At 43.6% G+C, this 72089-nt stretch overlaps 1 protein-coding gene and 1 pseudogene across 1 annotated transcript; one reads left to right on the forward strand and one right to left on the reverse strand.

The window, feature by feature from the left end:
* Positions 1-693: 693 nt before the first annotated feature.
* Positions 694-56796, reverse strand: mdfic (MyoD family inhibitor domain containing). Its single transcript, XM_055650876.1, has 5 exons — positions 56484-56796; positions 56069-56204; positions 50111-50242; positions 25875-26135; positions 694-1730 (listed from the first exon to the last, which is right to left on the reverse strand). Exons 2-5 carry the CDS (start codon positions 56151-56153, stop codon positions 1480-1482), a joined length of 729 nt encoding a protein of 242 aa, XP_055506851.1. The 5' UTR covers positions 56154-56204; positions 56484-56796; the 3' UTR covers positions 694-1479.
* LOC129706578 (U2 spliceosomal RNA) lies at positions 20862-20966 on the forward strand (annotated as a pseudogene).
* Positions 56797-72089: the final 15293 nt, after the last annotated feature.

Here is a 72089-nt window from a genome sequence, read left to right on the forward strand (position 1 = left end):
TCACCCTTTTTTTTCTGCAGAGGTGCTGCCTGTCCTGCTGAGTTACTCCAGCTTTTTGTACTAATATTCTTTGATTGAAGTGTGTAGTCAAGCTCCAAATCTAAACCACATAATTAAATGTTCATCATAATTATGAATCATTTGCAATATTCTCCCAGGAGGCAACAATTGAAGACAGCAAAAAGGCAGACTGCCTAACAAACCTGTCCTGATCTCATATACTTTCACATGTACACAATGTCCTTTGAACAAATCCTTCAGGGTTTATTTACACCCTGAATCCACTCCAATTGCCAATTGTTCGCAATTCATCTATGCAACTATCATAAAACTAAGCAGAATAAAATATTTTACGTTATTGACATTAAGAGAACAAAATGAAGCACATTTACATGTTCACAAGTTAATTAAATTCCACATTCACACAGGATTGAATAAAATGTAGCCAATATTTTAACCAAGTCTAATTAATTTTATTATTAATTTGTCATAACTGTTTTTGGTACATGGCTTCGACCAATGCTCTACTGTAAAAAAAAAACAAGCTATAAAAATATATGGTCAGCCTTTGTTTCTCTCAGAACGAGAAGCTTCATACAAACTTTAACAACATTGTTTTTTTGACACTCCCTCCCCCCCCCCCCCCCTCCCTCCCCCCCCCCCCCCCAAAGTAGATGCGTCTATCCTGCAATGTTGTATTGCTTTACAATTTTATTTGATTCATTGCCATTTTACACAATACGTTTCCAGAAAAAAACCCATAAGATCTTAAATTAATGAAATACATGCGTGTATTCATAAACCCTCCCAATTCCCCATGCAGGTATGCTTAAGTAGACATAATTTAAAACAATTAATTCAGGAAAATAATTAGAGATGAAGACTTGTAGCAATTGTTCCTGTTGTATGATACAACAAAAAGGAAGCTTTTGCTAAATTTGTTCTTAAAAATCAAGGCACTAAACACAAGGATTATACACCGTACTGAGATGAATGCATTATCATTAATAATTTAGTAGAATCAGAAATGATTTCTCTAATTTGAATTAAGACTAAAATCAGGGCAGGAAGCTACGAGCCTGGATTGCAAACCCCATTAAGTGTGTAATCGAATTATTTCAACAATACGCAACATTAATACATACAAAAGTTCGTGCAGGAATTGCTTTTGGTTTTTAAACCGTACATAATTTAATGATGGACACATAACATCTAACATTTATTAGCAACATCTGTGCCTAATAAATTTGCAAGCTTTAATGCTGAATTTTACTGTACATTTAAAAAATAAACTTGCCAAATTGATTGTCCACGTTAGTTCAGAGATGATGTAAATGTCCACAGTAATTGCTTTTAATTCCAATTCTAAAGCTTGAATGCATTTGATTAAGAATAACCAAGGCACATTGGTACTTTGTGTTCATGAATAGCGATTATTTCCAGTTTTTATTTCAAAAAGCCTTGTTTTTAAAATTCACGCTACGAGGGAAAGCAAATGCCACAGCATTCCATACAGATTTCCAAGCAGTCTGAGGACTCACAGCAGGCGTCCATTATGCCACAGTCCATGTCACATGGGCAGTTACAGTCATCCCCAAAGTCATCTGGTCCACAGCAGCAGCATGTGTTTTCAGATGTACAGATACCGCATGAAGCTTGTCCCAGCATAATGTTGCAAAAGGTGACAAATTCGCAGAATAGGCAGGCGAGAATGCAATGTACACAACCGTCTGCAAGTGTAGATTGCCATCCATCCGTCAGATTATAACATGGGGGGAAAAGAGAAGGAAAAACAGCTCACATAAAGGCTAAGATATCAAAATACACTGTAAATAAGTAAGACTTTCATTGTTCTGTCTGGGAATGATGACAATAAAACACTCTTCTCTGAACTTGTAATTATCATTTATTCCTCAATAACATATCATCATCTATTGTAACTATTAACATCAGTAACCATTGTCAGAAATGTAGGTACATAGCTCAATCTTCGATCACTACATGCCTCATTAGACTGCCAAACCATCCCCACATGTCCCACCCCACTAAAACAAAACTAGACACTAAATGATATCCTTGTTAATAGACACTGAAGCCCAGTCGTAAAGAAATGTGTCCTGTTGTTCTCTTGACGTGTTAAACATTTAAACAAAAGATCAGGACAGTCAAGATTTAAATTATTTCTGAATGGTCTTTGCAATAATCCAAAAGCCTATGCCTAAACATTGTATGTCTTCAAAAATGTTATATATATTAATTTAAGACAATTTTGCTCAATCAATACCTATGATAAAGATCTTATAAAGAGTTATATTTATCATGTGATGCTGAAACATTGGTGACCAACTATGACTGGATGGAACACCAAATTCCTCGTTTGTTGCAAAACATACTTATGTTGCAAAACGTACTTGGCTAATAAATCACGATAATGATTATAATTATTATTATGAACTATTGCAAATACTTTAAAAAATGTTCTTAAATAGGAAACGTACAAAAAAATCTCAATGGAAGGATAAAACAATGGAGATGCTGGCAACACTCAGCAAGATAATCTCCACATAGGATCGTAGAAACATTTCAACTTTCCTAGCATCAGCCCTTCATTCAACACCATGAGGGCCACAGGGGCGCAGTGATAGATCTGCTGCCTCACAGTGCCAGAGACCCCGGTTCAATCCTGACATCGGGTGCTATCTGCGTGGCGTTTGCACGTTCTTCCTGTGAATGCGTTGGTTTTCCCCGGGTGCTCCAATTTCCTCCTACATTCCAAAACGTGCAGGTTTGTAGGTTAATTGGCTTCTGTAAATTGTCCCTAGTGTGTAGGATGCCAAAGTAGGATAACATAGAACTAGTGCATGGGTGATGGATAGCCAGCATGGACTAGATGGTCCGAAGGGCCTGTTTCCACGCCATATCACTAAACAAAACAAATTGACCCAAACCATTCTTTGTTCCTCATAGATGCTGCCAACATTGCTATATCTAGGATTCTGCACATTATTTTTGTCCATACTGAAGTCTGCTTATTAAAAGATAATTACTCATATTGACTAAATGCCCTCTAAATTTCATTCCAAGATATTACACAACTGAGTTTTGTTATTGTGTTTTGTTAAGAATGTACAAGACATGGTTAGTAGGTTTGCAGGTGACACCAACATGGATGCAGATAGCAAAGATGGTTATCAAAAATGACAGCAGAATCCTAATCAGTTGGATATTTTGGCTGAGGAATGGTGAATGGAGTTTATTACCAATAAATATCACATGTTGTATCTTGGAAAATCACAGCAGGGCAGGAGCTTCACAGTGAGTGGCAGGGCTCTGGGGAGTGTTGTAGAGCAGAGGGATCTTGAAGTGGGGGTATATAGTTGCTTGAAAATAGCATCACAGGTCGTTGTTTGGTCAAGAAGCTTTTCATCAGTCAGGGCACTGAGTGTAGAGGTTGGGATGTTATAGTACAGTTGGTGAGGCCACATTTGGAATATTGTGTTCAGCTTTGGTCCCCTGCTATAGGAAGGATGCTATTAAACTGGAAATATGTAAGAGTATGTTTTCAGGACTTGAGGCCTGAGCCACAGGGGGAGTTTGCGTAGGCTCAGACTTCATTCCTTGGAGTGCAGGTGGATGAGGGGTGATCTTATAGAGCTGTACAAAATCATGAGGGGAATATATAGCAAAGATACAGAATCTTTTACCCAGTATAGGGGAATCAAGAACCAGAGGTCATAGGTTTGAGGCGAGCGGGGAAAGATTTAGTAAGAACCCGTTTAGTTTAGTATATAGATACATTGTGGGAACAGGACCTTCGGCCCATCTAGTCCGCACCGACCAGCCATCCTCGCACATTGACATTATTCTACACACAATAGGGACAATTTATACTAAGCCAATTAACCTACAAACCTGTACATCTTTGGAGTGTGGAAGGTAAAGTTCTTGGAGAAAACCCACACAGGTCACAGGGAGAATGTACAAACTCCATACAGACAGCACCCATAGTCAGGTTCGAACCCGGGTCTCTGGTGCTGGAAGGCAGCAGCTCTACCTCTGTGCCACCTTTTTGGGGCAACTTTTTCACACAGAAGGTGGTGGGTAGATGGAACAAGCTGGCAGAAGAGGAGCTAGTAGAGTTAGATACTGTAAATGACACTTGGACAGACACATTGATAGGAAAATTTGAGAGGGATATGGGCCAAATGCAGAAAGGTGGGACTAGGGTTAATGGTGCATCTTACAAAAAGTGTCTAAAATCATGAGAGGAATAGATCGGATAGACGCACAATCTCCTGCCCAAAGTAGGTGAATCGAGGACCTGAGGACATAGATTTAAGGTGAAGGGGGTAAGATTTAATAGGAGTCTAATGGGTAGCTTTTTCACACAAAGGGTGGTGGGTGTATGGAACAAGCTGCCAGAGGAGGTATTTGAGGCAGGGACTATCCCAACGTTTAAGAAACAGTTAGACAGGTACATGGATAGTTGGCGATATGCAGAGTACTGCCCTGCCAACTATAAATTCAGAAGGTTCAGATTATAGGACAGGTTTGGAAGGATATGGACCAAACTTGGGCAGGCGGGACTAGTGTAGCTGGGACATGTTGGCCGGTATGGGCAAGTTGGGGTGAAGGGCCTGTTTCCACACTGTATCACTCTATGACTCTATCTTGGTCACATGGGCAAGTTGGGCTGAGAGGGCCATTTCCATGTTGTATGACTCTGACTCTAATATTCGTATTGTGTTTGATATTCAAGTATCTCTGGGTCAAAAACAAATACTTCCCAGTCAGCTACAGCAACACGGAAGAGAACTACCAACAATGTACCTCAAATCTTACTGGAGATGTGTAGTCTAAAAGGGAAATGAAAATTGAATGCCAGCAAGTGTATAATTTAGTTTTGTTAATAGATACAGAGCGGAAACAGGCCCTTTGGCCCACCGAGTCCGCACTGACCAGCGATCCCTGCTCATTGACACTACCCTACACACACACACTAGGGACAATTAACATTTACACCGCCAATTAACCTACATACCTGCACGTGTTTGGAGTGTGGGAGGAAACTGAAGATATTGGAGAAAACCCACGGGGTCACAGGGAGAATGTAATGCTTCGTACAGACAGCACCCGTAGTCGGGATCGAACCCTGATCTCTGGTGCTGCAAGCGCTGTAAGGCAGCAACTCTACCGCTGCACCACCGAAAATTTTTAATTTAAATTTATTTCATCTCTTTCTTAAGTTTTAAATTGTTAATATTCTTAAACTATGTTTACTTTTTATCTTCATAAACAATTTATAAAACTTGATTCCCAGCATAGCTCATGCATATTTTAGAAGGGCAATTAATATGTGAAAATTTAGGAGCTGCAGACTATGTAGATTAAACACTAGTACCCTGGACAGCAGTTTAAAGATTTTTACATAGGACAGCGAAGCGCAATGCAGACGATAAGAGATTATCACAACAATATTCTCGTTTTCAGAAGCTTATTAACAGCCCCGCAAAACTTGATGACCATGGAGGCCAAATTCTGTGAGCCAAGAGTTAAAAGGTTTGCTGATGACACGATCATACGAATGAGTGGCAATGACAAGAACAGAATGTCAAGATTTAGAGGCCAGGTCAGTAGGCAAAATGTCAGATTATAGGAGTTAAAGAACCTCTGAACAATGGCAGTAACACACAGGAGGTGGTCATCAACTTTAGGGAGCGTGTTGGAGTATACATGCCAGTCATGGTCAAGAGCTTCTAGTTTCTACATATAAATATCACCACCAGATTGTCCTGGTCCACACACTGACACTGCAGCCAATAAAGCAGAGCAATGCCTCTACAACCTCAGACCGTTACAGAAATACGTGATGTCCCCAATGTTTATTATTCATTTCCACAGATGCACCATATCCGGATGCGTCACATCTTGGTATGACAACTGCTCTGCCAAGGACAGCAAACATTCATAGAGAGTACTAAACACAGCCTAGTCCATTGCGCAAACCATCCTCCTTCCAATATCACCATGTGGACTTCAACTGCCTCGAGAATGTGGTCAACATCATTCAGGACCACTCACGACAGGCGTTCTTTCTTCTCCACACTCCCATTGGCAGAAGATACACAAGCTTCAAACCACATACCAAGAGATTCAAGAACAATCTCTTCCCCACAGTCATAACTCTCTCATATGACAAGGATGAATTCCCAATCTTCCAATCTAACTCATTGAGCTCCTTGCACTTTTATTTCCTGCACTTTCTCTGTAGCTGTAATTCTACATTCTGCACTTTTTTTCATTTTCTCTTTTGCACTACCCAATGTATTTGTGTGTGGTATAACTTGTCTGGACAGCATGCAATATGAAAATTGTCACTGTGTCTCAGCAAACATGACAATAAATAACCAATACCAACACAACTACACCATCTTATCCCTTAATTAACATTTTAATTTTATGTTTCTTACATGCAAACAGAAATATTACACAAAAGAGTTGCATAAACTTGCTGGCGAGCAATAGAAACTTGATGTACCCAATTTAAATGTGGTTTGAAAGTTACAACCATCAAATTGTAAATAATTTATCACGGCAACATTTGCACGTGGCTGAATTGAAGATGACGTGATTTTAGCGGCGCAGGGGTAGAGCTACTGCCTTTCAGCACCAGAGACCTGGGTTCGATCCTGACTATGAGTGCTTGTCTGTACGGAGCTTGTAGGTTCTCCCCATGACCTGCGTGGATTTTCTCTGAGAGCTTCAGTTTCTCACCACGCTCCAAAGTCGTCCAGGTTTATAGGTTAATTGGCTTGGTAAAGTTGTAAATTGTCCTTAATGTGTGTAAGATAGCTTTAATGTGCAGGGATCATTGGTCGGCGTGGATGCAGTGGGCCGAAGGACCTGTTTCCGCGCTGTCTCTAAACTAAACTAGTATGAAAGTCGAATGATTAAAGATTTAAACTTTGAACTATATATTTCAGCATCAAATTCAATTTCCTCAACATTTACAATTGAATAAGGCATTAGCAGAAGATCACAAATACAACACAAATACACCAGGTCCAGGTCCATTTTAGTTAGCTATGCTGGCAGGGTTCAAAACACTCAAAACAAAGCTGCAGACATTCAGTTGTCTCACAGCAAGAATGAACGAGTGTAAAATAGATGTCACGGGCACAGTTGAGATAGTCAGCAAGAATCTCCTGAAGGCTCATGCAGAAACCGCTACAGCAAGCACAGCAGGCAGAACAGAACCCATGCTGACTGAGGGAGCCAAACCTGAAGAGGGCCAAGGGTGAATTTGGTGCAGTGACAGAAAAGAAGCCAGAACCAAAGAAGCGAACAGTCTAATGCGGAGAGAAAGGTTTGAACAAAGTTAATTAACTATATACAGCTTCATTGAAAGGAGCACATTTATTCAAAAAATGTCCCGTGCAAAATTTACAGAGCGGCTTAGTGGCACTGCGGTAGAGTTGCTGCCTTACAGCGCCAGGGACCCAGGTTTGATCCTGATGGTACGGAGTTTGTCTGTACAGAGTTTGTACGTTCTCCCTGTGACCTGCGTAGGTTTTCTCCGAGAACTTTGGTTTCCTCCCACACTCCAAAGAGGTACAGGCTGGTAGGTTAATTGGCTTGGTATTAAGGTACAAATTGTCCCTAGTGTAGAATAGTGTTAGTGTGTGGTGATCGCTGGTCCGTGTATCTCTCAAGTAAAACTAAACTAAATTTGCAACCCACATTTTGATATTTTGGCTGATAGACAGCTCAGGTTCAAAAACCCAAGGAGATCCGCGATGTCACGTGATCAATACCCGTCCTGCTTTGGTCGGGGCATGTTAGTGACCACAATTCTAAGCCCTTGCTGGACATTTCCTCTCAGATATTTCTGTAACCACCAGCAGCAAGCAGCCAGGCTCATTGCAGCAGTGAGATTGCTTCACATATCGCACAGATCCTTGTTCAAGCACTCCATGTTGTACCCTCCACTTCAATCTTACTTTATCATTCAAAGCAGGCAGAAATTCAAATTCACCTACTTGTCAATGATACACCCATTATGATAACAGCTATCATTTGTTGCTTTGCAGCAAGCAAGAACAATAAATGCAGCTGCTGAGTTTACTATGGCTGACACTCACACAATGGGACTAGGCAGCACAGGAAAACGATAGTAACCTGTGGGGGAGGAGGCAGTGGAACCAAATGATCACACCATATATTTTATACCATACGAGGTGGGCAAAATTGTGGCCAATGTTAAACACTGTATGAGTGTGGATCTGCAACCCAGGAAATTCACTACAATATAACGCAGTGATGATGTAGTTTCTAGTATATAAGTGATGAATGTAGTTTCTAAGAACTTTTCCTTTCAGCCATAAATCATTATGGCAGATAAGGTTCCAGAAAACAAAAAAGCATAACATCTTAAAATTTTTGTTCCGCAGTTGCTGAAATGTGTACAATTATTTTACAAATTGATCTGAATCTTTCATTTCACCTCAGAACAAGAGAACATTACATCCACAAAGGGCAGCAATCAGTGATCTGTTCTTTAAGAAAAAATGCAGTCATTAATATGCCATATCAAACAGAGTCCTCAGCTCACTTCCTTTATGTCTTGCACATCCTGTTTGGATTTCCTGAAAAATTAGTTGCTCCCCAAAGCCTATTATCGTTAATATAACTGACTGTTCGGCCCTGAAGGCAGAATCAGTAATTGACTCATCAATTTATCTCCACTTTCAGGTATTATCCAAGTTCATGACATCGATTAAAACACTATAATGTACTTTCCAGCTTCACTAAACCTGAACTGATTAAAAAAAAACAAAAAAACACACACACACCAAGGACAGGAGTTAACTGGCATTTCATTGGTTAAATAGCAGTTCAGAAAATTACCCCCATGCTCCATTATTAAATGCAAATAAGCTTCTGGTAAAATAAACTACTGGCTATGGTTTAACCGGAAGAGAAATTTGCACATATGAATAAATCACATTTTTATTCAATGCAGATCAGAAAGTGAACAGAACATTCTCTGTTTAAATGCAAATTAGGAAAGAAGCTAACTAAGCATTTGATCAAACCCATATACTTTAAACTAGGCAAGGGATGCAGTTCAGATATATGAACATTAGCAGAGATCAAAATTTAAAAAATGAGCACCGAGTTATACCTCAAAGATATGTATATAACCATCTGAGGAGTAGCATCATTGAATGTCATTTGATGATCAGTGCAGAGCAAAGCAAGCAAGGTGGGCTTCACATTTAGACTATGGGTGTGCTTGTACAATGCAAATATCTTTGCATGCTTTTATGTATGTAGAAACTGGATCACACTTTCCATTCATAGGTGAATTTTGCTTATTATTGAAAGAATGCTACATGATGTGGGTTCGAAGCTGTCCAATATTTAATATCTATCCATAATTGCCCTTCAAATGCCCAGACTCAGTCACCATCTAAAAAGCTTCAGGAGAAGGCATTTCCAAAGTGGGTAGGAAGTTAAAAAAATGTAACTATGGGAATAAAAAACCCATGAGAGGAATAGGTCAGGTAGACGCACAGAGTCTCTTGCCCAGAGTAGAGAAATCAAGGACCAGAGGACTTTTTCACACACAGGATGGTGGGTGTATGGAAGGGATGCCAGAGGAGGCAGGAACTATCACAACATTTAAGAAACATTCAGGCAGGTATATGGATAGTGTAAGAAAGAACTGCAGATGCTGGTAAAATCGTAGACACAAAATGCTGGAGTAACTCAGCGGGTGCGGCAGCATTTCTGGAGAGAAGGAATGGGCGACGTTTCGGGTCGAGACCCATCTTCAGACATGGATAGGACAGGTTTAGAGGGGATATGGGTCAAATACAGGTAGGTGGGACTAGTGTGGATGGGACATGTTTAGCTTAGTTCAGTTTACTGTCACGTGTATCGAGGTACAGAGAGAAGCTTTTGTTGCGTGCTAACCAGTCAGCGGAAAGACAATACATGATTGCAATTGAGCCATCCACAGTGTACCGATACATGATAAAGGGAATACAATGAATATCGTTTAGTGTAAGATATGTTGACTGGTGTGGGCAAGTTGGGATGAAGGGCCTGTTTCCATGCTGTAAGACTCTATGACTCTAAGACCAGCAATATACTTCCAAGACATATGTGCATGACATTTGTATGTGCCTATTGGCCTTATCCTTCTCAGTGATACAGATCCAGATCAAGGGTTTCAGAGGAGACCTCTGCAAATTCCTGCAATGCATTTTGTAGATTGGACAGTGGGCAACAATGCTGGTGGATGGAGGCTATTGTTAGGGAGGTGGGTAGAATACTAATTATGTTTTAGCTCTGATTGTGTCAAACAAATCAAGCACTACCCTCATCCTGGCCACATTACTTTTTATATTTATGCCTTTAAATAAAGTATTGCATTGTGAAGAGGCTTTGGAAACATAGGAGGTGAGCCATTGGCCAGGAAATAATGTGTAGGAAGGAACTGCAGATGCTGGTTTAAACTGAAGATAGACACAAAAAGCTAGAGTAACTCAGCGGGACAGGCAGCATCTCCAGAGAGAAGGAATGGGTGACGTTTCTGGCCGAGATCCTTCTTCAGGCTGAGGCCCTTCAGATTCTTCATTCCCATCAACGGGAGATGCAGTCTGCAGTCTGAAGAAGGGTCTCGAATCGAATAGAAGTTGAACTGGCACCATTAAATCAGATGATGGATCACCCTCTTATACTCTGACTCACCATTCCCTGTAATTCGTCCAACAACAGTGGTGTCAACAGCAATAGAATAGAATATGTTTAATGTCAGTGCACAATACTGTGCAACAAAATTCCATTGTATCTCCTTCGGTTTAAAAAGAACAAAACACGACAGCCATTGACTCACATATACACAAATCAGTGAAGAAAATAATAAATAGGTATTAAAAATATTTTAAAAGAATAATTTAATGATAGAGCTGGAACTGTATCTTGTTGCACAGTCATAGCTATAGAGTGAGTAGAGTAGGGGGCTGAAGTCAGAGCCTTGAGGTGCCCCTGTGCTGACGGTTATTGGGGGGAAGTGTTGCTGTCAATTCATACAGATCGTCATACATACAAAAATAGGTGCAGGAGTAGGCCATTCGGCCCTACATTGATGAAAAAGCCGCTGATCCAATTGCAAAAGGACATGCAGATACCCAAGCTGGTAACAGGTTTGAGGAGATGATGGTGTTGAATGTAGGCCATGAACAAACTGACGTGTCCAAGTTGTGCAGTGTTGAGTGGAGGTGCCAGCGAGATTGCATCCCCTGATGATCTATTGTGGCAGTGGGGAAATTATAGTGGGTCCAGTTTCTTGCTAATGTAGGATTTTAAATGCACTATAACTAATCTCTTAAAGCATTTCATCGCCATGGATGTTAATGCCACTGGTCAGTTGTAATTGAGGCATATCACCTTACCCTTCTTGGAATAGGCACAAACTGCTGGAGTAATCCAAGCAGGTCATTTCGGATCGAATCTGAAGAAGGGTCTCGACCCGAAACATCACCCATTCCTTTCCTCCAGAGATACTGCCTGTCCTGCTGAGTTTACTCCAGCATTTTGTCTATCTTTGGTTTAAACCAGCATCTGCACTTCCTTCCTACACATTTACTTTTCTTGGATCTGTTATTATTGAGTAGGAAGGAACTGCAGATGCTGGTTTAAACTGAAGATAGACACAAAATGATGGAGTAATTCAGAGGGACAGGCAGCCTGTCTGAAGAAGGGTCTCGACCTGAACCGTCACGCATTCCTTCTCTCCAGAGATGCTACCTGTCCCACTGTCTGATGTTTGTTCTCTTCTGCAGCAGAGGTGACCGTGGGGAGGAACTGATTGCATCTGAACTTGAAACATAGAAAATAGGTGCAGGAGGAGGCCATTCGGCCCTTCGAGCCAGCACCGCCATTCATTGTGATCATGGCTGATCGTCCCCAATCAATAACCCGTGCCTGCCTTCTCCCCATATCCCTTGATTCCACTGGCCCCAGAGCTAACTCTCTATCTAACTCTCTCTTAATAGAAACATAGAAACAGGTGCAGGAGGAGGCCATTCGGCAGGTGAACAATATCCTGTGCGGAAGAGTTAATGTGAGTGCCGCTTGGGAGAGTTTAATCTAGATTGGCAATTCGGTGGGTCCAAAAGCAGAGAAGAAGCAAAGGAGAAGTTGGGGCTAATACTGTAGTCTAAAAGAGCAAGTATTGTAGCCAGGACAAGCAGGAGCATGGCAGAAAGAGAATCAAGACCTGTGGTTTAAACTGGATTTATTTCAGCGCAAGTCACAGAGTGCTGGAGTGAATCAGTGGGTCAAGCATAATTCTTGGCCAACACACAGGTGGTGTTTCGGGTCAGCACCCTGCTCCAGTCTGAGAAAGATCCCGGACAGAAACATCACCTATCCAATTTCTCCAGAGATGTTGCCTGACCCATTGAGTTACTCCAGCACACTGTGTCTTTTTTTGTAAGCCAGCATCTGCAGTTCCTTGCTTTTTTTTTCCAATCCAGGAGTCTTAACAGATATGGCAGATGACCTCAGGGCATGGGTTGGGTTAGGGGATTGCTTTAGCTAACGGAATGTTATTGACCAACATTTGCAGGATTGGCTACTCAACGTTACAGGGTACTGATGCTTCAACCATGACAGAGATACAGATAAGAGAGTAAAAGGTTGGGTGGGGGGAGCTGCTTTTTGACGAGAGATGACTTAGTTTAGAGCTGCAGCATGGAACCAGGCTCTGTGACTCATCGAGTCCACGCCAATTTTCTATCATCCATTCACACCAGGTCAAAGTTATGCCACATTCTCATCCACATGAGGGCAATTTTACAGAGCCAATTAACTTACAAACCCACACATCTGTAGGATGTGGGAGGAAACTGGAGCACTCAGAGAAAACCTAGGCAGACACAGGACATGCAAAATCCACACAAACAATACCTGACATCAGGATTGAACCTGGGTCACTGCCGCTGTGAGGCTGCAGCTTTACTGCTGCGCCACTGCTCCACCCTGACACCACTCACGTGGCCCCGAGGTGATATCCCTTTCCTTGTTTGAGGGTTGGCCCCACCCAACTCTGCCCCTCAATGTTTAGCAGCAGTCCCTAGACTGTGGGACTCTATCATTCCAATCTCAGTGTGTGTGCAGCTAAAGCAAGTGCTTTACATCAATGCTTTAGGAATATATTCTTGGGGAGGTGGGGATCAGTGAGACTATGGATAGAGCTTTGAAACAAGAAGCACTTTGATGGGACTTTTGTTGGCCCCCCATTAGTCAGCAGGAGTTTGGAAAACAGAAATGTAACATAACCTGTCCCGCTGAGTTATTCCAGTATTTTGTGTCTAACATCAGAAGTGTGGGAATGATAGTGGTATTAGTGGGGGATTTCAACTTCTCTAAAATTGACTTGGTCACTCATGATGCAAAAAACTTGGATAAGGTATAATTTGATACGCGTGTGCAAGAAAGCTCCCTTAATCGATATATACAGAGGCCAAGAGTGGATACTGTTCTCTGTGTGAGCGGTTGCATTTGGGGAAGGCAGACCGGGGGAGGTTGGTTAATATTGGGCCATGATTTAAAAGGGTAGCATGGACAAGCCAGGGAACTACAAGCCTGACATCAGCCGTGGGTAAGTTACTGGTGAGGCACAGAGAGGCAAGATCTACCGACATTTGGATAGACCTTCACAGAGAGTTGTGAGTGTGGAATTCTCTGCTTCAGGATACAGGTGGAGGCAGGTTCTCTGGATACTTTGAAGAGAGGGCTAGATAGGGCTCTTAAAGATAGCGGAGTCAGGGGATATGGGGAGAAGGCAGGAACGGGGTATTGATTGGGGATGATCAGCCATGATCACATTGAATGGCGGTACTTTCTCGAAGGGCCGAATGGCCTACTCCTGCACCTATTGTCTATTGACAAGGACTCATTAGGCATAGTCAGCACAGATTGTGTGTGGAAAATTATGTCTCACAATCCTTTGTTCTTTTGAAGTGGCTAGCAAAACGACTGATGAGAGTAGGGTGGTGGATGGTGTCTAGGTTCAGTAAGGCCTTTGACTAGGTCCTGCATAGTGGGTTAGTCTGGAAGTTAGACTGCACAGTGTCCAAGAAGGGCTAGCTAATTAGATACAGCTTTGGCTTGGTGGTAGGAAGTAGAGGGTAACTGTGGAAGGTTGTGTTTTTGGACTTCAGATCTGTGTCCTGTGGTGATGTGATAGGTGCTGGGAACATTGCTGTTCATCACTTATCTAAACAACTTGGATAAGAATGCACAAAGCATGGTTAGTACGTTTGCAGATGACATTAAAATAGGAAGTATTGTAGATAGTGCAGAAAGTTGTCAAAAATCACAGTTGGATCTTGTTCAGATCAGTAAGTGGGCCGAGAAATGAATAAATGAATAAATGACATTCAGAGAACAGTACAGCACAAGAACATGCCCTTTGACCAACAATGTCCATGCCAGACAGGATACCAAGGCCATCTCTTATCTACCTGCGCATAATCCATTTCCTGCCATTCCCTACATACCGCATTGTTACCCCATGACTCAAACCTCACGTCAAAAACCTTGGCGTGATATTTGACTCAGCATTGAAATTTGACAAACAAGTCAATGCCGTGGTAAAAGCTAGCTTCTTTCAACTTCGGACGATAGCTTAAATAAAACAATTCCTCCAGTTTGATGACCTCGAAAAGACCATCCACACATTTATCTCCTCCCGCCTAGATTACTGCAACTCCCTCTACACTGGCATCAGCCAATCTTCCCTGTCCCGCCTGCAACTGGTCCAAAACGCCGCAGCGACACTCCTGACGGGCACCCGAAAAAGGGACCACTTCACCCCGATCCTGGCCTCTCTCCACTGGCTCCCTGTGCGCTTCCGAATAAATTTCAAGATCTTCCTTTATGTCTACAAAGTCCTTAATGGGCTTGTCCCCACCTACATCAAAAGTCTGATTACCCACCACACCACCTCCAGATCCCTCAGATCGGCCGACTTGGGGTTACTGAACATCCCGCGGTCTAGGCATAAGTTCAGGGGCGGCCGCGCCTTTGCGGTTGCAGCTCCTAGACGGTGGAACAGCATCCCTCTTCCCATCAGGACTGTCCCCTCCATCGACTCCTTTAAGTCAAGACTTAAAACTCATCTCTACTCCCAAGCCTTTCTTGACGTCCTCTGAGCGAGGGCTATATGTATGTATTTATGTATGTACTTAATCTATGAACCAATGTGGCATAACGTTAATACCTCCACCAATGTAAAGCACCTATGGCCAATGAGAGTTGTTTTTTAAATGTGCTACATAAATAAAAGTGACTTGACTTGACACCCATACGCGTATCTAAAAGCCTCTGGATTTACCTAGCACTAAACGTTATTCCCTTATCATGTATCTATAAACTGTAAATGGCTCAATTGTAATCATGTATTGTTTTTCTGCTGACTGAATAGCAAGCAACATAAGCTTTTCACATGACAGTAAACTAAACTGTAATCTGTAACTAAACCATTTAAATGCCATGACTGTAATTCTCAGCCACCATGTTACAAGCACTCTCCACCATCTGCGGAAAAAAGTAGCCCTGCACTTCTCCTTTAACCTTTGGCCCTTTCACCTTAAAGCTGTGCCCTCTGGTATTTGACCTTTCCATCCTGGGAAAAAGGTTCTGACTGTCTCTCTCATCTCTGCCTCTCACAATTATATATACTTTTATCAGGTCACCCCACAATCTTCACCATTCCAGAGAAAACAATCCGTGTGTCCAACCTCTCCTGTAGCTAATACCACTTAATCCAGGCAACATTCTCGTAAACTTCCTCTGCACCCTTTCCAACGCTTCCACATCCTTCCTGTAATGAGGTGAGCACTGCACACAATATTCTAAATATGGCCTCATCAAAGTCCAATAAAGCTGCCTCATGACATCCCGACTCTTATACTCAATGCCATGACCTATGAAGGCCAGCAGACCACATACCTTCTTTATCACAGTACCCCCCCCCCCCCCCCCCCCCCAATTCTTGTACATCCCCAATCCTTTCCACTCATCACTTTAATTTCATGTTTCATGTCTTTTGTGTTTTATGACTGTTGGCAGATCAATTTCCCTCATGGGATTAATGTATCTATCGTATCGTATCACATCGTATTTGAGTTGTCACTTTCAGGGAGATATGGACTTGGACCCCAAGATCCATCAGTGTATCAATGCCGTTTTGGGTCATGCCATTAATGACCAATTTCCCTTCACATTTGGGAATTCAATTGTTCAATTCAGATCAGAGTTCAATTCAAATAAGCGAGTGATTTCTGGCAATCAAACCAGGAATGTTCACAGCGAATGGTGGGCTCTGTAGAGAGCAAGGAACATAGTGCCTTGAAAGTGGCATCACCGGTACTCAGGATGGTGAAGCAGTAGTTTGGCATGCAGGCTTTCATCAGTCGGTTCATTGAGTACAGGAGAAGGAATGTCACATTGCTGTTGTACAAGATGTTGATGAGCTCACGCTTGGATTATTCTGCATGGTATTTGGTTACTCTGCTTTAGGTAAGACATCATTAAGCTGGAACGAGGATTGACAAGAATTTTGCCAGGACTTGTTGGCTTAAGTTATCGGGGGTGTGGGCAGGCTGAGGGTGACCTTGTTGAGGCACATAAAATCATGAGGGGAATAGATAGCGTGAATGCACTCCTTTTCCCCAGGGTGAGGGAATGTCAAAGTAGAGGGCATAGGTTTAATAAAGAGACAAGAACTTGCCGATACAAAAAAATGCTGGAGAAACTCAGCGGGTGCAGCAGCATCTATGGAGCGAAGGAAATAGGTAACGTTTCGAGCCAAAACCCTTCTTCAGACTGAGGAACTTGCAGATACTGGAATCCTGAGCAAAACACAAAGTGCAGGTGGAACTCAGTGGGTCAGGCACATCAAGTATTTAAGGCAGTTACAATATTTACAAAGTATTTGGACCGGTACATGGACAGGAAAGGTTTAGAGGAATTTGGGGCTAATGCGGGTAAATGGGTTTAACTCAGATGGGCATCTTTGTCGGCATGGACATGATGGGCTGAAGGGTCTGTTTCTGTGCTGCAAGACTCTCCCCTAAACATCCACCCATGTTGGATAGATGGATCAAAGCTAGGATGTAAACCATAAACCCCCACAAATTTTTACTTTTAAGGAATTGTATTCTCTATTTTCAGTAAGTATTAACAACAAATGCCCCTGAAACTTTTGAAAATCCCCAATAATCAAAAATATATCCAAAAGCACCAACAAATAGAGCTTGGATGAATTTAAGATACATTGGGTATTTGACAAGAATTCTCTGGTTTCTTCTCACGTCCCAAATTGTGCCGATTGGCTCCTTAATGCAGGTAGGCAGTCGGTGAATCAGAATAGTATTGATGGCAAGAGAGAGAGAAAAAATAGCTCATAGGTAAATAGGTGGGTTGAAGGGATTGATGCAAAGAAGGGTGCCTTGAAACATCACCTATACATGCTCTGCAGAGATGCTGCCTGATCCGCTGAGTTACTCCAGCTCTGTTTTAATAATAATAATAATAATAATAATAATAATATTAATCCCCTTCTCAGGGGAAATTCAGATGTCCACGCAGCACACTAATAATAAAAATACAATATAACATTAGAGAAGAAATTTAACATTAAAACATAAAAACATCCCCCCACAAAGCAAGTTTTTGCAAGTTCAAAATTTATAAGAGTAGAATTAGGCCATTTCACCCATTGAGTCTATTCTGCCATTCAATCATGGCTGATCTCTTCCTCCTAATCCCATTTCCCTGCCTTCTCCCCGTAACCCTTGATACCCGTTCTAATTAAAACAATTAGAATCCCTGCCTTAAAAATATCCACTGACAATATCCAGTGTCCTCATTGGTACTGGAGGAGATGGCTCTGCCATTCTAGTTTTGAAGCAGGTTACCAACCCGACACGTAGTCTGTACATTTCCCTCCAAAGCTGCTGCCAGACCCACTGATTACCTCCAGCAATTTGTTCTCTGTTTAAGATCCCAGCGTCCACAGCATCCACAGCGTCCCTTGTGCCTCCAAGCCAATTTCCCTGCCTGTTTTGCATGATAACGCAGTCTAGGTAATGCATTTATCTCCCATGCGTAACGTTTTGCTCATTCACAAGAGTAGACTGAAGTGAGGCAAGTTGAGTGTGTGTTTAATAACCATCTTTTATTCATTTGATCAGTGTTAAAGCATCCTCTGATTGCTTAATATCACTACCTGAGCATTTGGAAAAAAAAGTGCACAGCTGCATTTAGTCTTTGAGGACAATTTCTGTTATCACACCTTCAAATAGACTGCTCTGTCCAATTATTTAAAACCAGAGGATGGTGGAAAGTACAACTGAGCCTAAGACATTCACTTAACTCATGTCTGTGTTAAACAAACTGTGCACATGGAAACTGGTAATCATCCCTTTCCAGATGCCGACCCAGTTGTGGATGTGCAATCCAGAATGTCGTAGGTTGGCGTGCAATTGGTGCTTGGATGCACTGGCCAAGAATTCTGTTTGGGCTGTTCCCAGTTTCTGTTCCTCTATCAAAATCAGTTTCGAGAAGACAGTAAACCTCCGCTCAGTCCGCCTAAGCCTACCTGATCTCCCAGTTGTTAAACAATAAATCTATCTATCTCCACCTTAGAAATATCCACTAACTTGGCCTCCACAGCCGTCTGTGGTAAAGAATTCCACAGATTCACCACCCACATGTCAGACCGCATTTGGAGTATTGCAAGCAGTTTTTAACCCATGTCTGAGGAAGGATGTGCTGGCGTTGGAGAGGGTCGAGAGGAGGTTTACAAGAATGATCATTTGAATGAGTGGGTTAACATATGATGAGTGTTTGACAGCTCTGGACTTGTACTCGCTGGAGTTCATAAGGATGAGGGGGAACCTCACTGAAACTTACAGAATAATGAAAGCCCTCGATAGAGTCGATGTGAAGAGGATGTTTCCACTGTTTACGACAAGAGGCAACAGCCTCAGAATAAAAGGATGTACCTTTGGAAAGGAAATGAGGAGGATTTTCTCTAGCCAAAGGGTGGTGAATCTGCGGAATTTATTGCCAGACGGCTGTGGAAACTGTCTTTGGGTATTTTTACAGTGGAGATTGATAGGTTCTTGATTAGTAAGGGTGTCAAAGGTTACGGGGAGAGGACAGGAGAATGGGATTGAGAGGGAATGACAGATTAGATATATTCACATGATTGAATGGCAGAGTAGACTCAGTGGGTCAAATGGCACCAAGATAAAGATCGATTATGACCTTATTGAATGGTAGAGAGTGTGGTCCCCTCATTCTTATGGCAGAGAAGGCAAAGGGGGAATGGGGTGGGTGGTAGCTGATGACAGACTGACTTACACTTGCTCAATGCTTTTGCAAACATTGTGCCGATTTTTAAAATACGATTCAGTCTTTACATTGATAAAGTGACAAGCAACTAGAATCGCATACTCCCAGATCTTCTGAGTATTTTGAAACATGACTGCCTGCTGGCAGATGAGGATGCCATGCAAGGTAAATGAGGCTACAAGGAAACTGACTTGTTTCTTGCTATTTGTTTTCAGGGATATCCTAAATAGATTCTTGCTTGGCAAATAATGGCTGAAGAAAATAATTTTACTTCGGAGTCACGTGAGTGACTTCGTGAAGAACCCCGCTTCCAACGCATGCGTGTCATATCGCTACACGCATTCGAACTCGTCATCGCTGGAGGAAGGACGTTCCTCCAAATCGGCAGGGGAACCTGCAACAGGTACGTAAGGGAACTTTGTTTTCTTTACTTACCCTTTTTTATCAAGAAGGCTGATGAAGCTGGCTGGGGAGAGTCTGCAGATCTGCAGGCAGCCAGCAGCGGCCGGGGGCCGTTAATTTATTTTTAAACAGGAACGGAGCCGACTTTAGCTCCAGGACAACGGTCGCTGGGGCAGAGTTTTTCCCGACAATTCGGAAACAGCCCCACTAGTCGTTTAGTGGATTTAATAATTCATGGGTCTGAGGGGCTGGAAGGTGCGGAACTGGCTTGTTAACGGGGGTTCCGCAGGTCTAAAAATAGCGGCGAGCGGTCAGTGCCCGAGATCACTGAGTACGCGTTGGACCCGCTGGACCGCGCTGGAGCACCGCAGAGGCAGGGGGGAAACAGACAGCAGCAACAGGCTGAACTCCCGTAATGGGAATAACTGTGCCAGACTTACCCCCTACGCCCCGACTTTTGCTCCTGTTTTTCCCTCCCGAATTTTGCTCCCAACTTCGCTCCGCGCCGACCACGGCTGGTCGGGAGAGGAAGGCATAATCAGAGTCGTTGACTTCGAGGAGTAAATTGAAAGTCGGGAACAGCAGGTAAGAGACTCTGCGTTCCTTCCACTTACCCTTTAGGTGCAGACATGGACCCGGTGGTCCAGTGCAGACATGGACCGGGTCCATGTCAGCTGCAGAAAGCCGGCGGGAGAACCGCGCAGTGCAGGCAGCTGGCAGGAGAGCAGCAACGACAGCCAGCAGCGGCAGGCAGCAGCAGCGGCAGGAGCAGCAGCGGCACATCGATTCCCAGAGAGGGAAAACACCTGTGCCCGACTTCTCTCCCGCACCAGGGGAAAAATTCATTTTCTCGGCCAGTATGCCAGTCTCGCTTTGGAAGCGAGTCTGGCTTCAAGCAGCACTACCGGCCATCGCCGAGGCCAAGGACATTGCAGTGGACTTGACTGGCTGCAATCGACCGCGAGGGACCAGTACTGTGAGTACCGGGGTCGGTCCCAGCGGGTTTTTTAGTTACAGAAATCGTTTCTTGGCCTTTTGGCTAAGATCAAGTATAGTATCTGTTTATTATCAGTTTTAATATCTAATACGTCCCTTATCTAAGGACCATATAAGCAGGAGTGCCCAGAACTGAGGGCATTGGAGTGGGGTTGACCGGCTGCAACGACCGCGAGGGACCAGTACCGTGAGTACCGGGGTCGGTCCCAGCGGTCTGAGATAAACGAGCAGCCAGGAGCGCTGAGAGCGTTGGAGCCGGGTTAAAGAAATGGGCTAGATGGAATCAGCTGTGCCAGATGTCCTCCACACCGGCCATATCCACACCACGGAAGGAAGGACAAAGCTGGAGAAGGAGGACCGTGAAGCAGCGGGCAGCCAGTGGCACTTGAATCAACCATAGTGGGATCAGCTGTGCCCGATGTCGGCCCCGCACCGGCCAGATCCATGCGGCCGAGCGGTAAGGCTAGACACAAAACAAACAAGGTCGTCGACTCAGAAGGGTCCGACTTTGCATAACCACCGGCGACCAGCGCCCGAGAGCGCTGGAGCGGGAAGAAGCGGTGTATGGAGCCTTGCTCCTACGTGATAAACCCACAGCAGTACCTCTTTGAGGGCTGCACAATGCTTCTACCCCATCAGAGGGGAGCACTGTGGGTCAGTTCTGGGCTGACCTGCAAGAGGGGTCCGCAGAACAAAAGACAAGTGGGCAGCAGTTAAGCCCCACATGGGTACCCCGTGCGGGACCCTAGAGATCTCTAACTCTATAAAAAAGAGTAGGCAGGACCCTGATGGGCCAGAGCCTGGTAATACAGCGTCCCATGATCCTAACACAGCAGGGACTCTGCTGGACATGGTGGCTGATTACTTTAACCAAGTCAAACATGGGTAGACTTGGATCCAGGATGGCAATAGTATTACTATATGTCTGGCCACAAACGCCAACAAGAAATATTTACAGAGACTGGCCAGACATCTGCCACCTGGCAACGGTGAGGCATTACAGGTGCCCAGTGTAAACCAATGCATTTGGCAGCATATGGGGACGAACATCAGGAACCAGGACCTCAAGATCCAGAAAACCTTAAAGGGATTGACGGAAGGGATCATAGCATACACCCGCACCCTGGACTAAACGGAGGTAACCAAAGACCATCAAGACGCACTAGCTCTGTTTAGTAATATGCAATATGAGCTGAACTGCATGTGGAAGGCTGCCATTCAGCCAGCACTGGGACCCCAAAAATGCTACCATTTGCAAACAAAGAACCGTGGGTGGACGAAGCAAGACACTGGGGCTCATCAAGGCCAGCGCAAGGGCCTATTTTGGAGCACGATACCTGCCACATGCAAGGCCATAAAAAATGTGGCTCATACCAGTGGCAGTGCCAGAAATCAATATAACCCGCAGGATCCTTTAAGGTATGGCCAGGGCGGCCACCCTGGAAGATGCGGAAGCCTCAACCTCCCACACAACCCCGAACAAGAGATCTAACCAGAACCCCCTTTTCAAAAAACCAAGGAAATAACACAACCACCGGTAACCATGGAGGTAGGTGGGTGTGGTTTCTTCTGTTAAAAAGGGACCCACGATGGTGGGGGAGGGGGTGTTGCAACACTACAGTTATGTATGGTATCTAATCACTACAGATTCATATAATCTCAGCAGCATTCAGGGTTATCTGATAGAATTTACTCATCCCAATAACCCCAGTACAACATACACCATAATAGCATTTTGTCCTTACATAAACCAAACAATCTAAAGCCCACATGGTGCTACAAAAATTGTACACAAAAGGTGTGATTGAGCATACTTTTCATGGAACATTAGAATTTGTATCAAACATATTTATTAAATATAAAATAGATGGGGGTTGCAGGATTATCATTGACCTTTCAACCCTAAACACATTCGTTCAAGATGTTCATTTTAAGATGGATACTCTTATTACTGATAAAGACTTGGTGTCAGCGGGGTTTTTCTATATGGCAGGCATTGACTCAAAAAAGGGGGAACTTTAGCAATATAGAGCTTACCAAAGGGGCTAACATCAGCCCCAATATTATTTACAAAAATTCTAAAACCAGCTTGGCATTGTTATGTAAACAAAGCCATAGTGTGATGTATTTCCCCCGTTCTGCCCCATCAATGGGGTACTAGGGAATTCAACTAGACTCGGCATCTGGAATTCTGAGAGTACCCGACTGGCCTACTAAATCATGGTATTCGGCCATACAGGGGATGGTGTTAGAACCATGTTCCCTCATGAACATAGCCAAATTTATTAATTCATCCAGTGACTGGGGGCAGTCATCCATGCCATAAGACTATGGATTTGCTGATTTGTAGAGTCTAAAAGACCCACTAAACGGCATGGGGCTGTCAGACAGGACGATGAATCTCATCTCATCTGCACTAAGACTGTCAACACGGAAGCAGTACCTTCGACACATCAAGAAATGGGGCATATACTGCTTGGACAACAACCTCGACCAAAAGGCCAAGAACATTCTGGCCGTATTGGAATTTTAACAAGCCTTATTTATGATAATCGATGGAGCTACAGTGCCATCAATAGTGCCAGAAGTGCACTCTCCAATTACCTATCACAAGGAACAGAGCGGCACACGGTGGGAACGCACCCCCTGGTAACAAAACTCATGAGGGGCATATTCAATGGTAATCCCCCTAGAACCAGGTACTCCGAAATCTGGGACGTGGGTGTCGTTCTAAACATGCTGAGGAGCTGGTAGCCCATAACAGCATTGTCACTTCAGTAAGGGACCATGAAGATGGTTATGCTCATGGCGGTAGTTACCGCACAACGAGTCCAGCCATTAAGCAAACTGAGCCTGGACTCCCTGATCATCTCACCCGAGAAACTGGTGTTTGTCATACAGGATTTAATAAAAGAAAACAGACCAGGTTCATCGGGTCAAGTGTTTGAATTTATGGTATACCCATATGACGAACGACTGTGTATAGCAAGACACATCCAACTATACAGAGACGAGGTCAGAGAATGGCGTTGTTAATCTCTTACAAGAAACCGCACAAAAGGGTCACGACCCAAACTATATCAAGGTGGCTCAAATATGTCCTAAAGATGGCAGGAATAGACACTAATGTTTTTTAACTCTCATTCCACCAGGGCTGCAGCAACATCCGCAGCAAAAATCCTAGAGGTACCCACAGACCAAATCCTCAGAATGACAGGATGGTCATCCAAAAGGGTTTTTCCCAAAGGGTTTTATAATAAGCCAGTTATATTTTGGAGCCATCATCGTGTTCGGAAACCATTTTATGTTCAACAATATAATTTGCCCGAAAGGTTACAGGGCTATGATTGTCAATTTAAAAAATTTATATATTTTTTCGTTATACCAAACAACTCTTTGTATAAGTGTGTTTTAAAATTACTAATGATACTCTCTCCCAATACCCAAGGCAGTTGTGAGCATGGACTCGTTCCACGGCATGAGGTCACAGAGCTTTGAAATCTTCACGAAGTCACTCACGTGACTCCGAAGTAAAATAGTAAGATTAAACGAGAACTTACCAGTTTGAAGTTTGATCTGTATTTTATGAGGAGGAACGTTGAGGGAATACGTGCCCTCCGCTCCCACCCTCTTATGATCATATCAAAAACTGGTATCTCTTTGATAATCTTACTATGTTAGATCATTATAGGTTCCTGTGACCTCACACCGCTGCTTTGAAGAATGACACGCATGCGTTGGAAGCGGGTTCTTCACGTATTCCCTCAACGTTCCTCCTCATAAAATACAGATCAAACTTCAAACTGGTAAGTTCTCGTTTAATCTTACTATTTTATATACCTCAAGTATTTTATTCTAATGAATTATAACAGCAGGTCTTTAGGAATAAAAATCCAGTGTGGCGTAGCAGTAGAGCTACTGCCTTATAGTGCCAGATACCCGGGTTCGATCCTGACCACAGGTGCTGTCCGTACGGAGTTTGTTCGGACTCGCCCAACATTGGCAACATTTTTCCTGCATCTAGCTTGTCCCCAGTCCTTTTATAATTTTATATGTTTCTATAAGATTCCCCCCACATCCTTCTAAACTCCAGTGAATACAAGCCTGGTCTTTTCAATTTTTCCCCCGTATGACAGTTCCGCTATCCCAGGGATCAATCTCGTATAAAATATATACAATGCTGCACTGCCTCAATCACAATGATGTCCTTCCTAAAATTAGGAGACAAAAACTGGACACAATACTCCAAATGTGGTCTCACCAGAGCCCTATACAACTGCAGAAGAACCTCTTTACTCCTTTACTGAAATCCTCTTGTTATGAAGGCCAATATTCCATTAGCTTTCTTCACTGCCTGCTGTACCTGAACGCCAATTTTCAGTGACCGGTGTACAAGGATGCCCAGGTCTCGCTGCACCTCCCCCTTACCTAACCTAACCCAATTGAGATAATAATCTGCCCCCTTGTTTTTGCCACCAAAATGGATAACCTTACATTTATCTATATTAGAAGGTACACACAAAACCCTTCTTCAGACATTATACTGCATCTGCCACGCATCTGCCCACTCACTCAACCTGTTCAGGTCACCCTGCAACCTCCTAACATCCTCTTCACAGTTCACACTGCCACCCAGCTTTGTGTCATCCGCAAACTTGCTAGTGTTGCTCCTAATTCCCTCTTCCAAATCATTAATATATATGGTAAACAGTTACGGCCCCAACACCGAGCCTTGCGGCACTCCACTCGCCACTGCCTGCCATTCTGAAAAGGACCCGTTCACTCCTACTCTTTGCTTCTTGTCTGCCAACCAATTTTCTATCCACGTCAACACCCTACCCCCAATACCGTGTTCTCTAATTTTAGTCACCATTTTCCCATGCGGGACCTTATCAAATCTTGCGGGTCGGTGCGGACTTGGTGGGCCGAAGGGCCTGTTGCCGCGCTGTGTCTCTAAACTAAACTAAACACTGGAGAAAAAGAAAAGTTAGCCTAGATTAGTGGTTCCTAGTAACCTTTTGGATGTCTAAACATACCTTCTGGTGCTGATGGTGCTTTCTGAGAATTTGTAGAACTTAATTTGCTTTTCTTGCTGGTATTACTAGTAACTGAAAGGCTTGACTGGAGTTTTCTGTGCATTTTCTGAGAGACTGCAGCAGAGAGCTTTTTGTTGTCCGAAATCCCATGTGTGATGCTGTTGTGGATTCCATTTACATTACTCATGCTTGTGTGGCCATTTTGCAATTTGCCAGTTTCTCCCTCAGTCTGTTCCAGTCCTGTGGTGGGTTGAGGCTGAGCTGAAAGAATGAAGGAAAAAGTGAACATTCACATTTTCAAAAGAAAAAACAAATATTTGTAAATGTCGGCACAAATGAAATATGTAAAATGTTATCATCTTGGAATTTTAGGTAAAGTTAGACTGTGTAACAATTTGAGAACAAAAGGTTTAAATTGAATTTATCAGGACAAAAAAATAAAGAATGTTCTTAATTAGTTAAAATAATTCACTGTAAAATATACACAAAGTTCTGGAGTAACTCTTGGGTCAAGCAGCATTTCAGGAGGTGATGTTTGAGGCTGAGACCCTTCTTCAAACTGAAGAGTCTGAAGACGGGTCCCAACCCAAAACGTCATCCATTCATATTCTCCAGAGATGCAGCCTGACCCGCTGAGTTACTCCAGTACTTTGACTTATTTTGGAAACCAGCATCCGCAGTTCCTTATGTCTTCGCTGTAAAAAGAAATAGTATAGGTTTCACCACAGTTTAGCACACAACATTTAAATGGTAAATGCAACTCGATTACTCTTGTAAAGGACAATGAAAAATGAAGCGTAATTGTAACCCTGTAACCGCAGTGGTAAAGGTTTTGCAGATGATTGTGTTCGGAGACATGCAAATTTAAATGTTATCTTCGTCTCCTAAATTTGGAAAAACTAAAGACAAATGACACTAAATTATTGGTTATCCGCCACTTTATAATCTGGCAATGCTGTGGTGACCAGCATCTCAGTGGCTGCGGCCAGGCCAATAGAGGTAGTGTCTGAAGAAGGGTCTCAACTCAAAATGTTACCCATTCCTTCCAACCAGAGATGCTGCCTTTTATACCAGCATTTTGTGTCTATCTTCAGAGGTACTGTCACGTGGTTCAATGGTGTTTTATTGCCACACGTGTGGTGCAAACACACAGTGAAATGCTTTTCTTGCAAACAGTACAGTAGAGCATTGCCATACGCTCCAGTTGCTATGAGCGGTGGTCGATCCAGGCGAGCCCCAGGCTTCTGCGGGCCTCCAGCCATCGCCTTCCTCGGTCGAGCAGAAACTGATGTCCTCTCCACCCCGTCCACTTTGTTCCACAAACTTGATGGCACGGTAGGCATGGTAGTCCCAGTGGTCAGGGTAGGCCTGACCCCGGTTCCTTCTCCTCTCCTCCCAGCCTCGCTCCTCACCCGTCTGTCATCATCTTCGCCTCCATCCTTCCAGTCTCTGGTCTTCGGGGGACGAGCAGTAGTGGCTCGCTGGGCTCCACTTCTAGGCCGCGATCCGCTGGGCCTCGTGGTTCGCCGGATTCCGCTGTAGGCCATGGCACCTCCTGGGAGCCTCCAGCCACGCACAGTGCAGCAAGGCTGACTATTGACAAAGCAGGTACCTGTACAGTGTGACATCTATCACACAAACACACAGCTTTAACTCTAAAACACATATACTCATGGAGAGCCTGCATTTGAACAGCACCCTTAATAATATCACAAGGCAGGACACAGGCACGTTTGGGTCCTTGGAATCAAGTCCTGGGACCTACTAAAGGGAGTACTATTGTACTCACGACTGTACGGCCAAATACAGCTCTAATTCCATCCACAGGTTTGCAGACAACACTACTGTGGTGGGCCGAATCATTAACAATGATGAGAGGGAGTACAGAAAGCAGATCATAGAGAACTTAGTGATATGGTGTCAGGACAATAACTTCTCCCTCAATGACAGCAAGACAAAGCAACTCTTTATTGATTTCAGGAAGTATGGTGTGTGCATGTGTCATCAGCATCAATGGTGTGAATGTGGAAATGGTTGAGAGCTTCAAGTTCCTTGGCATTAATATTGCCAATGATCTGCCATGAACCAGCCACATTGATGCAACAGCCAAGGAGGCACTCCCATACCTCGACTTCCTGAGGAGACTGAGGACATTTGGCATGTCTCCAATGACTCTTACAGACTTCTACAGAAATCATACTGCCAGGTTGGGACCAGCTTGGTTTGGGACCAGCTGTGCCCAAGACCACAAGACATTTCAGAGAGTTGTGGATATAGCCCAGTCCATCACAGACCAGACTCCCCACCATTGACTACATCTGTACTTCACGATGCCTCAGAAAAGCAGCCAACATAATCAAAGACATGTCCCTCCCCAGTCACTCCTTTTACCAGCTCCCGTCCATCAGAAGGTACAGAAGCTTAGAGTCATAGAGTGACACAGTGTGGAAACAGGCCTTACGACCCAACTTACCAACACCAGCCAACATGTCCCAGTTACACTAGTCCCACCTGCCTGCGCTTGGTCCATATCCCTCCAAACCAGTCCTATCCATGTACCCGTCTAACTGTTTCTTAAATGTTGGGATAGTCCCAGCCTCAACTACCTCCTCTGGCAGTTTGTTCCATACACCCACCACCCTTTGTGTGAAAAAGTTACCCATCAGATTCCTATTAAATCTTTTCCCCTTCATCTTGAACCAATGTCCTCTGGTTTTTGATTCCCCTACTCTGGGCAAGAGACTATGTGCATCTACCCGATCTATTCCTCTCATGATTTTATACACCTCTATAAGATCACCCCTCATCCTCCTGCGCTCCAAGGAATAGAGACCCAACCTGACAGCCCAGCGCTGACTCGATGGGCCAAAGGGCCTGTTCCCGCACTGTACCTCTAAACTAAAGACACAGTGAATGGTATTACTACTCATCCACCCGGATTGCCCAATAAGCTATTGTGTCCAATAAACTGACAAACATTTCCTGCATGTTTCTTAGACCACAATTCTCATTGCTTTCTCAGAGGTTGTTGGGTACTAGAGTTTGGCATCACTACACCTGCACACTAACTAATCTGTCCCTTAAAGCTTCTTAGGTGATAAACATTACCAATCATTTCAAGTAAATACATAAAGTGTCTTTGCACCTTATTGTATTAGCCTGTATCACTATATCACATTAGTGCAATTTCTGACATCTCTTATTGAGTTTTCTTTTGCATATGTTAATCTTATCAGGGTGTTGAGGAATGTCTTTATTTTATTAATTTTTCACTAAGCTCTCCCAGTCTTACTTTCTGCAAACTGTAGATGCAAGGAACTGCAGATGCTGGTTTATAAAAACACGACACAAAGTGCAGGAGTAACTCAGCAGGTCAACCAACATCTCTGGAAGAGATAGGTGACGTTTCAGGTCAGGAGTCTTCTTAGATTCTGAAAAACGGTTCCAACCCGAAACATCGCCTGTCCATGTCTTGCAGAGATGCTGCCTGGCCCACGGAGTTACGCCGTACCATTTACATGTTTCTTACTCCCTGCACCCTGTGTGTGACATGCTTAAATCCCACTTTTACCACTACAGTAGTATACAGAGACCACTCGTGAACCAATTCGCAAACTAAGCACCACTATCACTTATTCCGCACCGTACCTCTAGACTAAAGACACAGTGAATGGTATTACTACTCTTCCACCCGGATTGTCCAAAAAACGATCGTTTGTACCATACACTGACAAAAATTCCTGCATGTTTCCTAGACCACAATTCTCATTGCTTTCTCGACCATGGCTGACAAGGGATGTCAGGGACAGTATAAAATAAAAGAGAAGAAGTACAACGTAACAAAGATGAGCAGGAAGCCAGAGGATTGGGTAATGTTTAAAGAGCAACAGAAGATAACTAAAAAGGCAATACGGGGAGAAAAGATGAGGTACGAAGGGAAGCTTGCCAAGAATATAAAGGAGGACAGTAAAAGCTTCTTTAGGTATGTCAAGAGGAAAAAATTAGTTAAGACATGGATGATCAACCATGATCATATTGAATGGCGGTGCAGGCTCGAAGGGCCAAATGGCCTACTCCTGCACCTATTTTCTATGTCTATGTTTCTAAGACAAAAGTTGGACCCTTGAAGACTGAAACCAGTGAATTTATTATGGGGAACAAGGAAATGGCAGATGAGTTCAAGTCAAGTCAAGAGAGTTTATTGTCATGTGTCCCTGATAGGAGAATGAAATGTTTGCTTTGCTTCAGCACACAGAACATAGTAGGCATTTACTACAAAACAGATCAGTGTGTCCATATACCATAATATAAATATATACACACATGTATAAATAAACTGATTAAGTGCAAATAACAGATTATGGGTTATTAATAATCAGAGTTTTGTATGAGCCAGGTTTAATAGCCTGATGGCTGTGGGGAACTTTGAGGTACTTTGGATCCGTCATCACTAAGGAGGACACAAACAATCTTCCTGAGGTACTAGTGGCCAGAGGATCTGGGTTGACGGAGGAACTGTAGGAAATCAAACTTCGGCAGGAAATGGCGTTGGACAGACTGATGGGACTTAAGGCTGATGGTCTGCATCGCAGGGTACTTAAGGAAGTGGCTCTAGAAATTGTGGATGCATTGGTGATAATTTTCCAATGTTTTATAGATTCAGGATCAGTTCCTGTCGATTGGAGGGTAGCTAATGTTATCACACTTTTTAAGAAAGGCGGGAGAGAGAAAACGGGGAATTATAGACCAGTTAGCCTGACATCGGCGGTGGGGAAGATGCTGGAGTCAATCATAAACGATGAAATAGTGGCACATTTGGGTAGCAGTAACAGGATTGGTCTGAGTCAGCATGGATTTATGAAGGGAAAATAATGCTTGACTAATCCTCAGAATTTTTTGTGGATGTAACTAGGAAAATGGACAAGTGAGAGCCAGGGGATGTAATGTACCTGGACTTTCAGAAAGCATTTGATGAGGTCCCACATAGGAGATTAGTGGGCACTATACAAATAAAATGTATTATTATTATTATAAAAATTTGAACCTAACCACGAAGATTTTAATCATATCATTGTCTGCCTTCAGCTAATTTCGTCAGCCATCTTCTTTGGCATTCTCTCAGGATTGACAAGAACTTACTTGCACTCCAGAGATGTCAGAACTGGTTGTAATGGAAAATACAGATTCCCACAGAAAAAGGTCTGGAGAGGGATGTGACAGAGGAAGAGCTGTACATGATGGCCAGGGGGCATGAAACTGGCTGAGATGCATGGCATTGGGGTACAAAGGCTTCTGTTGGGAACCAACCAGTCTGCATCTGAAATGGGGAGTTTGGGAGTCTGGTGAAAACACGAGGGGCGAGGGCTGAGTTGAGAGGGGTGTGAAGGGTAGTGCCAGGGTGAGGAACAGGAAAGATGGAATGGATGGACTAGGAGGACGAGCAGCAGGATTCAGTAGCACCTTTCCAAAGTTCCGTGGTGGGAAGGACAAACATTCAATTACACTTCTACTCCCGAGCAATCCAGAGGACTAATCTGTCAAATACGTGAGAAAGTTGCATAGGCAACTGCATTGCTGTTTTAATCTGTGGGGAGGCGGGGGTTCAGCTGGGAATGTGTCGGAGGGAACTGTTGATGCTTTCGTTGTTGCCCCTGACTCTCAGTGCCCCTGACTCTCAGTCTGAAGAAGAGTCCCGACCCAAAACGTCACCCATTCCTTCTCTCCAGAGATGGTACCTGTCCCGCTGAATTACTCCAGCACTTTGTGTCTTTCTTTGGGACAGCTGGGATTATCTTTTCAGTGACCAGACTCTCTAAAATGAAAGTTGGGTATCTCTAAACTCCTTCAATATTTTGTGTTACAGTATTGGAAGATAAATAAGAAACTATGCTCAGAAAACTATTCTCAGTTCAGCAGCGCTGTATTGCATAGAAACATAGAAACATAGAAAATAGGTGCAGGAGTAGGCCATTCGGCCCTTCGAGCCTGCACCGCCATTCAATATGATCATGGCTGATCATCCAACTCAGTTTCCCATCCCTGCCTTCTCTCCATACCCCCTGATCCCTTTAGCCACAAGGGCCACATCTAACTCCCTCTTAAATATAGCCAATGAACTGGCCTCAACTGCCTTCTGTGGCAGAGAATTCCACAGATTCACCACTCTCTGTGTAAAAAATGATTTTCTCATCTCGGTCCTAAAAGACTTCCCTCTTATCCTTAAACTGTGACCCCTAGTTCTGGACTTCCCCAACATCGGGAATAATCTTCCTGCATCTAGCCTGTCCAACCCCTTAAGAATGTTGTAAGTTTCTATAAGATCCCCCCTCAATCTTCTAAATTCTAGCATGTACAAGCTGAGTCTATCCAGTCTTTCTTCATATGAAAGTCCTGACATCCCAGGAATCAGTCTGGTGAACCTTCTCTGTACTACCTCTATGGCAAGAATGTCTTTCCTCAGATTAGGAGACCAAAACTGTACGCAATACTCCAGGTGTGGTCTCACCAAGATCCTGTACAACTGCAGTAGTACCTCCCTGCTCTTATACTCAAATCCTTTTGCTATGAATGCTAACATACCATTTGCTTTCTTCACTGCCTGCTGCTCATGCATTCCTACTTTCTATGACTGGTGTACCATGACACCCAGGTCTCGTTGCATTTCCCCTTTTCCTAATCAGCCACCATTCAGATAATAGTCTGCTTTCCTGTTTTTGCCACCAAAGTGGATAACCTCACATTTATCCACATTATACTGCATCTGCCATGCATTTGCCCCCTCACCCAACCTATCCAAGTCACCTTGCAGCCTCCTAGCATCCTCCTCACAGCTAACACTGCCCCCCAGCTTTGTGTCATCCGCAAACTTGGAGATCTTGCATTCAATTCCCTCATCCAGATCATTAATATATATTGTAAATAGCTGGGGTCCCAGCACTGAGCCTTGCGGTACCCCACTAGTCACTGCCCGCCATTGTGAAAAGGAGCCGTTTACTCCTACTCTTTGCTTCCTGTCTGCCAGCCAGTTCTCTATCCACATCAATACTGAACCCCCAATACCATGTGCTTTAAGTTTGTATACTAATCTCTTATGTGGGACCTTGTCGAAAGCCTGAAAGTCCAGATATAACACATCCACTGGTTCTCCCTTATCCACTCTACTAGTTACATCCTCGAAAGATTCTATAAGATTCGTCAGACATGATTTACCTTTCATAAATCCATGCTGACTTTGTCCAATGAATTCACCACTTTCCAAATATGCTGCTATCCCATCTTTAATAACTGACTCCAGAATTTTCCCCACCACCTATGTTAGACTAACTGGTCTGTAATTCCCCATTTTCTCTCTCCCTCCCTTTTTAAAAAGTGGGGTAACATTAGCTATATTACACGATGCTATTGGTATTCAATGAAGGCTGCTTTCAATATTGTTTTGGAATGCGAGATCCAGTCAGCACTGCTGAACAACTTTACCAACAAGCTTCCCCTGACAGAGGAAGGGCCATGTGTACAAACTACAGTTCATTCTACACTTTGTTCCTCTCATAGTTCAAAGGAACAAAAACCTGGCACGCGTTTAAACAATGCCGTACCGAGGAAGTTGAAGGTAGTTCCAGATATCCAACTTCCGTTTCAGAGAATTTGCTCGCAAAAAATATATTCCCAGCTGAACCCCTGCCTCCTAATATATTTAAATAACAGTACAGCTGCCTTACAATTTTCTCAAGCTAAATCGGTTACCATGCCAGCTCTGTACATGCAACTGGATCATAGGAGCTCTACAATTGTAGCAGGTTTTCTTTCCCCTTCCAGAGTTACACCTATTCCTTCCAAGCAAAAGACAGAGCCAAATAACAACATGGATACCTTGGCTGAATTGGTACATCTGGATTTTTAAGTAATCATGCTTATGGGAACAAAGTATGTTGAAGAGCTCGGTATTTTCATTTGTCCAGGCCAGTATGGAAAACAACTTCAATACCACAAAGATGCCACACTGCATTAGGGTAGCAATAACATTGTATCAGTTTAATTAAACAGACAGTAAAGTTTTGCCTGTCAAGACTGCACAGCCCATGTTCCTACTTCCAATATACCAGCAAATAATCCTTTACAAACTGAAGCACAAAGTTGGTTCTTGTTAAACAAAGTGAACTCAAACAATACTCATGCACTCTACTCAACAAAAAAAATATTCAGCTCATTTGACTGCAGATCAATGTTTTTGCTGCACTTAGAATTATGTGCTAATAATTACTCTCCATCTCCAGATTTTACTGCATATAGATATATTGAAAGACCAAGCTGGACAACCGTCAAACAAAAACATTAGCAACAATTACAAAAATTAAACTAGGTCACAAAGTGAGACTAAGTAGATCACTCCTCTCACGTCTCTCAAAACAGCCCTCCTGTTACGGAAAATGTGTTCCCAGTGATAATCTCAATACATACGGCAAAAAACTAAATCCAATCTTTTCTCCGGAGATGCTGCCCGACCCACTGAGTTACTCCAGCACTTTGTGCCTATCTTTGGTATAAGCCAGCATCTGCAGTTCCTTGTTTATTACATTAAGTTCCAGTCTAGTATTCTTGTAGAATATCCTTTAAAAAGTTGTTGTGGCTATGCAAGACTATCTTCACCTTGACCTAACTTTAAATGGCTGTTCCAAATTAAAATCTGACATACCAACCAAAATGCGCTGTGCAAAAGAAAGTGTTTGATTAAAGTGTTGCACCCCGTTCATAACCATGCTTTTCCAGGTATTTACATATAATTTCAAAAATGTTCTGTTCAGACAGTACTTTTCAAATGTTATGAAGAGCCGTGCTTTGAAAAGACACTGCCAATGAGCCATTTGATAACCCTTTGCTCTTGCAACAAACCATGAATAGATTTTCCCACAAATACACTAAGTGGACAACTGGAAATAATAGAGGCTTAATTCCCAAGACACAGCTGATTCAATGGCATTAATAAACAGCACTTAACAAGGCTAAAATGTCTGCGTTGCTTAATGAAACTATTTCCTCCCACTGTGCTGCTTATTAGAAGTGCATATGCTCGTCATGTACGCCAGCTTGCCATAGCACAATCTTCTAAATGCGTCCCTTTTTAAAAGGTATTTTTGTGCTGTATGAAATCAGTCTTTTTCCCCATTCTGCTCATTTCTGAATGCAGAGTGTTGGCATTGCTACTTTAAATAGACACAATTTTGCATTCAGATTAAAAATAAAACTCCTGGCCCCCCATGTTATTAACATATGCACGATTGTGTGATGATGTGCCATCGAAGTGAATTACTTTCAAATGTTTTCCATTCAGTGCACGGCCCTTTGCTGAGATCTGGGGCACTGTTTATAAACCATCTCCAGGCTACATTCCATTCTTGAGGCAGAACAAGGAGACGTTGTCTTCATGAAAATTAAATCTCAAATCACAAACACATGTGGAAAGTCAACTGTCCACAGTTCCACAGAAAGCAAACACGAAAATACTGCTCAATTTATTTTAAGGTTACCCAACAAAATAAAATGGTTACCCATTAAAGTGTTGAGTAAATGCATACGTATCTCTATTTGACTCCAAAGCCAGTTAATAATGCTAATATTCTGCTAACACTTGGCATAGCAATGTCAGGAAGATTGAGCGGGTCCCATCATCAGAGGGAGAATATAAACATAAACATGCATATCATATCCAGAATGGCTCCAATTTTCCCTTTACAGAAATGCCAAGATCCAGAAGTCAGAAAAAGTGGAAAATGTGAGCCTTCAGCAGAGACATTTGCAATATAATGTCAACAAAGAGGCAATAACAGCTCTTATATATGCTGGGGAATTTGCAAATAAAATTAACCCTCAAAAAGATTAACGAGATAGTATTAGAAACATGGAAACATAGAAAATAGGTGCAGAAGTAGGCCATTTGGCCCTTCGAGCCTGCACTGCCATTCAATATGATCATGGCTGATCATCCAACTCAGTGTCCTGTACCTACCTTCTCTCCATACCCCCTGATCCCTTTATCCACAAGGGCCACATCTAACTCCCTCTTAAATATAGCCAATGAACTGGCCTCAACTCCCTTCTGTGGCAGAGAGTTCCAGAGATTCACCACTCTCTGTGTGAAAAATGTTTTTCTCATCTCGGTCCTAAAGGATTTCCCCTTTATCCTTAAACTGTGGCCACTTGTCCTGGACTTCCCCAACATTGGGAACAATCTTCCTGCATCTAGCCTGTCCAACCCCATAAGAATTTTGTAAGTTTCTATAAGTCCTCAAGTTTTTTTAAATCCCATTTGTTTGGCACACAATCTTACTAACACCACCTCGGATTTATTCAAGTTTTGGGATCTGGGATCTGGGCCAAATCTTGCATTTATTGCTCAATTCTAATTGCTTTTAATATAGTGGTGGTGAACTAATTGCATTCTTAACTGTTGCACTCCCTTCGATTGACGAAACTCCCATGGCGCTGTTGAGTCGAGTGCTCCAGCATTTAGGCCCTGTGATGATGAAGTAACAGCCACACATTTCCAATTCGACATGAGGTGTGAGTTGGAGAGAAGTTTGCAGCTTACGGCCTACCTTTGCATTTCTTGGTAGTAGAGGCTGCCGGCTTGGGAGGTGTCATTGGAGTAGCCTGGGCAAGTAACTATAATGAGGATGGACACAAAAAGCTGGAATAACTCAGCAGCCCAGGCAGTATCTCTGGAGAGAAGGAATGGGTGACCCCTCTTCAGTCTCAACACAAAACATCACCCATTCCTTCACTCCGGAGATGCTGCCTATCCGGCTGAGATACTCCAGCAATTGGTGTCCATCTTGGGTGTAAACCAGCATCTGCAGTTCCTTGCTACACAAGTAACAACAATGCATGGTGGAGATGGTCTCAGGCGTTGGGCACTGGTAGTGGAGGGGAGGAATATTTAGGAATCAAGCACATTGTCAGTGAACTCATACTGGCATAAAGGAAGCATCCCGTGGTGCAGCATCTTTGTGTATCATGGATGATGAGATCGCTTGCGGAATCACGAGGCATGATATTCGCATGGAATTGCAGCATCTGACCTGCTCTTGGGCCACAGTTCATTTACTGATCAATGGTAGCCACCAGGATATTGATGATGGGGAGGTTTGGAGATGGTAATGCCATTGAATGCCGATGATAGAGTCATAGAGTGATACAGTGTGGAAACTGGCCCTTCGGCCCAACTTGCCCACATCAGCCAACATGTCTCAGCTACACGAGTCCCACCTGCCTGCCTTTGGCCCATATGCCTCCAAATCTAGATGGTTATACTCTCCAGCTTGTTGGAAATAGTAATTCCCCTGAGCTTTTATTGCACAATTACTACTTTAGTACCACAGTTATTGCTTACCACTTATCAGTCACACTTCAATGCTCCCCAGATCTTGCCACATCCAGGCTCAGGCTTCTTAATTTCACCAGGACTTGTGACCAGAATTGAACATAGATGTCCATCAGGGATTATTCTCACATCTAACCCTTTGATGCAAGGAATTTGGAAACCAGAAAGTCACACAAAGTCTATGTAAAACCATCACAACATTTTCTTAACAGAATAAATGATTACCAATTGCAACAAAATGAATGAGTTTGTCGAGACACCACTGGCCTTTTCCGAATTAATACTGTAATTTGTGGGGTGGTGCCAGAAAATACATGACAATAATTGCAGCCGTAAGATCTCGGATGAAGGGTAACGACCCAAACATTCATCTTCAGGCTGCTTTGCATGTGACACTTAAGATGCTCTAAATTAATTCATTGAAACAGCAGGCATCAGCAAGAATGAAACGTAAATGTGGTCCTTCAACCACTGCCTACACAACAAAGAAACAAACCAAAAAGATCTTGCTGATCATTACCCTTCTGATACTCACGACTTCATTATACTCAGGGCTACCAACTCTCACGCTTTGAGCGTGACACTCATGAATTTCAGCCAATTCTCATGCCCTCATGCTGAAGACAGAATTCTCACGCTGACAGGCTGTCTTCAGTCCCTGCACAGCAACGATCCTATAACGGAGCTGTATAGTGGAGCTGTATAGCGGAGCTGTATAGCGGAGCTGTATAGCGGAGCTGTATAGTGGAGCTGTATAACGGAGCTGTATAGTGGAGCTGTATAGTGGAGCTGTATAGTGGAGCTGTATAACGGAGCTGTATAACGGAGCTGTATAGTGGAGCTGTATAGTGGAGCTGTATAACGGAGCTGTATAACGGAGCTGTATAGTGGAGCTGTATAACGGAGCTGTATAACGGAGCTGTATAGTGGAGCTGTATAGTGGAGCTGTATAACGGAGCTGTATAACGGAGCTGTATAACGGAGCTGTATAGTAGAGCGGTATAACGGAACTGTATAACGGAGCTGTATAGTGGAGCTGTATAGCGGAGCTGTATAGTGGAGCTGTATAACGGAGCTGTATAGTGGAGCTGTATGTGGGGCCGTATAACGGAGCTGTATAGTGGAGCTGTATAACGGAGCTGTATAGTGGAGCTGTATAGTGGAGCTGTATAACGGAGCTGTATAGTGGAGCTGTATAGCGGAGCTGTATAGCGGAGCTGTATAGCGGAGCTGTATAACGGAGCTGTATAACGGAGCTGTATAGTGGAGCTGTATAGTGGAGCTGTATAGTGGAGCTGTATGTGGAGCTGTATAACGGAGCTGTATAGTGGAGCTGTATAACGGGGCTGTATAACGGAGCTGTATAAAGGAGCTGTATAGTGGAGCTGTATAACGGTGCTGTATAACGGAGCTGTATAACGGAGCTGTATAGTGGAGCTGTATAACGGAGCTGTATAGTGGAGCTGTATAGCGGAGCTGTATAGTGGAGCTGTATAACGGAGCTGTATAGTGGAGCTGTATAGTGGAGCTGTATAACGGAGCTGTATAACGGAGCTGTATAACGGAGCTGTATAACGGAGCTGTATAACGGAGCTGTATATAGTGGAGCTGTATATGGAACGGAGCTGTATAGTGGAGCTGTATAACGGAGCTGTATAACGGAGCTGTATAGTGGAGCTGTATAACGGAGCTGTATAGTGGAGCTGTATAACGGAGCTGTATAACGGAGCTGTATAATGGAGCTGTATAACGGAGCTGTATAATGGAGCTGTATAACGGAGCTGTATAACGGAGCTGTATAGTGGAGCTGTATGTGGAGCTGTATAACGGAGCTGTATAGTGGAGCTGTATAGTGGAGCTGTATAACGGAGCTGTATATCGTAGCTGTATTGCGGAGGTGTATAACGGAGCTGTATAGTGGAGCTGTATAGTGGAGCTGTATAACGGAGCTGTATAACGGAGCTGTATAGTGGAGCTGTATAACGGAGCTGTATAACGGAGCTATAGGATCTTTGCTGCACAGTTTGTCTCAAGTTTGCGCCACATGACAACGATCTGCACGGATTGGGGAAACACGTCGGTCCCGGGCAGCGGGTGTCAGCGCTTTTGTTCGCCGTCTGCGAGCGCTGCACTTCCGGTTACCGCGGCAACCTCGCTCCCTCCCACCCGCTCCCTCCTGCCCTTCAACTCACATGGCACCGCCAGCGCCGCCAATCCACGCTACACCGTGCCCGCCAGACTCCCCATTGGGCGGCCCGGGAATGAGAGGGAGGGGAGAAAGAGAGAGAGAGAGAGAGATAAAAAAAAAGGGAGGGATGCAGGCAAAGAGAGACAGGAGGATGGAATGTAGGAAAGGATTGAATGAAGGGACGGAGAAAGGGGAGAAAGGGGAGAAAGAGGAAGCGTGAGGAAAAAGAGGGAGGGGGAGGAAAGAGAGGGGGGGAAGGAGGAGGGAGGGGGGGATGGAGGGGGGGAAGGAAAGGTGTGTGTGTCTCCCTGTGTGTGTGTCTCCCTGTGTGTGTGTGTCTCCGTGTGTGTGTCTTCCTTTGTGTATGTCTTCCTGTGTGTGTGTGCATGTCTGTGTCACCCTGTGTGTGTGTGTGTGTGTGTGTGTCTCCCTGTGTGTGTGTGTGTCTCCCTGTGTGTGTGTGTGTGTCTCCCTGTGTGTGTGTGTGTCTCCCTGTGTGTGTGTGTGTGTCTCCCTGTGTGTGTGTGTCTCCCTGTGTGTGTGTGCATGTCTGTGTGTCTCCCTGTGTGTGTGTGTGTGTGTGTGTATGTGTCTCCCTCACGCTGATGACAGAATTCTCACGCTGTCTTCAGTCCCTGCACAGTTTGTGTTTTTGCGCCATATCACACGATCTGTGCGGTCTGGGGAATCGCGTCAGTTGGCGGCTGTGAGTGACGTTGCATCTCTTCTCTTCTCTTCTTTCTTAGTTGGATGTGCAGCCGCCGACAACATGAAGCAGCCGGAGATAAAACTAACCAGGTGAATCGGTTGTAAAACATGGGGAGGACCACAATGAGGCCAAACATCTAGGACAGGGTTCGGCAACCTACGGCACACGGGCCGTAACCCAAAAAACCTGAATACCCTCCTCCCATAATAAGTAGTGTAAAGTCAGAAGTAAATTGCAGAGCTCTGGGACAGGCTGAAGGTTCTTTGCAGTACAACACCTTAGTTGTAATGAAAAATGAAATTATGACAATTATAAGAATAAGGCCATTCGGCCCATCAAATCTACTCTGCCATTTAATCATGGCTGATCAATCTCTCCCTCCAAACCCCATTCTCCTGTCTTCTCCCCATAACCTCTGACACCCATATTACTAAAAAATCTATCTATCTCTGCCATAAATATATCCACTGACTTGGCATCCACAGAAATAAAGACATTTCTCCTCATCGTCCTAAAAGAACGTCCTTTAATTCTGAGGCTATGACCTCTAGTCCTAGACTCTTCCACTAGTGGAAACATCCACTCCATCCAAGCCTTTCATTATTCTGTAAGTTTCAATTAGATCCCCCCTCATTCTTCTAAACTCCAGCGATTATAGGCTCAGTGCCGTCAAACACTCATCATATGTTAACCTACTCATTCCTGGGATCATTCTTGTAAACCTCCTCTGGACCCTCTCCAGAGCCAGCACAACCTTCCTCGGATATGGTGCCCAAAATTGCTCTCAATATTCCAGATGCAGCCTGACCTGCACCTTGTAGATACACGGCATTACATCCCTGTTTTTTTATACAATCCCTCTCGAAAAATAAATGTCATAAATAAATGAATCCCAGCCTATTCAGGGTTATACATCCTATAGAAAGGACAGGCAGGTGGGGAGACTAGGTGGGGTAGCTCTGCTGGTGAGGGATGGAATTCAGTCCCTTGCGAGAGGTAACATAGGAACTGATGATGTAGAGTCGCTGTGGATAGAATTGAAGAATTGTAAAGGTAAGAAGGCACAAATGGGAGTTACTACAGGCCCCCAAACATTAGCCTGGATATAGGGTGCAAGTTGCAGCAAGAGTTAAAATTGGTATGTAACAAAGGGAATGCCACTTGATTATGGGAGATTTCAATATGCAGGTAGACTGGGAAAATCAGGTTGGTTCTGGACCCCAAGAAATGGAGTTTGTAGAATGCCTCCGAGATGGATTCTTAGAGCAGCTTGCATTGGAGCCTACCAGAGAAAAGTCAATTCTGGATTTAGTGTTGTCCAATGAACCAGATTTAATAAGGGAACTCAAGGTAAAGGAACTGCAAAGAGGTAGTGACCATAATATGATAAGTTTTAATCTGCAATTTGAGAGGGAGAAGGTTAAATCAAAAGTGTCAGTGTTGCAGTTGAACAATGGGGACTATGAAGGCATGAGAGGGGAGCTGGCCAAGGTCGCCAGGAATGATGGAGGAACAGCAATGGCAGGAATCTCTGGGCATAATACAGAAGAGGCAAGATCATTTCATTCCAAAGAGGAAGCCGTGGCTGACAAGGGAAGTTAGGGACAGAAAAAACTAAAATAAAAGATGTATAACATAGCAAAGAGTCGCGGGAAGCCAGAGGATTGGGAAACTTTCAAAGGACATCAGAAGGCAACACAAAGGGCAATACGGGGTGAAAAGATGAAGTACGAAGGGAAGCTCACCAAGAATATGAAGAAGGATGGCAAAAGCTTTTGGAATTTTTTGAAGATGTGACAAGTAAAATGGATGAAGGAGAGCCAGTGGATGTAGTGTACCTCGACTTTCAGAAAGCCTTTGATAATGTCCCAAACTGGAGATTAGTGGGCAAAACTAGAGCACGTGGTACTGGGGGTCTCCTAATTTGAGGAAAGGCGAGGTTAATCCCTGGGATGGCGAGATTGTCATACGAGGAAAGATTGGAAAGTCTGGGCTTGTATTCACTGGAATTTAGAAGGAGAGCGGATCTTATAGAAACATATACAATTATAAAAGGACTGGAAAAGCTAGATGCAGGAAAAATGGTCCCAATGTTGGGGGAGACCAGAAACAGGAGCCACGGTCTAAGAATAAAGGGTAGGCCATTTACAATTGAGATGAGAAAAACCTTTTTCACCCAGAGAGTTGTGAATTTGTGGCATTCTCTGCCACAGAAGGCAGTGGAGGTCAATTCATTGGATGAATTTAAAAGAGAGTTAGATAGAGCTCTTGGGGCTAGCGGAATCAAGGGGTATGGGGAGAAGGCAGGCACGGGTTACTGATTGGGGATGATCAGCCATGATCACAATGAATGGCGGTGGTGGATCGAAGGGCAGAATGACCTCCTCCTGCACCAATTTTCTATGTGTTTATATTTACTCCAGCATATTGTGTCGATCTTCTGTGTAAACCAACATCTGCAGTCTGAAGAAGGGTTTCGGCCCGAAACATTACCTATTTCCTTCGCTCCATAGATGCTGCTGCACCCGCTGAGTTTCTCCAGCATTTTTGTGTACCTTTGATTTTCCAGTATCTGCAGTTCCTTCTTGAACACATCTGCAGTTCCTTCCTGCATATATGTGTATCATCATTAGATACGGGTGAGGTGCCGGACGACTGGACATTAGCTAATGTTGTGCTTCTATTTAAAGGAACTGCAAGAGAAAGTCTGGGAACTATGGATCAGTGAGCCTACACTGTGGTGAGCAAGCTACTGGGAAGTATTTCTGGGGGATATGACATTTGCATAGACAGGGGTCGATTACCGAGAGCATGATTTAGTACGTGGGAGATCCTGTCTCACAAATCTGATTGAGATTTTTGAAGATGTAACTGAATGGTTGATGAGGGCAGAGCTGTAGACATTGTCCATATGGATTTCAGCAAGGCATCTGACAAGGTTCTGCATTGTCAGCTGTCTGGAAGGTTAGATCGCATGGGATCCAGGAGAGAAATATCAAGACTGCATTAGTCCCTATTGAGTCAGGATATTTTGTTACCATTGTACAGGACTTCGATGAGGCCACATTTGGCGTATTGTGTTTTGGTCACCGTGCTATAGGAACGTTACCAATTCCTTTCCTCCAGAGATGCTGCCTGTCCCGCTGAGTTACTCCAGCTTGTTGTGTCTATCTTCGGCTTAAACCAGCATCTGCAGTTCCTTCCTACACAAGCCTCCTCCTGTTCCTGAGATATTATGTTCTTATTCCCAACTGAGCATTTAACGCCAGACCTTGGGAGATACTACTTGTTGGTGTATGTATTGGCAAGTTGGGATGGTAGCCTAGGCTGCCAAAGCAACGCACTAGAAAACTAGAGTGTATTACATGTTATGCACAGGAAAATCAACCTAACACTTCAACAGTGATCACTTTAATCCTGCCAAAATGTTGGCCATTAACAGGGCTTTTAAACTGCTGCAGGTCCATAAATCTTGCATTAAAAGAATACAATAAGTCCATAAATCTTGCACTTTATGAACTAATTCCAAATCAGTTTTTAAGCACTTGAGGTAGATATAAATGCTAATTAAACTGACTGACAAAAGCACCTTGCAAGTTACAGCACTACCAGCACCAGTGGCATCAGCAGTGTGCAACCTCATCCTTCCGGCAGGATTTCTATCCTTGTGGAAAAATCTAGATTTTAGAAGCATCACACCAAACAGCAACAAAAATTCAACTCCAAGGTTAGATCATGCAGGCAGCAATGGTTAGAATGTGTTTAGTTTAGTTTCGTTTAAAGATAAAGCAATGGAACAGGCCCTTCGGCCCATCGGGTCCGCACTGACCAGTGATCCCCGCACACTAACACTATCCTACACACACTCAGGACAATTTACACTTACACCAGGCCAATCAGCCTACAAACCTGTACGTCTTTGGAGTGTGGGAGGAAATCGAAGATCTCGCAGAAAACCCATTCAGGTCACGGGGAGAACGTACAAACTCCATACAGACTGCACCCGTAGTCGGGATGGAACCCGGGTCTCTGGCACTGCGAGGCAGCAACTCTACCACTTCAACAACGCTTCAAGAGAGACTTACTACTTCTCTCTTGCTCTGAACCAGGGCACGCAATACTATAGATTTGAAAATATAATTAATGCTGCCACAAAAGGAATGCAGCCAATATAACGGCTTTCTCATTCAGGGTAGACTGTTCATTTAATTATTTGCCAAGTTTCCTTCATGTTCTTACCAATGTGCGATATCAACATTAGAATATTTGAAGAACGCTGGAGTAACTCAGCGGGATAGGCAGCATCACTGGCGAGAAGGAACGGGTGACATTTTGGGTCGAGATCCTTCTTCAGACCATTGAGACATTTAAGAGATATTTCCGTTGCTACGTGGATGGGAAAGATTTAGAAGAGGCATTTGGGCCAAATGTGGGCAGATGGGGCATGTTGGTCGGGGTGTGGGTATCTACGACTAATTAACACCTCAAGCACAATAACTGATCATCCAACTGCTGTGTGTTGTAAACAATTTTACCAATATATTTGGCAAAATTCCTTAACTACAGATTACAAAATTATTATGACATTTCTTTACATTTAGAACTGCACTAAAGTGTCAGCAAAAACTCAAATTGAATATTACATGCAAGTTAAATAATTTAATTCAATAAAACCAATGTCAACTCAACTTTTCATTCAGTAACTTCACAATTAATACCCAAAATAAGAAAACAGACACAAATACTTCAATAACTTAAAGATTTTAAATGTAAACAATTCAAAATTGTTCAGTGATCTCTTGGAAAGACAATGGTCCCAATGTGTACCTGGCCACATTCTCAAAACCTGTACTGGCTGGAGTTTGCATAGACATCTTCGTCCTCACACTACTACAATACAAAGTCCTCACCTACTTCGATTAATACCAGTGCCCGACAAGCGCAACATGACATTAATTTATTTTCGAGATACAGCATAAAAACAGGCTGAAGATTGGCATGAAAAGCTGGAGTAACTCAGCGGGACAGGCAGCATTTCTAGAGAGAAGGAATGGGTGATGTTTCGGGTCGAGACCCTTCTTCAGACACCAAAACGGGCACCAAGTCCATGCCAACGAGCGATACCTATACGCTAGCACTATCCTACACACTAGGTATATTTTACCATTTTTACCAAAGCCAATTAACCTACAAACCTGTACGTCTTTGGTATGTGGGAGGAAACCAGAGCATTCAGGGGAAACCCACGCGGCCATGGGGAGAACATAAAACTCCGTACAGACAGCACCCATAGTCAGGATTGAACCCGGGACTCTGGTGCTGTAATTACTTATCACCACTGACTGGTGGCACTCACCCATTGTGCTGTAGTGCTTCCAGAGGGTAGTTACGAGTCATATCAACCCTTGCCTCAGTAAGGTCCACTCCAGTTCATTTATTTGGACAACAGGAACAGCTATCAGGTGACTGTTCATTGACTGATGGGCAGCTTTCAACACCTTCCCTTCCAAGCTCATCATCATGCTAGGGCAACTGGGTCTCCGGACATTAACAATGGGTCAGATCGATTATCTAATTAAGTGGTGTGAGAAAAGCAATCTTGCCCTCAATGTTAGCAAGACCAAGACTTTAGGAAGGGATTGCAAAAAGTACAAAAACTCGCCCTCATTGGTTAGATGGCGGCAAAGAGAGTCAACTGTTTCAAGTCGTGTGCAGACGTGGCATCGAAGGACGAGAAGCCAAAGCAAAGAAGTGGAAGCCAAATAACCGAACGGAAACTAAGCCTAAAAGCCAACACCGAAAGGCCGCTGTGCCGAAAAAGCCAAATAACGACCATGATGTCGACGCGGGGGGAGGGGGTGGAAGGGGGGGGACTTGTCAGCAATTGTTCCAGACCCCCACGTCCATCATATTGCTGGCCGGTGGCGAGGGGAGGGTGGGGGTCATTTTCCCACACAAGACCGCCCTGGTCTGAAGGGTGACTGGGCACTCTGAATTGTAAGCGGCCGAAGGAGCGCATCCCTCGGGACAGCCCCCACTCTCCCACGGCCACGGCCGCCCCCCGCATCGTCTCCCCCATGTGACCGCACTGTGACAGGCTGTGGGTCGGCAGCACACACACACACACACACACACACACACACACACACACACACACACACACACACACACACACACACACACACACACACACACACACACACACACACACACACACACACACACACACACAGCCAGGTGGAGCTGAGTTGGGGACAGTCTGGTGCCTCTGCCCACCCAGAGTCACTGACTGCGATGCACCACCACCGGATCCCGACCCACACACGGGGTAATTTACCCCCACCCCGGCCGCGGGGACTGATGGCTCGTGGCATTGGCAGCCACAAAACATGGGGGACACAAAAATTCCCTGGCGGGCCGATGACGGGTGTGCATGACAACGAAAGACAATTTTATCTCCCTGCACTCCCCCCCCACCATAACAAGAAGTACACTTTATTTATTGTTTAAACACAGTAATACCGTCCTGTTGCCTGCGTAACGCACACAAGCTCCCACTCACAAAACACCAGATAATCTGTAATCTGTTTTAACCGAAGATGGACACAAAATGCTGGAGTAACTCAGCGGATCAGGCAGCTTCTCGGGAGATGCTGCCGCAAGCCCTTCCCACAGGATGGGGTCAACATTATAACTCAAAAAAGTGTAACATTGAATTAAAACCAAAAATGTTACATGTATAAATAGGTCTTACATTCAGGAACCTGGTTAATTAAGGCGGTGGGATTATTTCCCTGTCCTAACTATGCCTTTGCTTCAGCCGGTGGTTACATCCATTCCATCCCCCCCTCGCAAAGATGTGAGATTTCATAAAGAGCACACTTGGATGAATAGATGCAAGCGGCATGTGAAGCGTCACTTCCATGTGCGCAATACATGAAGCCGATGAAATGAGACAACTGTCACAACAAAGATAGACACAAAATGCTGGAGTGACTCAGTGGGACAGGCAGCATCTCTGGAGAGAAAGAATGGGTAACGTTTCGGGTCGAGACCCTTCAGACCTAGTCTTCAAGTATGAAGAATGGTCTCGTCCCGAAACATCACCCATTCCTTCTCTCCAAAGATGCTGCCTGTCCCACTGAGTTACTCCAGCTTTTTGTGTCCATCTTCGGTTAAAACAGATAACAGATTATCTGGTGTTTTGTGCGTGGGAGCTTGTTGTGTGCGTTACGCAGGCAACCAGACGGTATTACTGTGTTTATACAATAAATAAAATGTGCTTCTTGTTGTCAAGGGGGGGAGGAGATAAAATTATTTGCTGTCATGCACACTTGCCAGGGAATTTGCCCCCCCCCCCGATGTTTTTAAAACGATTTACTATGGCTGCCAATGCTCCGAGCTGTCTGTCCCCACGGCTGGGATGGGGGGTGTGGGTCGGGGTCCGGGGGTCGGTGAATCACCCTGGTGTGGGGACAGGGTCCGGTGGCGGTGCATCGCAGTCAGTGACTCTGGGTGCGCGGAGGGACCAGACTGTCCCCAACTCTGCTCCATCCAGCCCCATGTGTGTGTGCGCTGCCGACCCACAGCCCGTCACAGTGTGGCCACACGGGGGAGACGAGGCGGAGGGCGGCCGTGGCCGTGGGAGAGTGGGGGCTGTCCCGAGGGATGCGCTCCTTCGGCCGCTTACAACTTGGTGCTTGGGTTCAGAGTGCCCAGTCACCCTCCAGCCCAGGGCGATCTTGTGTGGGAAAATGACCCCCACCATCCCGTCTCCCCCGGCCAGTGATGTGATGGACGCGGGGGTCTGGACCAATCGCTGACAAGTCCTGCCTCTGCGGCGACGTCATATTTGGCTTTTCAGCACAGCGGCCTTTCGGTGAGTTGGCTTTTAGGCGACACCGCCTTTCGGTTAGTTGGCATTTCGGCTTCAAACGATTTTGGTTATTTGGCTTTTCAGCTTTGTTTCCATTCGGTTATTTGGCTTCCACTTCTTTGCTTCGACTTCCCGTCCTTCGACGCCACATCCGGGTACCGTTTCAAGTCCCCAGCCATACACATCTCTGATAATCAGTCCTGAGTCCAGCACATTGATGCAGAAAGAAAGGATGTCCATCAGCTCGTCACTGAATACTCTTATCAAACATGGATAGGAGTACAGTGTGGAGCGGACTGTCTAGATGAATCACCGCCACGTTTGAAAATTCAAAATCTCGGGAATGAAGGAAGCTACAGGTAAAGGTGGACATTACCTAGTCCAATCAAAAGGTCCCCACCATCGAAGGGACCTGCAAGAAGCGCTGCTTCAAGCAAACAGCTAAATAACATCAAAGACTCACATTGCCCTGTCCATGCTCTCTCCTCCCCGCTGTCATCGAGAGGGTGGTACAGGAGCCCGAGAACTATTACCTCCGAGTTCAAGACTATCTGGTCCCTTCAACCATCAGGTTCTTGAACCACCCAGCACAACTAAAACCACGACCACAACTCAGCACATAACCACCTTTACCCATGGTCCTGGCACTACTTTTAACGTGTTGTAAACTGCAACATTTGATCGGATTCATATCCATTGCATATGGCAAACACTCCTGAAGTTCTTGAAAACACGGGCACACAAAAATATAACATTTTGAAATATTCTGCATCAAAGGAAAATAAGTTACTGTGGCGGTTCCCAAAGGTCCGGCCATCCCAACTATCAAACCCCTCGGCACGGGAATGGGTGAGTCCAGAGGCAGCCCTTAGCAAGAGGGATTAAAGGCAAGGGTTTAGATGCCATCTTTCTCTCTCGTGGACTTCCCTGCTACGTGGAAGGACATAATAAAGGTACCTCCCGAAACACCCGGCTCCTCGCTTTCATTTCGGGACCTACGCTCTACATTACCAACAAATATTGCTTAAGAATTCCTAGAATCAATTTGAATAAGCATTTCTTGAAAACATTGGGCAAAAGCATATTACCATGGAAACAAGTTGTGCTGACTAGCCATTTATCATTTGACAATGTAATAGAGGTAGAACAATGATGCCAAACAATATTTAGGACAATGGAAAGAGAGGCTCCATTGTTGCTCCATCAATCAGAAGTAAGTACATGGTGAGTAAGTACATACAAGCAGGTTTGTAGGTTAATTGGCTTGGTATGAATGTAAATTGTCCCTAGTGTGTGTAGGATAGTGTTAAAGTGCGGGGATCGCTGGCCGGTGTGGACTCGAAGGGCCTATTTCCATGCTATAGCTCTAAACTAAAGGCATTGGGTGCTCCCAGGGGCTAAGCAACATCATCAAACACAATCAAAATCCAGGAACAGGAAAAAGGAAGTTACAAAAGTGATGTTGGTGTCAGCTTCTTAATACTTCATAAGAATCCGTTTTGAAGGGGGTGACCAAGTTTGTGCTGGGGTCTTGGGGGGGGGGGGGGGGGGGTGGGGGAGGGGAATCTCAGTGTACCCCACAACTACAACGTTAAGAGCAGCACAGTAGCGCAGCGGTAGAGACCCAGGTTCGCTCCTGACTTTAGTCTGCAGGGAATTTGGAAGTTCTCTCTGTGACTGTGTGGGTTTCCTCTGGGTGCTCAGGTTTCCTCCCATATTCCAGACATCTGTAGGTCGATTGCCTTCTGCAAATTGTCCCTCGTGTGTCAGATAGAACTAGTGTACGGGTGATTGGTGGGCCATGCAGACTCGGTGGTCTGAAGAACCCGATTCCACCCTGTATCTCTACAACTGAAAGTAGAGCAATTTAAAAAAAAACTGGATTTGCTCAGGAATACTTGCCTGACAGCCATCATTCTGTTACAGCAATGTTGTCGACTTGTGTAAATTCACTGACATAATCACATCTGACACAAGCTAACAGTACGGTTTCACCATGGGTAATTGTGGTATTATTATAATACTGTCAGGCTGCAATTTGTTTCACAATGCACTACATTAGTCAAAAGACCACGAGCAAACTTACTTCTGATGAGGTTGCCGGTGGTGTTGTTCATCAGGGTTGACGGATGTGCAGCATCCAGATGCTCGGCCCAGTTACTTGGCGGTGGCGTCTCCCACCTGGGAACCTTTCTCTCCTCATCAACTTTATTGGCGTCTGAAACCGAGAAATAATTACTCAACATTTCAGCTGTTTTAAGTTTTAGAGATACAGTGCGGAAACAGTCCCTTCGGCCCAACGAGTCCGCACCGACCAGCGACCCCCGCACATTAACAGCATCCCACACACTAGCGACAAATTTACACTCACACCAAGCCAATTAACCTACAAACCTGTACGTCTTTGGAGTATGGGAGGACACCGGAATTCTGGGAGAAACCTCCCGCAGGTCACGGCGAGATCGTACAAGTTTAGGACAGACAGCACCTGTAGTCAGGATCGAACCCGGGTCTCTGGCGCTGTAAGGCAGCAACTCTACCGCTGCGCCACCGTGCCACTGGCTCTCCAATTATTAAGAACAGCTTAAAGGAATCTTTTTTTTTCCAGTTTTAATGGCTATACAAATACAAATGTCTCAAATTAACTCATTGAAACATCGCTATTTGTGTTCAATTACAAGAAAAGGCTATTTATTTACTGTATATAAAACAGCATTTCAAGATATCACACCAGGATGAATATGACATTAAATAATGTTAAAATGGAAGACAGGGCAGAACTGAAGATGTCACATTGGAGTGGTGATCAACAACAATAAAGAAACTGACTTTGAATAAATTGAAGAATTTACAAAATGGAATCGTATAAACTAGCAACTTATTTGAATTTCAGAAGAGAAAGACTCTTGTCCAACCAAACATACCGAGGACGTCCCATAAAGTTCCACATTGTTCATTAATACTTCCCACTGACCTGACAGCTGCACAATCTGAACCAGACCCAAGAAACAATTACAAAAGCAGCTGAAATGTGGGAGGTAATGAGTCATTTTTGAGACATTACGCCAGACCAACGGATTAGTGGCGAGTGTAAAACTCCAGGGATTGGTACAGGAGATAATACTAGCTGTTAATATAAAAATATTTGGATTTAGAAGCTTCAGCACAACCTAGAGAAGTCTGCACACGTTTAGTAGGTTAATTGGCTTGATAAATGTAAAAGTTGTCCAGAATAAAATTGTCCAACTTCCAGTATAGTCCCAGGTGGACTCTTCAGAAGGTACAAGATACAAGGAATAAAGAATCTGATAGAAAATACTGTTGGGGCCCATGTAGAAGTGTCAATGGAAGCCAAACGTCAATGCAAACAAATTAAAAGTGCTGCATGTTTGAAAACAAAACCATGGAGACATAAGGAACTGTAGATGCTGACTTAAAAAAACCAGCATTTGGCTTTGTACTTTACAAATTATGCTAAACTAGCTGAAAATGATATTAAAATATATAATCGGTTTCAGTCAACTGTACGCAACTGATCCCAGCAGGGCAGCATCTGGCAATAAAGCCGAATATCAAATTATGTGAACAAAAATGGCACAGTACACGTTCCACCCCGTTTAATCTTGACCGCTGCATCCAGTTGTGTGAAGAGGACAACAATCAACATTTCAAACAAGAGTAAATGAAAATAAAAAACGGCCGATGCTGGAACTCTAAAATACAAACAAAATGCCTGACAAGTGTGAGACATCGCACTTTAGAAGGTCAATGTAAGGGGAAAGTATATGATATATGGTCAGGGATAAGACCCTTAACAACACTGGTGTACAGGGGCGTTTTGGAGTGTCCAAAGCTCCCTGGAAGTAGAAACACAAGCAGACTGACTGGTAAATGAGCCATATGGAATGTTTTCCCTTCATCCATGGTTCAAGAATCAGGATGGAAACCTCTAGTCTCTGCAGACGTACCAAGTATAGTGTGCACTGAAGACAGACATAAAATGCCGGAGTAACTCAGCGCAACAGGCAGCATTTCTGGATAGAAGGAATGGGTGATGTTAACAATGATCTATTCTACATTTTCCTTGAACTTTGTCCCCTTTGATGTCTCGTTTTCACACCTTACCCTTCGATATCTCTGTGTCTCCCTCTCCCCTGACTCTCAATCTGAAAAAGGGTCTCGACCCGAAACGTCACCCATTCCTTCTCTCCAGAGATGCGGCCTGTTCCGCTGAGTTACTCCAGCATTTTGGTCCTATCATCAGTTTATAGCCAGCATCTGCAGTTCCTTCCCGCACACTGATCAGGCATGTGGCAATGGTACGGTGTGAAACTATTGCCAGGCCAGGCTGACCCCTACATCACCGACCCAATGCCGCGGCCAACACAACGGGTCTTTATGGACAAGATAAGACTCAATACGGACTTAATACATGAAAGGTACAAGATGGGCCGAAAATATAACGACTCTTTGTGTACTATCGCAGAGGAAATCTACGGGTTTTACAGTACAATCGGTGCACTCTTGCACTTATATATGATTGTGCTTACTGGATTGTATACAAAAAACATTTAACTGTATCTAGGTACCGGTACATATGACAATAAAGCACTATTGAACCATATAAATACACACACACACATACACACCTCAACAACTTCCTCCAGCTCTGCTCTCATGCATCTCATTTTCCATCACATGCAACAAATAATGCTTCACATTTTTGCCAGATTCAAAAGATTCCAGCACCAAACACATTCCCTGTATCGTGCACACTCCCTTTCAACATGGGGACAAACTTAAAGGTGAATAACAAGGTATTTGAACAGGGAAATAGTAGAGGCATATGGTTTAACTCAGGCAGATGGGAATAGCCCAGTTAGGTACTGCCATCTGCATGAAGGAGTTGGGCCAAATGGCCTGTTTCTGGCTGAAGAAGGGTCTCAACCCGAAACGTCACCTATTACTTTTCTCCAGAAATGCTGTTTGACCCGCTGAGTTAGTCCAGCATTTTAACGTATATTTTCGGCCTGTTTCAATGCTATGTAACAAAGAAAGAAGACTGATGACTTGGTCTGTGACCACAGCAACCATTATTCCCCTTCTTATAATATCTTTGAGGTCACGTAATTTGCGTGCCAAGGTCACGTAAGTGGGGCAGGCCCTTTAGTGTCAGGCAGCATCTACGGAGGGAATGAACAAGCGACATTTCAAGTCCCCTTCGTACTCTCATCTCGCATCGGAGCACCTCATTTCACTTTTATCCCGATCCCAGCATGTTCCTTCATCCCTTCCTCTGGCTTTACATTTCACTCCCCCCCCCCTTCTCTCCTTATTTGACATCATTTTGTATCATTTTCATCTCTAGCCACTATCACTTACTCCACCCATCTTCCATCAAAACCACAATTCACCTGCCTCTCTTTTCAGGTTCATCCCCCTTACTACACTCAGCCTGAAGAAGGGTCCTGACCTAAAAAGTCATCTGTCCATTCCCTCACAGTGGGCCTGACCCACTATGTTCATCCAGCACATTGTGTTTTTCTCAAGATTCTAGCATCTGCAGTTCCTTGTGTCTCCATCTCACTGCTGGAAGAACTCAGCGTGTCAAGCAGTATGTGTGGAGAGAAATGGACAGTCAACATTTAAGATCTAGACACTTCCTGGTCCAGTTTGTTTCTGCTCCCGATTCCAACACCTGCAGTTGTTGCAATGTGTTGACTGTTTCCACCATATTGTTGCTGAATCTGATCGTGGACAAAGGCACAACGCTTTCTTGGGACTAACGGTAGGAATGGACATGCAGTAGCGATGGGAAACACAATCCATGCGACACTGAGGTTGCTGCTCTGTCTGGGCAATGAGTGGAACATCAGCAGCAAAGAGGACAAAATGTTTAAGATGGAACTGCAGATGTGGGTTTAAACTGAAGATAGACACAGGAAGCTGGAGTAACTCAGCGGGCCCAACAACATCTCTGGAGAAAAGGAATAGGTGGCGTTTCGGTTTGAGGCACTTCTTCAGTCTCGACCCAAAATGTCACCCATTCCTTTTCACCAGAGATGCTGTCTGACCCACTGAGTTACTCCAGCTTTTTGTGTCTATCTTTGGTTTAAACCTGCATCTGCAGTTCCTTCCTACACATTTCTAGTGCTTAATTTCACCTTTGCAATGTTGCTCTTTTCTCCATATTTGTACCAAGGCTGTAATTAGATCCAGAGCCACGTGCTTGCTACCAGCAGTACACAGAATGATCATCAATGATGAAGCACCACCACTTAATATCATTGTTCACTCTAATCTCTATTACTTCACGGACCTTAATATGATAGGAAGATATTAAAATGATTAAATCTGTTTAGATGGATGGGGCATTTTGGTTGGCATGGAGGCATTGGGTCGAAAGGCCTGTTTCAATGATCTCTGACTCCACGGTTCATACCTATTCAGTAAACAGCTGTTTCACATAAAGCATAAACTACTGGCAAAGCTGAACTCTGGCACGCACAATCAACAATTTCATGCATGAAAACTGCGTTTGTTTCTCTAGTTACATTTTACACAAAATCATTTTTCTTAAGTTCAATTATGCTAAATGACTTGTTCATTATTTTCATCTTTGATGATAAAACTAAAAAAAACCTATGGTTGAACAAAATTTACTAGACACCAAAATAAAAGAAAATGGCCATTTGAACAACAAATCAACTTTAAAATAAGCGTTCAACTGATTGATTAATTTGAAATTCAATTGCAGCTTCTTCTTTTTTTAAATACTGAACATCTTGCTTGGATAAGAATTATTTTGAAAGCTAATGATGTTCTTAGCATTTTATGCTTTAAAAGGTAAATAGACATTGCAAATTTCTCAAATCAAAAATTATTTTGCAATTTCCAGGTTACATTTTCCCCAAGTGCAGTTTGTTTTTTGGATTGACACATTGAAGTGTCCGTCATGCTGAAAACCATCAAGGAAATAATAACCCAGTATAGGTTATTATCAATAACCCTCATCTAAACTTTCAATGCAGGATGTAATTCAAACTGAATTCAAGAACACTAAAACATATGAAAAGCCAGGGAAGACCATGTTGTTTTATAAGCAAATGAAAACGCCAAACTTCCTAGGCAAGAATAAAACTAAAATAAAACATTTTATTTGAAGGGTAACCATACAATAATATCCAAAATGTTTTCACCAATCAAATGTATACCTGCAATGATGGTTGATATTCCCAAAACATTCACATGCCTTACAGAAACATACTTACCTCATTAATAAAATGTACACATTTTAGAAAGATAGCCTCGAATTAATTTTACTGTTACTAAGTTTATGCTGGTGTACTTTGCAACAAACATTGCTCTTGTAAGTTTCGACGCAACCTTGAGCAAATCCAAGGCTGAATTTCCCACCTGTAAAGGGCTACATGTTTGGGAAGGAACTGCAGGTGTTGGTTTACACAGAAGAAGAAGGAGGATCTCCATCCCAATCATCACCCATCCTTTCTCTCCTGCAAAGGGCAACATGCGGTTCTTGAGAGAGAAAAACATTGTTGGGGGAACCCAGCGGGCCAGGCAGCACCCGTGCAGGGAAATGAACAGCCAGCGGATCCGGTCGGGTCGAGACCCTTTTACAGTCTTGAAACCCCGAAGAACCCGGAACGTGGGGTCTCCCATTTCCATCTGCGGTCGCTGCCCGGATCGCTGAGTTTCTCCTGCATAAACACTAAATGCTGCAGTAACTCATCGGGACAGGCAGCATCTCCGGAGAGAAGGAATGGGTGACGTTTCAGACTCTGTAAACTGTCTGAAGAAGGGTCTCGACCCGAAACATCACCCATTCCTTCTCTCCAGAGATGCTGCCTGTCCCGCTGAGTTACTCCAGTTTTTTTTGTGTCTATCTTCGGTGCAAACCAGCATCATTTGTAAGAGTTTCTCCAGCAGTTGGTTGTTATTTCCCCCTCAAGGTTGCAGCATCTGCAGCCTCTTGTGCCTGTAGTCTAGGACTCACCGCCACCACCACCCAGCCACCCAGTCTTACCATCAGTGTGGAGCAAGAGGTTGTTTTCTGTGCAAGGGTCGTGTTGTGGCCCTACCGGCCCTGTGGGCTCCTTCACCTGGGACATCAGCTAAACACTGAGCTCAGACACTAGAGCCCGCAGCATGAAGCAGCCGCCCTGTAGACACAAGGAGAGAGAAATCACAGCCACACACACACACCAAGCAGCGAGTCTAAAGAAGCTGCTTCCCTTGATTTTAACTTGCACAACTATCGCTACATGTCCACCCTGAGCCACCCGGAGAACCAAAGTTGTTTCAAAGTCCACAAACAAATCAGAAACTCCGTGCTAGTTACATTACAAATCTCACATTATAGTTACTTTAACCGCAATTCAAAGTGCGACTCTCTCGCCGAGCGGCTAGGCTGGGCCCCACAGCTTCCTTGGGTTACTTACCTGGAAACCATTCCAGTTCCTTGTGCGTGTGTGTGTTTCTCGAGGGTGATTTTTATTGGATTTAATATAAAGTTGCGAGGTCTCCGAGCGGCGCCACTCAGTTACTGGAGCGGCCGCGCCGCTGTGACAGCATCAGCCCGGGGAGGAGTGGCCGCGGCTCCCATACTCACACTCCCAGCTCACTTCTTCACTTTTCACAGGGACCCCCTTCTTCTCCTTTTTTTCTCCCCAGACTCCAGTTTTCATCATTTCCGGATGCCGATGCTATCCAGCGCTGGACTAGAGCCACCGAGAGAGAGAGAGAGTGCCGCGGGGTCCAGAGCCCTGCCGCTTGCTGCTCGCCAATGTAACACTTCATGTTTTCTTTCACTTAAACTGCTTTGACATGACTTCAGTTTTATTTTCTCTTTGCGTGGAGCATTGCAGCAAAATAAATTCCAGCTAGATTCACCACATTCCTTCAGTGAACGCCCATATATTAACAGTTACATACTTAAAAAATAGCTGATACATTTTTGAATTGAAATATTGCTTGCTATTCTGATGTTAAATGTGGGAGCGACTGGGAGTATGTGACAACTGCCTGATAGCAGTAGGCATCCAGAGGGACTCCAGGTGTAGGAAATAAGTGTCTGCCTTTGAAATTTCACTCAATCGTTGAAATAGGACAAGCTACAAAATAAGGAAATACAGAACAACTTTTTCATTCAATGCTGCACTTCAAAAAAAGATAGCTGCAATTCTGATAATCTAGTATTATATGTGCCTTCTTCAGACTGAGAGTCAGGGGAAACGGAAACAAGAGATAAAGACAGTGATGTGGACATATATAGGGCAAATGCATGAAAGATATGCAAAAAAATAATGATGATAAAGGAAACAGGCCATTGTATAGAAACAAAATCCTGGAGAAACTCAGCAGGCCAGGCACCATCTATGGAGCGAAGGAATGGGTGACGTTTCAGGTCTCGACCCAAAACATCACCCATTCCTTCTATTCAGAGATGCTGCCTGGCCTGCTGAGTTATTCCAGCCTTTTGTGTCTATCTTAGGTTTAAACCAGCATCTGCAGTTCTTTCCTACACATTGTTCGCTGTGTGTTAGGTGAGAATGAGTTACAGACAATGAGACTCAATAAGACAACTTTGAAGCTGGTACGACTTGGGTGGGGGAGGGATGGAGAGGGGGGGGGGGGTCCTCAGTTTTTTTAGCTAGCTCCTCGTGGTCAAAGTTGATTCTCTTGCATGCTCAGTTAGGTGGGTTCATAGGTGGTTGATGAGGCCATTGTGGGAGCTGCCATAGGTAGAGCAGACTGTGCTGATATATGGATGGAAAGTTAGGGACATGGTGTCCTCCTCTGGTTTGTCCTGGGCTCCTGTGCTTTTCAATGCCATCTTTAATCCTCCTTCTACTTCTTCTTCTTGCGTATGGCGTGCACCGCCTAAAGTTGTAGGACAACTTGACCTATTTGATCTTACTTGATTGAGCATTCGTCGAAACAGGGCGGACCACGTGAAGGTTGCATTCTTCCACCCCATCCTCCTTCTACAATTTGAGCAGACGTGAGCTGTGGATTTGTGGCTTTACACTTTTTCAATGAAGATTTGAGAAGATCCTTGAATACTTTTCTCTGTCCATGTGGGCAACTCTTGTTGTGACAGAGTGTCTGTTTGAACGTATGGACAGAGTTTCTGTTTTGGGAGTGTGATCTAACTAATGTGGATTGCAGTAGGAAGGAACTGCAGATGCTGATTTAATCCGAAGATAGTCACAAAAAGCTGGTATCTCAGTGGGTCAGACAGCATCTCTTGAGATAAAGACTTTGTAACGTTTCGGGTCGAGACCCTTCTTCAGACTGAGACTCGGGACAAATCCTCTGTAACTCGTTTTCACCTAGCCCAAAGCTAACAATGGCCTATTTCCTTAATCTCATTACTATTTTGCATATCTTTCATACATTTGCTCTAGATCTCTCCATTTCACCATCTATATCTCTCGTTTCGCTTTCCCCTGACTGAAGAAGGGTCTCAACCCGAATCGTCACCTATTCCTTTTCTCAGGAGATGCTGTCTGACCCGCTGAGTTACTCCAGCTTTTTGTGTCTATAATGTCGTTTGCTCATTGGAGCCAACTGCGTGCTCGGAGAATGTCAGTGCTTGGAACATAGACCTGAGAGAGGACACAGACCGGTTCAATAATCTCGCATTGATTCTGCGGAGGCAGCTTTGAGGACAACAAATGAAGATGTTGATGTAATCCACAATGTTTGTGTCAAGCTACAGTGTTTGTGCACTGGCCTAGCACAGCACATTTCCTTCTGAAGAAGGGTCTCAACCAGAAATAACACCTATTCCTTTCTTTCTTTTGAAATCGTTTTACTGTTTTTTTTTCCAAAAATAAAACATAAAAAACAGAGCAAATAGAATAATGATAAACATAATTGATACATAATTGATACATAATCAATTGTTGATACATAAGGATCAGAATTACATTAATAACAGGTATAACCTAATATGAGACCAGTGTCAAAATGCACAATGAATATAGACCTCCCGGTCTCTATGTAAATATAGTTAAATCTTTAAAAGGAAACTTATAAATGTAAAAAAAACACAAAGATAAAAAGACAAAAAGAAAAAGAAAAAAAAGCACCTATTCCTTTACACACTTCTTGATCACTATGTAGAGATTCTCCAATTTAGCAAAACAAAACTAAACAAACTATTTTCTGGAAAAAAATATTTCATAACAGTGTGGTCACGGTGGCGCAGCGGTAGAGTTGCTACCTCACATTACTTGCAGCGCCAGAGACCCGGTTTTGATCCCGACGACAGATACTGTCTGTATGGAGTTTGTACGTTCTCCCCGTGACCGCGTGGGTTTTTTCCGAGATCTTTGGTTTCCTCCCACAAGACGTACAGGTTTGTACGTTAATTGACAGTGCATTTGTAAATTGTCCCTAGTATGTGTAGGATAGTGTTAATGTGTGGGGATCGCCGGTCGGTGAGGAATCGGTGGGCCGAAGGGCCTGTTTCCGTGCTGTATCTTTAAACTAAAAGTAAACTAAAACAAAATCAAATCCTCTCGCTATGAAGGCCAACATGCCATTTGTTTAAATAAAAAGGGTGGTCACAGTAGCACAGCGGTAGAGTTGCTGCCTTACAGCGAATGCAGCGCCGGAGACCTGGGTTCAATCCCGACTACGGGCGCTGTCTGTACGGAGTTTGTACGTTCGCGCCGTGATCTACGTGGGTTTTCTCTGAGATCTTCAATTTCCTCCCACACTCCAAAGACGTACAGGTTTGTAGGTTAATTGGCTTGGTAAATGTAAACATTGTCTCTAGTGGGTATAGGATAGTGATAATGTGCGGGGATCGCTGGTCGGCGCGGAGCCGGTGGGCCAAAGGGCCTGTTTCTGCACTGCATCTCTAATCTAAACTAAAACAAGTGGTTTGAAAACTTAAAATTATATTACATTGTTACTATAACAAATTTATTGTCATGGTTTCAACAATATTCAGTAAAGGTTCAGCATATTTTTACAGAATTTCAGCTTATATCAACGTAATTAACTCAAAACATTCAGATGGTGCATCTGTGAATAAGCTCCTCTATATTAACTTCCCTCTGACTGGAAAGAAAGAATTCTATCCCAGGGGCACCATACACACTTGTGCAGTAGGGCAAAGGGCTGAACACATTGAACACCTGACCATGTTAATGCACAGAAGAAAATGCAAGAGTGAAAATAAAACAAATGCAAATGCTGGGGATTTGAAACAAAAAAGAAAATGCTTGAAAAACTCAGCAAGTCAGGCAGCATCAGCGGAAAGAGACGGAATGCATAGGAAGGAACTGCAGATGCTGGTTTACACCAAAGATAGACACAAAATGCTGGAACAACTCAGCGGGCCAGGCAGCATCTGTGGAGAGAAGGAATAGGTGACGTTTCGGGTCGAGAGCCTTCTTCAGACTCGAGCATTTTGTGTCTACAGTGGAAAGAGAGACAGTCAATGTTCCGGACTGTCACCAGCAGATGTAGACAGGTGGATAGACCACTGAGACAAGGGATGCAGTAAGGTAAAGATGACCTGGTCAGCCAAAATCAATCATGTCTTGTTAGACGGCGAGCCGATTGACTCCTGGGATGGGCATGAGTGTGCAGTGTTCAACCTGAGGCTTACAGGGTTACAGCGAATGTGAACAATATCCTGGTATCAGCTGTTAACTCTCGCTTACTATAATCTCTCAACCTTCAGTAAAGGTGTTTCAAGTAGAATAAGGAGTTATGGGATTTTGCCATTTATTAAGTATCCTGAGTCAGGAGTTGTGCACAGCTGGAAGTAACGCATTCACATCCCATTGTAAATATGGGTAGGCAAGCACCAGTCTTATTAAGAGGGAGCTGAGACTGGGGAAATGCTTTCTCACTTCCATCAATTATCATCCATGTTTACTGAACTTTACTTTTAATACTGCAAAATAAAAGCTAAAGTACTGGTTACATACTTTAAATTTAGTGCTAAGTCTTTTGTGCTTCTTTTCCTGGACATGCCAAGCACTTTTTTCATCCTGGCCTTTCCGCTTGTGGGACTTTGCCTTTGATTATCAGCAGCCAGTGTCAGGACTAACATCCATTTACTGCTCTGAACCATTGTTTTGATTTGGAAGGAACTGCAGATGCTGGTTTACACCGAAGATAGACAGAAAATGCTGGAGTAACTCAGCGGGACAGGCAGCATCTGTGGAGAAAAGGAACAGGTGACATTTCGTGTCAAGGCTCTTCTCCAGACTGAGAGTCAAGGGAGAGGGAGTCTAGAGATATGAAAGGATAAGGTGTGAAAAGGACAGATCAAAGCAGATGTTGGTAAGGAAATATCGAACAGTTCACTGTTGGCTATGGGAAAGGTGATAACAAGGCATACAATCAGTAATATTTAATCAGGAGGACAGTAGAACTAAGCGGAGAACTAGGATGGGGAGGGACGAAGAGACAGAAAGCAAGGATTGCTTGAAGTTAGAGAAAACAATTTTCATATCGACCCGAAACGTCACATTCCTTCTCTCCTGAGATACTACCTGCCCCTCTGAGTTACTCCAGCATTTTGTCTTCTATTTGTTAGTGTATAGTTTATTATTGTCATGTGTCATGTTTTCTAGAACCAATGTCCAGGTACACTGTGGAGTGTGAAATAGACACCAGGTAGAAGCTGGGTTGCATGGGCTGAGACAGAGGGAATAAAGCTACATTTTGAAGCAGCTTTATTTTTTAAATGGCATAAGGCAAATTAAGGTTTTTGCACAAAAAAAAACCCCCCCAAAATACAATAAACAGTATATCAGGCTTTGTGGAGGGAGAAAACAGTTCATGTTGATAATTGTTCATCCGATCAGTTCAGTTTGTATGTGTAGGAAAGAACTGCAGATGGTGGTTTAAAACAAATTTATTAAGTATCCTGAGTCAGGATACTCAGAAGCGTCTCTTCTTCCTGAGAAGACTGAAGAAGGTCCATCTGTCTCCTCAGATCCTGGTGAACTTCTACCGCTGCACCATCGAGAGCATCCTTACCAACTGCATCACAGTATGGTATGGCAACTGCTCTGTCTCCGACCGGAAGGCATTGCAGAGGGTGGTGAAAATTGCCCAACGCATCACCGGTTCCACGCTCCCCTCCATTGAGTCTGTCCAAAGCAAGCGCTGTCTGCGGAGGGCGCTCAGCATCGCCAAGGACTGCTCTCACCCCAACCATGGACTGTTTACCCTCCTACCATCCGGGAGGCGCTACAGGTCTCTCCGTTGCCGAACCAGCAGGTCGAGGAACAGCTTCTTTCCGGCCGCTGTCAATCTACTAAACAACGTACCTCGGTGACTGCCAATCACCCCCCCCCACGGACACTTATTATTTATTTTTTTAATTCAAAATCGTTTGCTATGTCGCTCTTCAAAGGAGATGCTAAATGCATTTCGTTGTCTCTGTACTGTACACTGACAATGACAATTAAAATTAAAAATTGAATCTGAAATGCTGGTGTACCTCAGCGGGATAGGCTGCATCTCTGGAGCGAAGGAATGGGTGACGTTTCAGGTCAAAGAAGGGTCTCGTTCTGTTTGTATGTTTGGTATATAAAAGTATGACTAAAATGTTGCCGGGTGACATATTTACCCGGTGACAGCATTGACAATAGACAATAGATGTAAGAGTAGGTAATTCGGCCCTTCAATTCAGCACTGCCATTCAATGTGATCATGGTTGATCATCCACAATCAGTACCCCATTCCTGCCTTCTCCACATATCCCCTGACTCCGCTATCTTCAAGAGCTCTATCTAGCTCTCTCTTGAAAGTATCCAGAGAACCGGCAGACTCACAACTCTCTGTGTGGAAAAGTGTTTCCTCACCTCCGTTCTCAATTCAGCCCTGATTTAATATTGGACAAACAATCAAGTCTGTGGCAAATATTGAAGAGGTGAGGGTGGTGGTTATAATCTTACAATAACATAGACTGATTGCATGTTGGAGTTAAAAGATGCCAATAAAGCATCAAATATATGATTAAGGGACACAAAAACCCCACCGCTAGCATTTGTATGCTTCAATTTCTCAAATTATTGATCTAAAACAAGCACAATAAGGATCTTCTGAAACATCAAAATTGGCTTCACATGAATCATGATAGAAGCAATTTTTTATTAAAAAAGTTCAATCTTAAATGCATTGCCACAGCATTGTTTATTTTGTCTTTGTATACTAACTGCATAATTTTTCACTTTTTAATTTAATAAAACAACAAATATTTTTCACTGTGGATTCCAAGCGATTGGCTTCTTGAATCTATTTAAGGGTTCAGATGGTTAATATAGTCAATTTGTTCTACACCAATGTGCTGCCAACAAATTGACCATGTGAACATCCTGGTTGAGCTGCTCCCTCACAATGCCAGAGACGTGGGTTCAATCCTGACCTCAGGTGCTGACTATATAGAGTTTGCATGTTCTCGCTGTGGCTCCACCAATTTTCTCACCCATCCTAATGACATGTGGATAAGTAGGTCAATTGGCAACTGTAAATTGCCTTTAGTGTGTAGGTGAGTGGGAGAATTGGGTTGATGTGAATATGGGGAGAATAACCATAGGTGATGGACAAACAATGACCGACAGGAAGAAGTGGCAGCTGGAGTGAGGCGTGGGAGGTGCAGAGTGAAGCAAGAGTCGTCCACGGGTCTATAACAACAACCGCATCCAACAGTGGGTGAAGAAGGACTTACAAGCCGCAAATGGTGTCAGCAGGTTCGTCCGCTATAACTGAAATCCGCTATAAAGGGGTTCCCTAAAATGAGGGTTTACTATACTCAAGTTTGGTCTCACCAATGTCTTGTACAACTTTAACATAACCTCCCAAATTCTATACTCAATACACTGAGTGATGAAGGCCAATGTGCCAAAAGCATCTTGACTGTTACTTGTGATGTGCCTCAGTGTTTGGTGCTGGGCCCGTTACTGTTTGTCATCTACATCAATGAGAACATACAGGGCAAGATTAGCAAGTTTGCGGATGATACTAAAGTGTGTGGTTTTACATATAGTGAGGATGGTTGTGAAAGGTTGCAGCAGGATCTGCATCGATTGGCCAGGTGGGCTGAGGTATGGTTGATGGAATTTAATACAGAGAAGTATGAGGTGTTGCATTTTGGGAAATCTTTGGATAGGACAGGTTTGGGGGAATATTGGCTGAGCACAGGCTGGTGGAACTAGTGAAGTGTACCATGCTAGGAGACTGCAAGGTGACTTGGATAGGCTGGGTGAGTGGGCAAATGTTTGGCAGATGCAGTATAATGTGGATAAATGTGAGGTTATCCATTTTGGTGGCAAAAACGGGAAAGCAGAATATTATCTAAATGGTGGCCGATTGGGAAAGGGGGAGATGCAGCGAGACCTGGGTGTCATGGTACACCAGTCATTAAAGGTAGGCATGCAGGTGCAGCAGGCAGTAAAGAAAGCGAATGGTATGTTGGCTTTCATAGCAAAAGGATTTGAGTATAGGAGCAGGGAGGTTCTACTGTACTTGGTGAGACCACACCTGGAGTATTGCATACAGTTTTGGTCTCCAAATCTGAAGAAGGACATTATTGCCATAGAGGGAGTGCAGAGAAGGTTCACCAGACTGATTCCTGGGATATCAGGACTGTCTTATGAAGAAAGACTGGATAGACTTGGTTTATACTCTCTAGAATTTAGGAGATTGAGAGGGGATTTTATAGAAACTTACAAAATTCTTAAGGGGTTGGACAGGCTAGATGCAGGAAGATTGTTCCCGATGTTGGGGAAGTCCAGGACAAGGGGTCACAGCTTAAGGATAAGGGGGAAATCCTTTAAAACCGAGATGAGGAGAACTTTTTTCACACAGAGAGTGGTGAATCTCTGGAACTCTCTGCCACAGAGGGTAGTTGAGGCCAGTTCATTGGCTATATTTAAGGGGGAGTTAGATGTGGCCCTTGTGGCCAAGGGGATCAGAGGGTATGGAGAGAAAGGCAGGTACGGGATGATCAGCCATGATCATATTGAATGGCGGTGCAGGCTCGAAGGGCCAAATGGCCTACTCCTGCACCTAATTTCTATGTTTCTATGTTCTATGTTTCTATGTTGGCTAGTGTGGGCAAGTTGGGCCAAAGGGCCTGTTTCCACATTCTACCACCCTATGATTCTATGACTTTATGACTACCTTATCTATCTGTGACGCCATTTTCAATAAATTATGTACCTGCACTTCCAGATCCCTCTGCTCTACAACACTCCCCAGAGCCCTGTTGTTCACTGTATAGGACCAGCCCTGCTTAAATTTCCAAAAATGCAATACCCCTGAATTAAACTCAATCAACCATTCCTCAGCACACCTGCTCAAGCAATCGGGATCTTGCTGCAATTTTGACAACCTACCTCACTATCTACCAAACCACCCACTTTAGTGTTATCTGCAAAATTAATAAACAAACATTTTTAATAAACAAAATTTTAACATAACAAAATTAATAAACATACAGTTCTCATCCAAATCATTGATGCAGATGGTACAGCAATGGGCCCAGCACCGAACCCGGGGGCACACCATTAGTCACAGGTCTCCAGTCTGAAGAACAACCTACCACCATCACACTGATTTCTTCCATGAAGCCAATTTTCTATGCAGTCAGCTATCTCTCCTTGGATCAATGCTATCTAACCTTCCAGAGCAGCCTACCCTGCAGAACCTGTTCAAATCCCTAGTGTGTAGGAAGGAACTGCTGATGCTGGTTTACACCAAAGATAGACACAAAATGCTGGAGTAAAGGCCCTGTCCCACTTTCCCGAGTTACTCATGAGTTACGCTCCGGAGTTTTCCCCTTGATTCGAACTCGGGGAATGTCGGGGAATGTCGGTAGCGAGCTCGTGGGAGCCCATAGGAGTCCGTAGATGTTTTGTAATGGCTCGTAATGCCAGCCATAGGAACCCGGGGCATCAGGTAAGTCAGAACGTTTTTTCAACATGTTGAAAAATGTCCACAAGTAAAAAGAATAGCCCGAGTTCCTACGAATGGATATTACCGTAATTCTCCGAGTTCGAGTCAAGGGAAAAACTCGGGAGAGTTTGTGAATAACTAAGGAAATCTCTGGAGGGACAGGGCCTTAACTCAGCGGACAGGCATCATCTCTGGAGGGAAGGAATGGGTGATATTACAGACTCTGAAGAAGGGTCTTGACCTGAAACTTCACCCATTCCTTTTCTCCAGAGATGCTGCCTGTCCCACCGACTTACTCCAACATTTTGTGTCTATCTTTCTATCAAACCCCTTGCTGAAATTCACAAATACAATGCCCACATCAACTTTTATGGTCACGTCTTCAAAAATCTCAATCAGATTCATGAAACACGATTTTAACCTTACAAAACCATGCTGACAATTCCAAATGAACTTCTTGTCCATCTAAATGTATTTATATCCTACCCCTCAGAATAATCTAGTAACATTCTGATCAAAGATGTTAGACACTGGCCTGTAGTTCTCAGTCTTTTATATGCAGCCATTCTTAAATAGAGGCACAGCATTTGCTACACTCCAGGCTTCCGGCACCTCACCCGTAGTGAATGATGACATTTTTGTGGTAGGCTTTTGTGTCTCCATGCTATAATGTTTTGGTTTTTAAAGGTTTCAATAGATCTAAATACACTTTTGCATGTTTCAACTTGTCAGAAGTAATACATTCCAGCTTTTAAATCTTTTTATTTTTCAGCTATGATTGTGCTTACTCACCGGTTTTCTTCTGATTACTTGGCTGGGATTGGTATGGAGGGATACAGGACCAATGCAGGCAAAAGGAATTAGTGTACATTGGCATTAAGATGTGGTGAAAGACACAAAATGCTGGTGGGGCATGTGCGGGACAGGCAGCATCTCTGGAAAGAAGGAATATGTGACGTTTCGGGTCAAGACCCTTCTTTAAACCAGCATCTGCAGTTTCTTCCTACAAAAGAATGGTGAAAGAATACGTTTTGGATTGCACATTTCTATGATTGTATTAATCTATAATTTAGCAAACTACCCCCCCCCCCCCTCACCACCCTAGGTTATACAGGCATTTGGATGGGCAAGGGCTGACAAGTGGTAATCAGCATGGTTATGTACATGCGAGGTTGTGTCTCACAAATCTGATTGAGTGTTTTGCAGGTCGATGTGGGCAGAGCTGTAGATGTTGTGTACATGGACTTCAGTAAGGCGTTCGACAAGGTTCAGCATGGTAGGCTGCTCTGGGAGGTTAGATCGCATGTGATCCAAGGAGAGATAGCTGAATGGATAGCAAATTGGCTCCTTGGAAGGAAGCAGAGGGTGATGGTGGAAGGTTGCTTCTCGGACTGGAGGTCTGTGACTAGTGGTGTGCCTCAGGGTTTGGTGCTGGGCCCGTTACTGTTTGTTATCTACATCAATGATTTGGAAGAGAACATACAGGGCAAGATTAGCAAGTTTGCTGATGATACAAAAGTGACTGGTTTTGCAGATAGTTAAGATGGTTTTGAAAGATTGCAGCAGGATCTGGATCGATTGGCCAGGTGGGCGGAGGAATGGTTGAAGGAATTGAATCCAGAGAAATATGAAGTGTTGCATTTTGGGAAGTCTAACAAGGGCAGGATCTACACAGTGAATGGTAGGGCTCTGGGTAGTGTTGTAGAGCAGAGGGATCTAGGAGTACAGGTGCATGGTTCCTTGAAGCTTGAGTTGCAGGTAGATAAGGTGGTCAGAAAGCTTTTTGGCTCATTGGCCTTCATCAGTCAGAGTATTGAGTATAGAAGTTGGGAGGTCATGTTGCAGTTTGTATAAGATGTTGGTGAGACCTCTTTTAGAATATTATGTTCAGTTCTGGGCACCATGTTATAGGAAAGATATTGTCAAGCTTGAAAGGGTTCAGAGAAGATTTATGAGGATTTTGCCAGGACTAGAATGTCTGAGCGATAGGGAGAGGTTGAGTAGGCTGGGTCTCTATTCCTTGGAGCGCAGGAGGACGAGGGGTGATCTTATAGAGGTATACAAAATCATGAGAGGACTAAATTGGGTAGATGCACAGAATCTCTTGCTCAGAGTTGGAGAATCGAGGACCAGATGACATAGGTTCTAGGTGAAGGGAAAAGGATTTAATAGGAATCTGAGGGGTAATATTTTCACACAAGTGGTGGTGGGTGTATGGAACAAGCTACCAGAGGAGGTAGTTGAGGCTGGGACTATCCCAATATTTAAGAAACAGTTAGACAGGTACAAGTTGTGCTGAAGGGCCTGTTTTCACACTGTATCATTCTATGAGTCTATGACCACCCCTACTTGCCATGTCTGTTTTCAGCTCTCAGAGCAAAGGACCGAGCAGAAATGTGAAACTCTCATGTAAACAGTAATTTAACGTTGGATCAATTGTTAATTTTAAATGTAAGATTTCTGTTGAGATTTTACAAGGGGTGGGGGAAAAGGCACATGTCATCCAACATTTCATTGAGAGGCTGATCAGGCTCAAGCAGATACATGGTAAGAACGCTTGTTTGGACATTCCTCAGTCAAGATGCCTTGGAGACTGAAACCACATTAACTTAGCAGAGAAAGACAAAAGACAAAAGAAGCAGAGAAAGCACAAAGTGCTAGAGTAACTCAGTGAGTCAGGCAACATCTCTGGAAAACATGGATCAGTAAATTTCCGATTTGGTGACTGATTGTATTAGGACGGAGAACGTTTTGTCCACCCTCCTTCTCTCTTCCAGCTTTCTGTCCCATGCTACAATCAGTCTGAAGCTGGGTCCCGATTAGAAACGGTGTTGATCTATGTTCTCCAGAGACACTGCCCAATCTGCTGATTTCCTCCAATGCTTTGTGTCTTTTTTCATAAACCAGCCCCTGCAGTTCCTTGTGCCTTAATTTTGCAGAGAATGGTTTATCATAATTTGACACCGTATCGAGCATTGTGCATGCTTTCGAAGTGTTTGAGTCAACTTGTCACGATGTGTTGGGATATCAGGATAGAGAAAAAAATAACACCCTTTCCAGTAATGCCCAGACACCAAGAAAATGAATGTAACATGTTTTATTGACGTATTGCAGTATTTATATTGTAGGTGAGTACTTCAATTTGCAGAGTGTGCTACATTTCAGTGGTACAATATTTCGATGAGATGAGATGATATAGTGAGCAACTGCTTGTTCTGCAGCTGTACGAGACACTGCAGCTCCTCTTTTGATAAAGGGCTCTTGTCACATCCTGACCAACATGACTCCCTGATCCAAAACCATAAAAATACTGCCCATTAATCTTATTGTTATTCATAAGATTTGCTGCGCAATAGTTGCCACAGTTGTCAACGAAAGAACAGGAACTGCATTTCAAAAAGAATTAATTAGTTGTGTGGCACTTTGAATTGTTCTTCAGAGTCAATGGAAACAAGAATCTAAAACAGGAAGATCTAAAGCAGGCAGCAAACTCATTATCATCTGTTTTACACTATCACACAAAGTCAAGATCTACCCAATTACATTCACATTACTCTGTAAGTAAGCATCTATCAAGATCTTTCTCAGTAACTGAGTCTGTCATTAGATAGGAAAGCAGAGATTGGAAAAGGAGGTTGCGATGAGTTTAATGACCAATTGCAGAACAGTGAGAGGAGCAGTTCGCTGCTTCAAGGCCACTGCTAGCATTAGCCTCAACAGATCAGAAATAATCACAACTGTATTTTTAAACAGAAGGTTACACAGATTTTTATTTTTAAACAGTTCTTCTTGGTGTGGAAAAGTGCAAATCCAAGCTCATTGTCAATAATCTCAGGGCTCTTAAACTAAGTGGAATTGCACAAACCTGTAAGTAGCTCATTAGACAAAATGCTCCATCCAAGGTGATCTAGACACATAGTGGTAAATGCAAAGATAGACACAAAGAGCTGAAGTAACTCAGCAGGTCAGACAGCATCTCTGGAGAAAAGGAATGGGTGGCATTTCAGGTTGAGACCCTTCGTCAGACAAAGATATTTGTCCATGCCTAAATATCAAGAACAAAGTTGCTGTGATGTGACTAGTTTACATAATGGGTCTAAATCGTGCACACGATTCAATATTGATGTCCACCTCGACCTCTGTCAGTAAAGTCAATTTTCATTTTAATTCTAATCTTTTTAAGATTTCTGAAGCAAAATAGTTAGCCCCTTGTGTCATAGGACAAGAAGATTACTGTAAGTGTTTTGTTTGGTTATAATTTGTGTTGTTGGTCATTTGCATAGACTCTATCCAACAATACTGACAGGGAAATCCATATTTCTTGGGTTAGATTTGCCTCTGAATCGTAAAATTGTTCACCATGGTTACTTCACAAAACCCACACACAGAGGTAAGTGATGGCAGCAGAACTCTGATGGCATTGAGGGAATATCAAGAAGCAGGAGTACGCCACCCTTAAGTCTGCTCCACCATTCAACGTTCAAACCTGATCTGCCTCAGGCCTCAACTGCTCTAATGTACCAGGTTCCCTTAGTCTTAAATTCCTTGAGCAATGTGTCTAGCTCCAGGGATCCAGTCTCCACAACCATCCAGGATAGAGAATTCCACAGATCCCCAACCTTCTGTGAGAAAGAAAATCCTGGCAGATCATTATCATGTTAAACATCCTACATAAACGTTTAAATTTATTGTAAATGAGGATAATTGAGAAATGGAAATAAATGTATGAACTTCTTTCTCATTTGATATCGGGTCATACAGCCTGGAAAGAGGCCCTTCAGCCCAATTTGTCCACCCCTCTATGATGCCCCATCTAAGCTAGTCCCATTTACCGATATTTAGCCCATAACCCTTTAAAACTGTCCAAATGTCTTAGTTTTAGTTTAGAGATATAGCATGGAAACAGGCCCTTCAGCCCACCAAGTGCATGCTGACCATAAGTCACCCTTTCACACCAGTTTTATACTATCTCATCCACTCTCTACATACTGGGGGGGGGGGAATTTACAGAGGCCAATTATCCAACAGTATGTCTTTGGTATGGCGGAGGAAACTGAGCACCCAGAGTAGCAATGTTACAACATTTTGAGATTTTAAAAATCAAGTTCACCAGACTGATTCCTGGGATGTCAGGACTGTCTTATGAAGAAAGACTGGATAGACTTGGTTTATACTCTCTAGAATTTAGGAGATTGAGAGGGGATCTTATAGAAACTTACAAAATTCTTAAGGGGTTGGACAGGCTAGATGCAGGAAGATTGTTCCCGATATTGGGGAAGTCCAGGACAAGGGGTCACAGCTTAAGGATAAAGGGGAAATCCTTTAAAACCGAGATGAGAAGAACTTTTTTCACACAGAGAGTGGTGAATCTCTGGAACTCTCTGCCACAGAGGGTAGTTGAGACCAGTTCATTGGCTACATTTAAGAGGGAGTTAGATGTGGCCCTTGTGGCTAAAGGGATCAGAGGGTATGGAGAGAAGGCAGGTACGGGATACTGAGTTGGATAATCAGCCATGATCATATTGAATGGCGGTGCAGGCTCGAAGGGCCGAATGGCCTACTCCTGCACCTAATTTCTGTTTCTATGTTTCTAAGTCTATAATTTATCCCATCAGATAAAGCATAAAAAGAAGTTTAATTTGACAACAAAATTCACTTTCATATCTTCAGTATTAAAAATATTATGGACATTTTCATACTCAGAAATTAACATCTTGTTCCCTATTGCTTTTCCATTGACTTAACACAAAAGCTGTGATCGAGGACAGTCAAAAGCCCATAACTTTCTTAAAAATTAAGAGAACTGAAATAAATTTTCAGTTATTATAGATTGAAGCATTCTGAAACAAATATGAAACAATCTTACTTAGATGACTTGAAATTAGAACATATAATTAGTTAGTTACCTAATTGTAGCTAATTACAAAATGCAATTACTAGATCTAAACATCTATCAATTTCTTAAGAATAGATTAACATTTTTAAATAGCTTAAGTGTCCAAATCACATTCACACAAGAATTCACAATATAACATAATTTTTAAATCTCATTGTCATGGATTTATAGGCCAAATGAAAGGAATTTAACGTTTAATACCTGTAAATTAATG

Source organism: Leucoraja erinacea, chromosome 19, assembly GCF_028641065.1.
Source record: "Leucoraja erinacea ecotype New England chromosome 19, Leri_hhj_1, whole genome shotgun sequence".
NCBI lineage: Eukaryota > Metazoa > Chordata > Chondrichthyes > Rajiformes > Rajidae > Leucoraja > Leucoraja erinaceus.

What these genes read in the sequence shown, in the direction of transcription:
- mdfic (XM_055650876.1), bottom strand. Translation starts at nt 56,153, where the DNA reads ATGTCCCAGGTGAAGGAGCCCACAGGGCCGGTAGGGCCACAACACGAC. An exon ending in CCTCTTGCTCCACACTGATG is followed by an intron (nt 50,243 to 56,068) that starts GTAAGACTGGGT and finishes TCTCGGTTTCAG; the next exon opens with ACGCCAATAAAGTTGATGAG. An exon ending in AGCACCATCAGCACCAGAAG is followed by an intron (nt 1,731 to 25,874) that starts GTATGTTTAGAC and finishes CTACACTTGCAG; the next exon opens with ACGGTTGTGTACATTGCATT.